Source organism: Amphiura filiformis, chromosome 6 (genome assembly GCF_039555335.1).
Source record: "Amphiura filiformis chromosome 6, Afil_fr2py, whole genome shotgun sequence".
Taxonomy (NCBI): Eukaryota; Metazoa; Echinodermata; class Ophiuroidea; order Amphilepidida; family Amphiuridae; genus Amphiura; species Amphiura filiformis.
Window position 1 is genome coordinate 75,460,596 of NC_092633.1, and position 51,259 is coordinate 75,511,854.

The 51,259-nt window shown below is 36.2% G+C and overlaps 3 protein-coding genes and 1 long non-coding RNA gene across 4 annotated transcripts; 2 read left to right on the forward strand and 2 right to left on the reverse strand.

The window, feature by feature from the left end:
• Positions 1–11,420: 11,420 nt before the first annotated feature.
• Positions 11,421–16,421, forward strand: LOC140154114 (uncharacterized). The gene is made up of 4 exons (XM_072176722.1): positions 11,421–11,549; positions 12,842–13,270; positions 13,693–14,080; positions 15,982–16,421. Exons 1-4 carry the CDS (start codon positions 11,421–11,423, stop codon positions 16,419–16,421), a joined length of 1,386 nt encoding a protein of 461 aa, XP_072032823.1.
• A 215-nt stretch (positions 16,422–16,636) lies between these two features.
• On the forward strand, positions 16,637–20,746 carry LOC140154338 (uncharacterized). The gene is made up of 3 exons (XM_072176908.1): positions 16,637–16,725; positions 19,036–19,227; positions 20,015–20,746. The coding sequence occupies exons 1-3, from the start codon at positions 16,644–16,646 to the stop codon at positions 20,383–20,385; spliced, it is 645 nt and encodes a 214-aa protein (XP_072033009.1). The 5' UTR covers positions 16,637–16,643; the 3' UTR covers positions 20,386–20,746.
• A 3,581-nt stretch (positions 20,747–24,327) lies between these two features.
• LOC140156041 (uncharacterized) lies at positions 24,328–26,016 on the reverse strand. Its single transcript, XM_072179149.1, has one exon. The coding sequence runs from the start codon at positions 25,867–25,869 to the stop codon at positions 25,036–25,038; it is 834 nt and encodes a 277-aa protein (XP_072035250.1). The 5' UTR covers positions 25,870–26,016; the 3' UTR covers positions 24,328–25,035.
• An 18,229-nt stretch (positions 26,017–44,245) lies between these two features.
• Positions 44,246–46,854, reverse strand: LOC140154339 (uncharacterized). Its single transcript, XR_011859307.1, has 2 exons — positions 46,759–46,854; positions 44,246–45,455 (listed from the first exon to the last, which is right to left on the reverse strand). It is a non-coding gene; the product is annotated as an uncharacterized lncRNA (long non-coding RNA).
• Positions 46,855–51,259: the final 4,405 nt, after the last annotated feature.

The following is a 51,259-nucleotide window of genomic DNA, read 5'->3' on the forward strand; positions in this document are numbered from 1 at the left end:
GGCGCAACACTTTCAGTCGAGGAAAAATCCGCATGTGAAGCGGTTTCCGGCAAAAGTCTATCACGCCAATAGTCCTAACTTTGCATTTGACATTGTGCAAAATCGGTGCAATATTAACAATTTTAGTGTTGAGAATCATGTTTTACTAGAACTTGTGAATGTGATCTACAATTTGTGAAAAGAAAACGCGAACATTTGAGTGATGTTTACGATTATGTGCACAAGAACACAAAAACGCGGTTAGCAGTCGGATATAAACCTGGGAAATTCTTAAACACTAGTTGAGAACGTTCCTGCAATCTTATTGGTTCTTATACCCGTGTGATATTTATATAATATTGGATGGCATTGAGGGTTGTATGAGAATATACTGCACGCGCCATGAATGATATTCAACGAGCCGGTACGGCGAGTTGAATATCATTCATGGCAAGTGCAGTATATTCTCATACAACCCGAAATAAAGCCATCCAATAATATTATTATTATTATATAATATGAAGCTGACTGAAACTCATAAATGAAAACATTCATGCATCAGAAACACAAGGCTGTTTATAGACACAGGCCTAGGCATACACATAGGCTAGGCCTAGTCAAGGCTAGGATGGCCTTGTTATTGTGTTGATTGAATGCACACGCACGCACCACGCAGACAATTGAGTAAGCTTACCGTGAAAATGTTGTAGGCCTAACTATAATACTGCAATACCGCCACGGCGCGCCGTGAAACGAGTAACCATGTTCTCTGTGCACCGTCAATATTAAGATACTGACCTGATTAACTCAGATTATACCCGATGAAATCGCCGTATTTTAGCTGCAGTTTTGTGCTGCTTACGTGCTTCGCAGGACAACATGACTTGCTGCACATCAGAGGGACCGGGAGTCGTGCAGTAGACTAATTCCAATCAGCCGTCTACACTTCGCATGTACTGTGTATGCTTCGTAGTGACGACTGATTATCTTACAGCCAATATCATGACGGACTTCTGAAAACTATTCAATGCGACTTCAGTTGTGCGCCGTAGCGCGATTGACTAGCGGCGCCCGCGTACCGCGTCGCTGTACCGCGCCGCTGTGACAAGATCGCGCTCTGAACTTCTAAAACAACAAATTCGGTCAAAAGGTCAATTTGGACACAACTGCGCATGCTCTATGCCACAGGAATCCTGTTGCAAAATCCGTCACTTTTTTTCCACGTAGTTTTCTCAGTCGTCAATCCAGACGGTTGACGACTGAGGGCAGCAGTCTAGTCGTGCAGTACCAAAAATAGTCTCAATCACTGTTTGTGAACGCTCTACGTGAATACTGCGTTTATGTGATGCGTGCATTCTGGGTATTGTGATGAGCGTGCGGGTATCAAGATATATTGAACAGTTTTGTAAAAATACTGAACAGTTTGATTTAAACGTCATTCAGTACTAAAAATGAGTGGTATAGATGGAAGCTTCATATTATATAATAAGACACGATATCACACGGGTCAGCGCGTGTGCATCAACTCGATACTCGTAGGCCTACTCGCTATTTGAACCAACAACGGGACTGGTCGATTTTAAGCCAGGCTAGGTAGTTCTTTGTAAAATGTAGGATTTAACAGTTCAGTGAGTTAGCAACCTGGACAACCGATTCTTTTGTTATGCAAGGCTCACTCAGTCATTTAATGAGGCAATACAAACGATCGAATTTAGTGTTGAAATGAGCTTAATTTTGAGTTACACCTTTTCAATGTAAAATTAATTTTCTCGGCCAAATGAAAAGCAATCATTTTCATTTTTTCAGTAAATGTCAGGAAAAATTGTAGTGCTTGATACTGTATTTTTTTTTCAAATTCTAGTGTTAAACTTAGGCGTGAAATTTAGTCATTTAGTGTAAGATGTTCGATTTTGATAGGCTTAAACTCTGCCAGCGAGCCTTTTTTTGGATGCGTGCATTCTGGGTATTGTGATGAGCGTGCGGGTATCAAGATATATTGAACAGTTTTGTAAAAATACTGAACAGTTTGATTTAAACGTCATTCAGTACTAAAAATGAGTGGTATAGATGGAAGCTTCATATTATATAATAAGACACGATATCACACGGGTCAGCGCGTGTGCATCAACTCGATACTCGTAGGCCTACTCGCTATTTGAACCAACAACGGGACTGGTCGATTTTAAGCCAGGCTAGGTAGTTCTTTGTAAAATGTAGGATTTAACAGTTCAGTGAGTTAGCAACCTGGACAACCGATTCTTTTGTTATGCAAGGCTCACTCAGTCATTTAATGAGGCAATACAAACGATCGAATTTAGTGTTGAAATGAGCTTAATTTTGAGTTACACCTTTTCAATGTAAAATTAATTTTCTCGGCCAAATGAAAAGCAATCATTTTCATTTTTTCAGTAAATGTCAGGAAAAATTGTAGTGCTTGATACTGTATTTTTTTTCAAATTCTAGTGTTAAACTTAGGCGTGAAATTTAGTCATTTAGTGTAAGATTTTCGATTTTGATAGGCTTAAACTCTGCCAGCGAGCCTTTTTTTGGATCAACCTTTTAGCTTTTCAAAGTAAGATAGTTCGCTAGCGCTAATGAAGGATTTTTCCCAACTTTCTAACGCACATCACCGTGAGCGATATATCATAGTTTTGTCAGAATTTCCGTTTTCATTTCACAATTTTTACTGCCGGCTGACAATTTTTCAAAATCAACGCGTGAAATCTAAGGCTAATAGGCCTACTAGCATTGTGGATCGATATCCCTGGGTTTAATAGGAATACCGGCATGGCTATAGTGTTGCCAGAACTTCAATATAGCAAAGAAATTCCCAGGCCTATAATAGCGCTCCTACTGATGAGTGATTAATTATTTGATTTCATCATCACCGTGATTTTGCTTCTCCTCAAAACAACTTTGCCCACAATCTTACATGCAATCGGGCAATATTTTAAGCAAAACTTTCATTTACAAAACATAAATATATATACACTGTATGTTTTATGATCAAGCAAACTGTTTGGAACACACTTCCATATAACCTTGGTAACGCCCCCAGACTTTCGTTATTTAAACGCCAGCTTAAAACCAATCTCTGTAAATTGATCGTTTTTACGTTTGTTTGTAAATTTCGTGCTTTACGCGCTTTGAGTTCCTCATCAGAAGAGCTTGTGCCTTATAAGAACCATTCATTATCATTGTTAACTTAAACAGGTTTTTGTTTTTAAACAAAAACCTGTTCTAGCAATTATTTAAAATTGCTTGCCTAAAAACAGAATAACTTGGATGTTAATACTTGACGTAGTGTTTCAATTGGCATGAAGGTGACTGGGTATGATGCCTTTTGTTTGTGTTTGTTTGAAACTGCTTTTGGAAACCCACCGAAAGTCATAGGCCCTAATGAAGCAGCCAAAACACGGGCCAAAACAATACCAGGTTAAACATGGAAGATTATAAAACCTATTAAATAACCTAAAGGGAAAAAAATTGTGGCAACAATGAGCCTTGCATTGAAAGTCATGGTTAAAGTGTGTTGAGTATACCACCCCATACACCCCCAATACCCACCTCACACACCTCTGTACCCACCCCACCTCATAGGCCTACATGTACATGATATTACATACTGGTACATAATAATATTTATATAGCACGACTATAGCTATACATATATATAGGTATAGCGCTAAATTATGACAAATAATGGTTATAGGCCTACATGTCAAATTAAAAACAAACCCGAACACAAGTCTGAAGGGTGTAATGAAAATGCCAACCCGCGATGGGGGGGGGGGCAGTGGGGTCATACAAAATTCACCAGGAGGGACAGAAGATTAAAATGCCCTATAATAACACGCTAATTTTTCTAGGTTTGGACCGTGGATTTTCCCATGGACCTCAAGCGTGCGTCTCTTAATACGGACTAACCGAGGTAAACAAACAAACAGACAGACAAAATGGTTTTTATAATCATGGAATCCATATAAATTGAAATTCAGGCTATCACGGGAGCAAATTTTTAAAATTCACCTCATTTACCAGAACAGCCAATTGGGGATTTGGGCTACCAAATCGCTGGTCGGCAATCTTGGCTTTCAATGGAAAATTGACCTGGATAACAACAAAGGAAATATCGACTATTTCTGCTGGTTGCTCTCGAGATAAAACTACTGAGTTTGAAATTTTCGGAGCATGAAAAAAAAAGGGTAAAATAAAAACGGAAATTCTGACAAAACTATAATATATAGATCCACACGATGTGCCTTACAGAGGTGGGAAATATCTTTCTTTAGCAAACTATATTAGTTTGAGACGCTAAAAAATGAATTCCGTAAAAAGCTCGCGGGCGAACTCAAGGCCTATAAAAATCAAAAATATCACACTAAAAGACACAATTTGATGCTTAATTTTAACACCAGGATTTAAAAAAAAACGTATCTCCAAGCACCAAGTTTTTAACTGACATTACTGAAGAAAAAAAAAATATTGCTTTATATTTGACCGAGAAAATTAATTTCATAGCAAAAGGTGTATCTCTGAATTGTGCTGATTTTAACATGTATCGATCGACTTTTAGCGCGACTAAGCATTTCTAAAGAATCGGTTGTCCATGTAGCTGACTGTTAATTTGATTAAAATGTGTAATATTTATGATATTTTTACAAGTTGAATTGAGGTGTTTAAGGGATCTGGAATGAGCGTTTTGAGCGTTTCGACAGTATTTTTTATGGGATATGAGAGCACCTCAAACGTATCGAATTCCATTCTGAATACGAAGCATGTCTTTCTGATATCAAATAATTTTTTGAAAATCACAATATAATACAAATTTTATGACACATTATAAAAATTTGATATTTTCAAATTTTTGATATATAACAGTCCTCGAAGTAAATTTATTTTATAAATCTAATGATGTATTCTTAAAGTGTAGGCTATATGTAGCTGGGAGGAAAAGCCGACGATCAATTGAAAATTTTGACCTTTCATATTGAAGATATGGATTTTTTCCCAAAAAGACCTAATTTTTTTTGGTGTTTTGGGAAAAATCCATATCTTCAATACGAAAGGTCAAAATTTTCAATTGTTCGTCGGCTTTTCATCCCACTTACATACACGTTAAGTATAAATCATCAGATTTATAAAGTTTACTTCAAGTACTGTTAAATATCAAAAATATCAATTTTTAATCATTTGCCCTAAAATGTGTATTACATTGCGAATTTCAAAAAATCTAAATTATTTGATATCAGAAGGACATTCTTCGTATTCAGAATGCAATTCGATATGTCTGATGTGCGCTAATGTCCCACAATAAATACTCTCCAAACGTTCATACCCCTTCCCTTAAGAATGAGAATAAATGTATTGTTTTTAGCCGCTGTCGTGAATCTATCGTCTCATATAACACGGTCGACATCATTATTTTTGGCGTAAAACAATACATTTATTCTCTAAATCTTGCATTTTTCATATCTAGGCCTAGCCCTAATTTTCCCAAAAAGCAGACGGAAAATGTAGGTAGCACTACCGGAGACCAAACAATTACACCATCAATTTAATCTAAGCTATGTTTCTTAGATAGTAAAAACACGAATATGCCATGTATCATAGGCCTACCATAAGAAAATGTCGCAAGACATGCCGTAATTTGCTCGATTTTGGTACCCGTTGTCTATTAAGCTCCTGCATTGATTTACATGGTGAATATTAAAATTGAAATATGTTAAGAACGGAATACTATATGATGAACAAATTTTGAAATGAAGCCATTACATTTCCCTATTATATATCGGTTTTAATTTATTTGGTGTATGTTGAACTCGTGTGTTTTTGCTATCAACTGCAGATAGCTCAAATTTAAATGCGTGTTGGTTGTCGTTTTTGTCTGCTGAAAGAGATGAATCGATTTTTTATAGAATCGTATTACTGGTGCTATCTTCTGACGATCACTCGTGTTGCGACATTTTGTTATGGTTTGATTTTAAATTCACGTGATTTTGTTATTCTTGTTTTCTATCTACTGAAGATAGCTTCAATGAAATGTATGTTGTTATGGAAAACAATGATAACATGCATTTAGTAATCTTCAGGAGGTAGGAAAAACACATGGATTCAACATAAACATAGGCCTACCACACGGAAATGTGGCAACACTCAGAAATTTTAGTTTGATTTTTTAGCAGAAAGTACCATACTCGCCATTCTAAAAACATCAGTCTATTTCGTTCAAGAAATATTACATAAAAATGCATTAAACTTAAGCTATCTTCGGTATATAGCAAATGCGCATGAAATCATTAAAATAGGAAAAATAAACTCGCTGCAAAACGTTTGATGAGCAGAAATAAACAAAATACCGTCTTACACAACTGTTAATGAATACTGCGCTGACTGGGAAATAGTCGGTTTGTGAGCGAAACTTTTTTCAGTAGGCCTATTATAAAGAGGACAACATGCATTAATATATGAGTAATCGTCAGTAGATAAGAAAAACACACGGATTCAACATAAACATATAGGCCTACCACAAGAAAATGTCGCAACGTGTCTAAAGTACAGGTTTAGGTCAGAAACTTGACCAAAATTTTAAATTGATCATTAGCAGATAGCACCATAATCACAATTCTAAAAACATCAATCTGTTTCGTTCAAGAGGTAAAAATAACAAAATGCAATAAACTTGAGCTATCTTCGGTAGATAGCAAATGCGCATGAAATCAAAAAAAGAAGAAAATGTTGTAGCATTTAGAAATAATAGGCCCTAACCTCATCGATGGCTTATTATTATATCTCAGATTTGGTTAGAAATGGCCTAAAGCATAAGAAGCTTAGATTTACTGTATATTAGTTCATCAAAGTACATTACAATCATTTTATTCAATATACATTTCTGGAGTAAATGAGGGCGGTTCGTGAGTAAAAGGCGAAGCAGCATTACAAGTTTTGTTTGTTCTGAATCCCGTTCTGAATCTTATCTAAACGCTAACCTATATATTCAAAGTCTAAAGTACACGTTTAGGTCAGAATTATAATGACCGTTTGCGCCACAATTATAGAAGCGAAACGTTCCCACTGAGTCATTTTAGCAGGACCACTCAACTGTATTACTGACGCCGCAGATCTACAGCCAACTTAGCCAACTGATGAAGTATTGTGCGTTTCTACTCCCGGGTTTCTACTTTAAATACAAGTAAGTTATCACTTTCTTTCACGTGCATGCTTGTGGGGAATGTTGGTAGTGTATTCGGGCGAAAAACACATTTTTTTCGGAAAAATTTACTGGGGTATACATACTACTATTGTGCTGAAATATAAGTAATGCGTCCCATACACAATCAAAATATTGATCAATATTGGGGGCCCTAGATGCAGGAGTGGATACAAAATCTACCATTGTGCGTGTTCAATGGTAGATTTTGTAACCATTCTTGTATCTAGGGGAACAACCCAAAAGTTCGATGAAGCCCTATAAACGAAAGTCCTTTCGTTAGGGAGGGAGGGGGTCAAAGAGTCCGATTACGTTTGTAAAAAAGTAGTTAAAACATCGGTCAAAGTTGATCTTTTTTTAGGATTTTTAAAATTTTACAATTAAAATGTATATTAAAATATATAATTGTACAATTTTAGTATTTTCTGAAGTACGATATTGACATTTTACAGTGGTTGCTGTAAATAAAATAGAATTATTGTTTCTTAAACGTGATTAATATCCAAGACGCTATGACACCCCGATTAGTAATTTTCCTACCGGGGTGACTCTCTTCGTTAGACCTGGGTCAATATTCATATTGTGGGTCCTTTTTATATCTTGAAATTCCAAGAAGTGGGGTCAAATGAAAAAGATAAAAAAAGTACAGAATATAATAAAAAAATAATTTCCCCACCGTGGGTGCTACTCCTCATAAGACTCTGGTAAATATTCCTATTTTGGATCTCTATCTCGAAATGCCAAGAAGGTGTGACCCCGGGTGACAGTGGTATACCACAGTGAGGTATCCGTGTTCTATAAGCTGCATATCCTATCAACGACTGCTATACCTTGTTTAGGACTTTCAAAAGAAGTACCTGCATGTGCAATCATGACTGTTTCAAACTAACCCACTTAGGGTCAAAGGTCATTAAGGGGGCAAAATCTTACAATTGCCTTATCTCGACATCTGTAAGGGGTGTGGGGCTCAAACTCAGTGACAACATATCTCATGACCAGGGGAACATTTCACAGGGGTCAGGTCAAAGGTCATGCATAGGTCAAATTTTAGAAATGCATTTTCTGAATGTCTGAAGGGGTACAGGGCTCAAACTCTGTGACAATAAACTTACTGACCAGGGAACCAGGGAAACATTTTTGAACGCTATTCAGGGGTCAGGTCAAAGGTTATCTGGGTCAAATCATAGAATTTAATTTTCTGGGCATCTATAAGGAGTATGGTACTCAAACTCGGTGTGGTGACAACAAACTTCATGACCAGGGGAACATTTTTGGAACATTTTGCAGGGGTCAGATACCTCCAAAACACCAACATGCCCCAGCTAGGTTTGCCACTAGTGAAAATGTGATCGAAAAAGCATAAAAACCTGTGTTTTTATCCGTAACACGCACAAAGTGGATTTTTTTTAGCCTTTGGCGAGTTTTTTTTTTAATGGAGGGCCTGGATGCGCGACCATGTGTACGATCATGGAAATAGAATCTGTTATTTCCAAGGTACGATATGCCTTAATAAATAATCGGCGAAATTATATTAGTTTGAAAGCGAAAATATTTCACTAATAGACACAATTCTAATTTGTTTAAGGGCTGGGGTATGAACGTTTGGACAGTATTTATTTTGGGATATTAGAGCACATCAGACATATCGAATTGCATTCTGAATACGAAGAAAGTCATTCTGATATCAAATAATTTAGATTTTTTGAAATTCGCAATTTAATACACATTTTATGGCAAATCATTAACAATTGATATTTTTGATATTTAACAGTACTTGAAGTAAACTATAAATCTGATGATTTATACTTAATGTGTATGTAGGTGGGATGAAAAGCCGACGATCAATTGAAAATTTTGACCTTTCGTATTGAAGATATGGATTTTTTTCCTAAAACACCAAAAAAAATTAGGTCTTTTTGGGGAAAAAATCCATATCTTCAATATGAAAGGTCAAAATTTTCAATTGACCGTCGGCATTTCCTCCCTGCTACATACACTTTAAGAATATATCATTAGATTTATATAATTTACTTCGAGGACTGTTATATATCAAAATATCATTTTTTATAATTTGTCATAAAATTTGTATTATATCGTGATTTTCAAAAAATGAACATTATTTGATATCAGAAAGACATGCTTCGTATTCAGAATGCAATTCGATAGGTCTGAGGTGCTCTCATGTCCCACAAAAAATACTGTCGAAACACAATAAACCCCGGGCAATAAACGCTCATTTTAGATCCCTTAAAAGATGTGGTTTTATCTGACATTAGGCCTACTGAAAAATGGAGTATCGAACGACTGCTATGCTTCATGCTTCCACAATCCACCACGACTATGCATAACAATAAAAAGTGCAGCTGCAGGTCAGTAGCGTTTTGAGTGAGTCCATGGTAATGCAAACTGGCCTTCAGATATTCTTTATTACCAACTTCTATTATTATGCGGCATTAAATGTCGGCTCAGCGATAACAAAATTATAATGACAATTGTCAGAACATAGGTATTGGAGGAAATTGAAAGACGACGTTTTAACCGTAATAATTAAAGGAGTATTTCGTGATCCTAGCATCCTCTATTTATGTCATTTTTCATTAGATATCCACGACAAAAACCTATTCCCAAAATTTCAGTTGATTCCGATTTTGCGTTCGCGAGTTATGCATGATTATGTGTATTACACTGCTCCATAGACAATGCGTTGTAATTTCGTTCTGGTGCACCAGAACGAAATTCAAATTTCACGATATCTTTGCTAAACGAATTAATCTGCAAGAAATATTTTGTACATAAACATTATGTAGCCAGAGGTTTCCAGTGATATAAAAATCTCAACTTTTTTGAGAAAAGTGGGGGATGAGGCTGTGGATCACGAAATGCCCCTTTAAGAAAGCGATCAGATTGATGATTTTATATCTGTCATAATTGTTAGGTGAGATAATCCCACAGATTCAAGCAATTCCTACATTCAATCAGAGAAGATGAAAAGAGAGGAGATTTAGATTAAGCTGGTTATCCCAATTATTGACATAAACCTTCATGGCTGAAAAGTTTTATCCTTAAGGGAACAACCCAAAAGTTCGATGAAGCCCTTGAATAAACGCCTTTCGTTAGGGAGGCATATGAGGGAAGGGGTTAAAAAGTCCGATTACGTTTGTAAAAAAGTAGTTAAAACATCGGTCAAAGTTGATCGTTTTTAAGGATTTAATATATAAATTTTAGTATTTTGTGAAGTACGATATTGACATTTTACAGTGGTTGCTTCGGAATAATTTCAAATCAATATAGAGTGCAGTACTCACAACCTGCAATTTGTAAGTTCATTTTTAATCAGTTGTACCGCACCTTGATTCTTTTTTATTTGAAAATCCAGCAAGTCATAATTTTTTTCGTGCCCAAAAAGTATGAAGAAAAATATTTTAAAATGAAATAGAATATTGGTTTCTTCCATAAACGTGATCAATATCATTGCATTGTTGCACTCCTCTACATCCCCATCCACCATAGCGACGGTCCTGTATCATATGAATCCGGGTTGGAATGTTCGATATTTGAAAACTTACGTTAGAAGGGAGGGGGAGGGGGTTAGCCTTCTAACGAAAGGACTTTCGTTTATAGGGCTTCATCGAACTTTTGGGTTGTTCCCTAACGTTGTCACTACACGAATACACGTTCACAGATTTATGTGTTTACAACGTAAATGACAACCTAATTCCAACGTCAGCGAACGTCGTGAAAACGTAGTGTGTTAGCTGGGAAATTAAAAAAGTTGATCAAAGGCCTATTCTGTGTATAAAATTGAATAAAATGTTTCAATGTGAAGGATATGTCATTTTTTGGTAAAAAAAATAGGAAAACAGCAGTATTGGAAAAGTTGAAAATCCATTCAAATAGATGCAGTTAATTTCTCTACATATTCATGTAAAATGTCTGTGGATGGTTGGCCTGATAGCTTAGCGATTAGCGATTGAGGATCCCACATTCATGATTGAGTGGGACAGCAAAGAGTGGAGTACAGATTTTCAACACAAATCATTGTTGAATCATTATTTTCAACGGACCAAATTTTACATGTCATATGGTTCCACTTCAAAGTAGAAGAAATCGTGAAAATAATATTCATATTTTCTACGACATTTGTTCAGACCACTTTGGGTGATACTCAGCGTTGTCATGGTAACGTCACTAACAAAATGAAGTATCATTTCTAAATCACCCAACAGATACAATGGCGAGCCGCTTATTTCAGCAGAAAGTCTTGAAAGCAGACGACTTGAAGCCAAAGTTGAGCAAGGCGGTGAATAATTTAAGATCATCAAGGTCTTACATGACAGCTGCAACCGTCGAGGCTTTGAAGGTATGTATGTGAAAACTCTCCATCATAACAAACACCAAAATAAAACATCGTCATGTTCGTCGGGTTCATCACATAGTGACGTATCGTAACGATAACTGGAAAGTGCATTTCGGAGAAAACGAGTTTGAAAAATGCCGATTTGTAATAAGGTTGTGCGTTGTTGTTGTCTTTTGCACTTATTTCTATTTACTGTATGAAAACTGTTCCTAAGTGTTCAAAGCACCTTCTTGTACTATTTTTACTTCACATTTTAGTTTTTAAGGGACTACACCCCTGTGGTAAATTTGTGATATTTTTTGTATTTTTCTCAAAAAGTAAAAACACACTGGTAACAAAAGTTATGTATATTGTTGGGGCAAGGAATCCAATTACTACACTGAAATTTCAGTGACTCAAGACAAGCGGTTCAGTATATATGATAGGAAATGAGGTACATCCTAGCGGTACCTCATTTCTTATCATAAATAACGAACCGCTTGTCTCGGGTCACTGAAATTCCAGTGTAGTAATTGGATTCCTTGCCCCTATAATATACATAACTTTTGTTACCAGTGTGTTCCAATTCCAATGTTATACGTCAGTGTGTGAAACGGAAGAATACTGTAAATATAGGATAAAGTGTATCACACAGTGGCGTATCGTACGATACGACACTATTTTTGTACATCCACTGGCTTTCGACGTCTGATGCACACTTTCATCCTATAGCATAGCTGAGATCAGCCCTTAAGGATTATTCCACGATACGCCACTATGTGTAACACTTATACGAAGAAAGTTTGGCCTATTTTGATGCACTACGTAGGTAATGAAACATCCTGGATTGTGCAATCCTATCCTTATTTGAACTGCTTTATAAAAACGAACATTTTGAACCTCTTTGGTCAAAATCGGAGCACTTTGATTGTTTTGACCCCAATAGAGCCAAAAACGTGACCTTTGACCTTTCGGTTATAACTCAAGAACGGTACGTCCTAGATTTGTTAAACTATACACTTTTGGAATCCTTATGACTAGAGAAATACATTAGAACATTGGTTTTAACACAATTTGAGCAAGTTTAAAATTGGACCCTGTGTAAAGTTCGATGACTTTTCCCCGCCGAAATCTACTCCGGTTCAATTGCTATCAGCATTAGGCATTTGTGTGTATCCCATGATGTCAACTGCCTATGGTAGCAGTGCAACATAGCGCCCCTCCCTCAAACTGGTACCAAAGTTGAGGAGGTCAGGCTCATATTACTATTATAGATATTGCAGCTGTATATAATATAATATATTTCCTGTTTTCAGACAATACGAGAAGCAAGTAACCATCAACATTTACAACTGGCTCTTGGAGACCACCTCACAGAGTCCGGGTATGCTTCGTTACTAGTTAACATATACAAATCTTTGAAGGAAATCGGCAAAACCGACACCAAAGCCGCTGAACAAGCCGCATCTAGCATTATTACCATTTTGACATCACTCTCTCAGTTCACCGCTGAATCCGTCCAGCTCTGCACCGCGTTACAGAATGAAGGCACGTTGTCATTCTTTATTGACCAACTGCACATAATATCTCTGCCATTTGACGAGTTAGATCAAAATAGTAAATGTGAGGTTCCATTGATATTAGAGATCTTGTATCATTGCATTCGACATTGTGGTGAACTTCGCACCTTATACAGGAAACACGATGTCGTGCCTTTGCTATCAAAATTCCTGAACACGGAGGAGGTTAGTATTTTGGTACTTGTGTACTTTAAATTTAAAGTGATTGATTTGTATAGTATCATTGTCGAAGAAGCTTTTTGATTAAAAACGTGAAATGGCGAACAAAATAGGCGTATGTTTGAATTCCTACACACTTAGACAAAAAAAAGTTCCAGAAGGGTTTTTCATTTGTCCTGCATAAAATTTGAAAGATTAAGAACCGCAAACACAAGTTGGCTCAAAGAATTGTTCTTCTTTCTATGAAGCATCTGTCTAATTTCAAGAAACATGTTCAAAAATATATCAATGAAAGAGCAAGGAACTCTTTTTAAAACTATATAATTCTATAAAGTGGAAGATTTTACCAACCCGGTCATCAAAAACCTTCCCTTGATCTCAGTTTAATCCTGTGTGTTGGGCAAATTCCTTTTTCCTTCCCTCACAAGGTCATGGTTAAAACTACCAGTCTCGTCACCCTTGCCTATACTGTCGATGAGACAGAAAGTGATAAACTGGCAACCACAGGAACAGATGGATGCGTCAACTTCCTCATCTTTCGCCTCAAAGCAGCCCTGCATAGCCGGATACACAGGGCAGGTGGTTTCACTGCAGCAGGTTTACTGGAAGGCTTGATCCATCTGATGGCTAGTGATGCCAACAAGGTCAAAGTGCTGGAGCAAGGAGCTCTTCCACTTATCTTAAGGATGCTCAAAAGGGCAGATAAGAAGCCTTTCTCGGAAGAGGAACAGGTGTTGGCGGCGACAGCGATATGGAAATTCGCCTTCATTGATAGTAACAGAAAAGCCTTGAAAGCAGATCCAAATGTTTTGGACGGTAAGCAGAAATAGTATATGATAATTGATATGTTAAGGTTAATAAATCCCATGTTCTTCGAGGTAATACATGCATACGTCTTGCACAGGGTACAAATAATTGGCCATCCTAACCCGGGATCTTTTAAGATCAGCATAAAGTATTTAAAAATACTTTATGCTGCTTGCATCCAACATTGACGAAGAGGTAGCTGCAGAGTGTTATGTGGTGGGCATTTGCTCAAGCATCCACTTCCCTCAGAGCATATTGCTGGTATTGTAGCTCCATCTGTCTGAATGCATAGCCAGATGGTATTTGTTGACGGATGTGTTGCAAAAGCTCCTCCTTCTTACATCCAGTCATTGACCGTCTTCAGGATGTTGGTTGGCTCTGTCTTGGCAGACCGGATTTCGGTAGGTCGTCCAATCAGCTGTAAAAAAGGCTATTGTAGCGATGAAGTCCAGAGTCTGGGGTGTACTGAATTTCTTTTGGTTTGTCTTTACGATGTATGGTGCCAGACCTGATGCAATGGCTTTCAGTGTTTGGCATTGGTGCCTGTTATTATACCTTCCGCTTAATAACGGTTGTTTGATGTGATTATTTATTAATGTTTCTAACAAAACATTGCATAATTCTCAATTCTAGAGCTTTGCAATAGCAACAGCTATCATACTAATATACACATATATTTTTTTAGATAGTTTTAACTTAGATTTTATTTTCTTTATCAAATGTTACATCTTTTTCTGTCTTGTTTTGGTATTGGTTTCTACAAACTGAAAATTGAGTGCGCTATTTACATATACCGGTATTTTAAGTTATTTTAAATTGAATACGGTCCTTTAATATGAGTTATTTCTTTCATTTCATGATAAAAAGTAATTTCCTTTTATATATGTTACTCATTTTTATATCTTAATGCCATTATACACGTATCTACACTTTGTAAAGATGCAAACAAGATTTAAGATAAATAGCACCATCAGTGTTCAACTTAACTTAAAAATGAATACAGTTCTACATGCCATCAAACAACCGTAGCGTAATGAGTAGCTGGAACCAATGAGGATGTGGAACAGCGTGCAATGACGATAAATGATGACATAGTTGGCAGAGTCATAGATTGGTCTTGCCCCGCACCTTCAAGTGGGCAGGAGAGGGCAGTTAATCATAAATTGCGTTGATGTAGATGGATAGCAACTCTGGTGTCCAGACATAGGAGGTGTCGACCTGCATGACAGACTCCCAATTCATCCAATGTCCTTGTTTTGCACATCCGTAAAAGGTTGACCAACATGTCCTCCTTGTCTTCGTCTCTTCACTAGCCCGGTGTGGCACTTCCTGGTTTATTTTGTAACCGAGACCAGCTCTGTCGGTCTGGCCCTTGGGCATCTCGTCCAGGATTAGGTGGCGTTTTTCTGCAATAGTTCATTCACACCATTCCGCTTTGCCTTTCTTACTTTCCACGAATTTCCTGTAGAGTGTCTGGGTACTTCCGGCTCCCATGTCTCTAGAGTACTTGTTTATATACCACTTGGTTATAAGTATATATTTGACTGAAGGTATTTGGTGCAGATAGCTTCTAGACTTTCGATGTAATTTGAACAGTTGAAGTTACAGATAATCGGGATGTTCAGCTGCGCTCTATATACAATGACATCCACGCATCAGTCCGCATCCGCCTCTTAAAGGCACCTAAACCTGGTTGAAGGGTTGTTCAGGAAGGATCCAAGATTGATGAAAAAGGGCATTATTCAATAAAGGAAACACAGCTGAAATACATGGTATGTTTTCAGACATCTTCTGCTAATGTAAGTACTTTTGTCTTATATTCGCAAGTAAGTGCACTTTCAAAGAGGCTAAATAATCTGAAACGATTTAATCATGTCAATAAAGCATATTGATGTATCTTGTGTCTTCAGCTTTGAACGACTTTAAGACCTCCAAAAATGCCAAACTTCGTGATGCCTGTTGTGGTGCATTGTGGGAAATCTACGAAGGTGAAATGAAAATCGAAGACAAAGATCAGAAGCACCTAGCCACCAACGAGATACCAACTGGATCACCTTCAGGTGCTAGCAGAAATAGAGCCATACTCAAAGATGACGAAGATCGAGAATGGGGGGACAAATCAAAAGGCAAGAACAAGAAGAGAGCTTTCTTGGGGCAACGTGAAGAACAAAGTGGCAATATCGCAACGTTGTCTCATCCAGAGGAGCCACAGTCTCACATTATGATTAGCTATCAATGGGACTCACAGAAGTTGATGATTCGGGTTAAAGATGCGCTTCAAAAAGAAGGCTATAATGTCTGGATGGACGTAGAAAAAATGGGTAGGTACTCTGAAATCTTTAAGCAATAACATCAAACCTTTTGGACTGAAATCATATCCTTTGGGATTTATTTTACATCTTTCGAATTAAGAGTGTAACCACTACACCACGCAGTCACGTCCCAGCTTTGACATGTGTAAATTTAAATAATATTTTTCATCTATGAAAGCTTCGTCAGTGTAACTATATCAGCATTTTACCCCTTCTTTTTTCATGTTTTTTGAATTACAGAAGGCAATATTTTGGCAGCTATGGCGAATGCGGTTGAGAAAGCTGATGTTGTGTTAGTTGCAATGTCGCATAAATACAAGGAAAGCAATAACTGCCGAACAGGTAATGTAAATCTGTACCAATATCATTAGTATCCATCACTCTTAATGATTTTTATAACGGTGTTACCGTGCTAGATTTTTTCCATATTTCATTAAGCATGTTAACGCGGCTGTGTACTCTAGCCATTGTTTCTTTCTCAAAATTGAGTTTTTATGATATGTTTGTACCTTGTTATGTTTTTTATAAATACAAGGAATGAAAATCCAGATTTGTAAACTCCAACTGCAATATTTTAAGGATTTTATTTCACTATTCCACTCGTGTTTGAAATTGAAAAGGAAAGAAAATCTTTGTTGTACCAGCAAGGTACACGCGCGCAACAACTCATCGCGTTGCGTATCGCGCAATTTGTTAACGCACAAATACGCGACGCATACGCGACGCTTATCTACATGCGCGGCGCATCTGATGGAAACACCACGGAAGCACTGATTTCACAAAAACCTAGTGGTCAAATGGCTCCGTTTTAGCTGATAAAATGTGGGTTTTTCAAGTTCTTTCCCCGATTTAAATATCAAGTTATGAATGGATTTCGCTCAAACTTCTCAAGGGGCTGTGGATTTACCCGATGTTTACGTAATATAAGTTTCAAAAACGAAAACTGTCGCATTCTCCTGTGAGATTCGATGAAAGTGCAAAATGTGACCACTTTAAACTTCAACGGCCATTATTTCAATGTTCATTTTCTCGGTAAAATGACGATTTAGGTACACGATAACTCAATAAATACAGCATCTATAGGTAAGCAAATATGATCATCGTAAAAAGCATGATCGACTCAAGAAACGGTTTTCTCATTTTTTATATTTTGGTCTATTTCCGATTTTGGGCATCATTTTGTGCAAATAGGCGTTTTTGAATTTTAAAAAGTTCATTTTGATGCCTTATATGGTCAATATCTTAAAAAATAAGGCCAATATCAAAAAAATAAAAAAAACCGTTTTTGGAATGGAGCCTCAAGATTGAGCTAAAACTAAATAAAATATTTTGGAAAGAGTGTTTTTTGTTATGATGTACCTAACAAATATTGCCAAAAACTCACTTTTTGTGATTTTCTTCAAAATTGTTGTTTTTACCCCAAATCTGTATTTGTATTAAGATTTATTGATGTCTTGCCTTCATAAAAATGTATACTTTTATATGTTTTGCGCGAATAATTACAAAGTTATTGCACTTTTACTACATGCATGTCTGAGAGTACACAGCCACCTTAAGGGATCTAAAATGAGCGTTTATTGCGTTTCGACAGTATTTTTTGTGGGACATGAGAGCACCTCGGACCTATCGAATTGCATTCTGAATACGAAGCATGTCTTTCTGATATCAAATAATTTTCATTTTTGAAAATCACAATATAATACAAATTTTATGACAAATTATAAAAATTTGATATTTTTCAAATTTTGATATATAACAGTCCTCGAAGTAAATTATATAAATCTAATGATATATTCTTAAAGTGTATGTAGCAGGGAGGAAAAGCCGACGGTCAATTGAAAATTTTGACCTTTCATATTGAAGATATGGATTTTTTCCCAAAAGACCTAATTTTTGTTTGGTGTTTTGGGAAAAAAATCCATATCTTCTACGAAAGGTCAAAATTTTCAATTGATCGTCGGCTTTTCATCCCACCTACATACACTTTAAGTATAAATCATCAGATTTATAAAGTTTACTTCAAGTACTGTTAAATATCAAAAATATCAATTTTAATGATTTGCCATAAAATGTGTATTAAATTGCGAATTTCAAAAATCAAAATTATTTGATATCAGAATGACATTCTTCGTATTCAGAATGCAATTCGATATGTCTGATGTGCTCTAATGTCCCAAAATAAATACTGTCCAAACGTTCATACCCCAGCCCTTAAGAAGAAGGGGCTATCACTCATTTTTGATGCTGTCAGTGTAAATAGCGTATAGTTGAATGTAATTATTACATTTAGACTACATGCATAAGAGGTAGCGTATTGAGAACGCGACATGTTTGTCTTACATCCAATTTTCGTTATGTAAAAATTGTTTGAAGAATGTAGCCATTGTGAAGTTGTAAAACTCAATGTAGACGTAAGTTCTCAGCGACCAACTAAATTATCGAAATCGATCAACAGGATCCTCATTTGCGCAAATCTAAGTTGTTTAGCGAAATTTGCGTAGAGAGAGAGAGAGAGCTCCCATCAGTTAATATAAATGTCTTCTTTCGTAGCAAATATAGCGTGTCGATACTCTGTATGAACAATAACAACAATTTCAAAAAACATGATATGAATTTTTTTTTTAAATAACGTTTTTTGCTTTACCGTTTTAGAGGCGAGTTACGCGTATAAGATGAAGAAACCAATCATTCCATTGCTGGTAGAAGATGGCTATGATCCTGATGGTTGGTTGGGCGCATTGGTGGGAATGCTTCTCTACTATAAAGTTATCAGTAAAGACACTCTGTCAAAACAACTACCACTCATAATTAAAGAACTTGGAAATAGTGCACGAATTGGTGCAGGTAAGGGTAAAAGTTGGCTATCAATTTTATTTTTAGTGCCAAGAACGAACTCTTTCTTGCCTGTGTGGTCGAATGGAAGATATCTCGTTTAGCATGTTTAGTGATAAAATAATGAAATCAGTGCGATTTGATATATGCTACGGAATGCAGTTGGCTAACGTTTCCCAATGCTTTTATTTTGAAGCGAATTCCAAACTCGAGTTCCATAATTATTAAGTGATAGAAGCACTGTTACTAGTTTGTTTCTGGTCGATTTAGAAGATTTACAAATTCACGAGGCGCTAGTGACCAGTTTCCTGTCATCCGAATAACTTTAATTCATACAATGAAAAAACAAAAAAATTTTAAAACCAAGTGTGTGTAATGATCCCCGATGACGGCTGAAAGTCTCAGGAAACGACGAATCCTAAATAGCCAATTTCATGAAGCAGATTACGACTTAAACTGCATAGAGACTCATCCGCTTTGGAGACGTTGAAACTAAAACGTTTGGGAGTCGTTCAAACTTGCGGTTAAAAGTCTCAGGTGCAAGTTTCAACGTCTCCCAAACGATTTAGTTTCAACGTCTCGAAAAATGGATGGGAGTTTATAAAATCGTAACCTTCTTCGTAAAATTTGCTCTTTGGGATTTGTCGTTTACAACTAAGGACGGATTTTCCCCCTTTGTTACGTGTCGTAACGTGAATACTGACTTCCGGATTTAAATATGTGGCGCTTTTAATATGACTTTAATGTTAAAAAAATCTGAAAGACCCAATTAATCAACATTCTTTTGCTTACACATCAGCTGTGAAACATGCTTTTCAATCTGTCACTACGAAAACATCAGCATCGACTCAAGCTGCCACTACATCAGCCGATGGTGCAACACATACAACAAAGGTACAACTGACCGACGACGACGACGATGGTGCCAATCTTCCTCCTTGTCCAGAATGGACAACAGAACAAGTCCAACAGTGGCTCTGCGACAATAACCTGAACCAATTGAAGACTGCAATGAAGGACTACGATGGTAAATGTTTAGTACATATGGGGATGTTGGCTCAACGGTGTCCAGAGTACTTTTATAATACGTTAAGGACAGAGTTTAAATTGGATTTGTTGTCTGTCATTAGATTGTCATGTGCACTCGAAAAAGTTTCTCAGGAGTTGTAAGGAAAATGTTAAACTCCATTCACATTTCTATTGACTCTCACATTGACATAAGGCACAACATCTTTTTTGGTTCTATAGCGTTATCGAAGAGGTACCGATGACACTTCTTATCGTACCCTGGACATTTGTACAGTGCATTTGGTTTTTATTTAAATGAAAAACAATAACACTATGCAAGTGTTAATTATTATGCTTATTACATCTCCAAGGAGTGATGTTAAGAGTTATCGGTACTTAACCGGGCACCGATAGTTCATAGGACCAAATTGGACGTGGTGCCTAAATCACATACATATTTTCCTAAGAAAAATTTGTAATGGCTTGGTTGATTCAAAGCGTTTCGTATTGCATAATAAATGTTGTTGTAACTGATTTGTAATTCCTATTCGCCATAGAAGTAGTGATGTAACAGGATTAATCACCAGATTGATAAGTCTACACTATTTTTTTTAAATGTATTGCCTTGTACTCAATTGCGATTCTATGTATCATTAATGCTGATCACACGCACCTGTAAGATCAGTATCTTTGAAAAGACCATTATCGTATTCAATCTATATAACTTGCACACATGCACAGGCGATGGCGAGAAGTTCAGCCTGCTTATAGTACAGAGCAATACATTAAAAAATGTAAACCCATCGCTGTGGTAATTAATTCTGTTACATCATTACTTCTACGGCAAATTGTTGGGTGGACCCATTGAAATACTTGGGAAAATGGATTACTTTACACTTAATATATTTTGTATTGTAACATATTTTACCAAATTAACAAAGTCTTGAACCGAGCCTATGTCACTAAAGATGTTACAATACAAAAAATATATATATATTATTATTAAGCGTAATGTAATCCATTTTCCCAAGTACTTCAATGGGTCCACCCAACAATTTGCCTTAGAAGTAATGATGTAACAGAATTAATTACCATGGCGATGGGTCTGAACTATTTTTGAATGTTACTGCAATCGTTAAGTTTTATTCATAGATTATGACGATTAATATACAGTAAAGCGTAGCCTATTCTGCTCATGTTCAGAGCCACCAAAAATAACATTTTGTTATGTAACATATGTCAGCATTTAAATGTCATCAGTGTTTGTAACTTTTACATAAAGATAGTTTATCATAATTATTCGATTTCATTTATATAAAAATAAGCACTTGTACAATTTCAATATCTACCTCTGTACATTCAGCAATTATATTGTTAGACTGATATAATAATTAAAAACAGGGAAAATATGACACAACATCCAATGGGGGAATAACACAAAATATATAAACAATGTTAAATATTTTGTGCTACTCCCCCATTGGATGTTGTGTCAAATTTTCCCTGTTTTAAATTTTATCCATTGCTAGTGTGACACTGTTGTATCCTTTTGGATCCATCCTTTGGTTCCCTGCTGGTCAGTTGGAACAGATTTTCCTTGTTTTTATATATGATATAATAATGTCGTAATATTTTCGTTGCATTTCTATGTTGTTGTAAGCATCATCAGTGTTTGTTTTTCTACTTTTTTCTTTCTTTATATTCAAGTGTATACAGGCTGAGTCAAAAAGAAGTAGACTCATATTTGAGGGGCTGTAACTCAAGATCTGTAAGAAATCTGCTAAAAATGAAAATCTCACTGGAAAGAGCAAATTCTACACGTCTAAATAAAAACAAGGATTGTTGCAATTGCTTACAGCAAACTCAAGTTATACTCATTCGAATACAACCACCCATTTTTGTAGCTGCACACGGTTTCACTTGCCAAGTAGGGGCTTACCTATTATATTGATTGGTAAGGCGCGATATTCAAATGCATATAAAGTTCTGTGGCAGGTGTAGTTTCGATCAATAATTCCTACATGTTAAAGGGCGCTTTTCAATATGAATTTTACCTCATTGCACTACATTATAACAAAACGGACCAAATGAAAACATGGCACCACAATTTACCGCACGGGAGCGCACGTTTCTGTCGACGAAGTATCATGAAACAAAAAAAAAAGTTCAGCGTTGTTTTCGTCTCCAATTTCCTGCAGCTAACCGGGTTTCATGTAAGGGAGCAGTATATAAGCATGTGAACACGCTCAATGTGCATATGACACTAAGGAACAAACAGCCGGAAGCTTCAGAAAGACCACGAACTGCTAGATCACAAGTGAACATTACTAGAGTTAGACATGCGTTACAGCAAGACCAAAGATCAGCTCAATCCTTTACCCAACATTCCCCAATCAAGCTTCTGCCGGATTGTTCGTAAAGACTTGAATTGGTATCCCTACAAACTATAGTACCGTCATGGACTTTGTTGAATATTAATTAAAGCAAAAGTTGTCTTTTCAACAATAAATCCTGTTAGCACTTTGCTGATTCGTCGAAATTGAAATGGATGAAAATCAATCAGCCGTGTGCAGCTACAAAAATGGGTGGTTGTATTCGAATGAGTATAACATTAGTTTGCTGTGAACAATTGCAACAATTCTTTTTTTGATTAGACGTGTAGAATTCGCTCTTTCCAGTGGTATTTTTATTTTTAGCAGATTCTTTGCAGATCTCGAGTTACAGCCCCTCAAACATGAGTTTACTTCTTTTTGACTCAGCCTGTATGTATGAAATAAGAGTTTGTACAATTTCAACGTTTAAGTATTGAGTTATATAATTGTAAAGAGTAGGTAAAATTTTACACAAGTTGTGTCAATTTTTAGATAATACTTAGTAGTTACTATGTTCAGAATATAGTAAAAGGAGCGGCATAGTAGGGTTTTTAAGAACCCTGTAACATTTGTGACCATTATGAATGTTTTGGTACATAGGTGGATTTTTGTGTGTGGTTTGTTTAGGATACAAATGTTTGAAACATTGTTCTAATCTTTATAAAAACTTATATGCCCAACATCTACATGTTATTAAAATGTGTTGACAAACATTTTACAATGTAATACTAATGCAAGATATTTTGTATTGCCAATGCATGTGCCCCCTAAAACGAATTGTATTTGAATAAATAATGGAATTGGAATTGATTAGCATGCGTTTTCGTTTCTATGGTTACAACACTCAGGAATGGTGTATACTAATTTCTCATTACTGTACTAGTATATACATTGTATTGTTAATTTGACCGTTTCCATAGCAATCAAGCTATCATAATATGTCGACTTTTTTCACTGTGAGTACATTGTTGCCGAGACGTAGACTTACACATTTAAATATGTTGATTTCAGATCATTAGATGACAGTTGGCACCACCAATCTGTCATTGTATAATAACGCCATTAGAATATTAAATGAAACATTAACATATATTTTAAAACCTATTACACAACTCTGAGAAGAGTAATGACTGTAATTCATTCTACTGAAAGCATCGAACATATTTGAAATTTACCATATTCTATGTGATAAAAATACATCTGCCTCAAAGGCTATGCAAAATTTAAAATGGGGTGGTTTTTTACCATCGTCTATTAATACTACAATGTCATTAGTAGCTTCCTTTTGTTCCATGAACTTGCACATAATTATTTCATCATTCACGGGTGGTTCAAGAAACTATTATCTGTGTAGTTGAGGACGGTAAACATCACATGTTAGCAAAGAAAAAAAACCCCAAATAACTCGCACAAGGTTACAATACATGTACTATCGTTGGACGAAAAAATACGTTGTATATTTCCATAAGAAGCAATCCTTGATGAATTTGATGAACATCGATTACGGTTGTTTGAATGCATGTAAAGTGCAGTCATTTTAAGAAAGGGTGAACACTGATGGCACTATTTATTTTAAATCTTGTTTTCATCTTTACTTAGACACTGGTAAAATGGTATTAAAAGTAAAGAGTAACGAATAACAAGAACATTTTCAAAAACCTTTTTATCATGAAATGTAAGGAATAACTTACATTATTTGGATAAATTAAATTCAAAATATATGTAAATAGCGCCCTCAATTTTCACACAAATGTACAGTTTATAGAATACAAATTACCACAAATTGCCTGGGTCAAGAATTGAACATTATGTTTTGTTAGAAAATTGAATAAATGATCACATCAAACAACCGTGCGATAATATCCAGAACTGCATTCCAATGAAACTGGCAATGACAACTCTCAATAAAACATATTAGATTACGCCAATCATAGGCTAGTTATAAATATGGATGCAGGAGTATTTCGCCAATATCAATAAAACTCAAACTGATTCGACTACGAACGTTGTGATTGTTTTTTTGTGCGGTCGTGACGGTTTCAAAAGTATATGATGTTTATTTGGAATTAGCCATATGCACAAACAAACACATTATCATTCTTATGACGTGGTCCTATTCTCTGCTCTATGTGCAAAATTGAGCTATAATTGAAGACCGAATTAAAAAGACTAGTTCGAGTATGACGTCCTGTCAACCAGACCATGTCGCACTGAGTAGGTAAGCAACCAATCACGCAGCGCCTTTGCCCTGACGTCAGACACAAGCTATAGTCTTTTTAATTCTGTCTTCAATTATCCGTCTTGGTGGTTTCGTAAAAGCATTCGTCAAATCAAAGATCAAAGCTGCATTATAAAGATTCTCTAAATATGGCATTCCTTTACTAGTACCATCTGCCACTAGTTTGAATATGGCTTTCTTGACTACTGGCACCATCTGTTGCTAGTCTAAATATGTCATTCCCCCAACAGCCCCATCTGGAAATACAGGTGAGGAAACTCTTCTGGCAGATACTGACATGGCTGATCCAGGTCGACTTTGATATGCTGGTGGGGCAATTGTTGATATTGCTACTGTCATATCCCCTGCATACGTACGGCTCGTTTCATTTCCTTTAACTGCTCCAGAGTTCTGTTGCGTATTATATGTCGGTAACATGACGATATCTGCGAAAGGTATCTCCTGAAGTTGATGATGAATAGTTGAATGGTGGGACAGAGGGGGCAATGCGTTACCGCGTCTCATTGGTATGGACATCCGTTGAATCGCTGCTGTCTGCTGATACACGTATTGGAATGCAGTTGATAAAGTGTGCGCAAGACGAATAGCGTCTCTTGCGCTGTAACAGAGGATTCCGTGACACTCCAAACCATTATTTACGCTACCATCCGATCTTTCGCAAACCCACACAAAAATTCGAGGACATGCCTGATGATTAGATGTACAACGAGCAATACGACCAGTAGAAAAAGTTTTCGATATTCGTTGCAGAGGCCCAGGATTGTGTACCTCGTGTGAGTTATTTGCGGGTCCCACTGACACCTGAAGACCTGTTGGTACAACGCAAACGTAAGCCTCTTGCGCTACGTACGTAGGTTGCTCCGTGCGACGATGTAACGTTGCAACCGCTCGGTCAAGTCGCTCTTCGATCGACGGCCGTTGCTGTTGTGTACTTCCATTAAATTCAGAACAATGTCCAAGGTATGCTTCGCATGTCAGCCATTGATGAAAAGATAATGACCATTGTTCATGTTGTTGTATTTCACTATGATTCATTCTTCTGCGATGATATTATTTAATATCTCAAGTTGGAATTTACAAATGTATATTTGAAACAAACGTCTTCAATTCATAAAAATATGAAACAATGACCAATTGATTTGTGTAGATCTATAGACACAATAATTGCTGGTACAAGTACAGTTACATTTACAGTACATCTTACAGTAGAGCTACATAACAAGCGCAGCGAATTATAGAGTTGCGTTGTCATGGCAACGAGGCGTGATGGAATTAGATATTCCAAGGCTAAAGCAAATAAATTGTCTGCTTGTCCGCCGCAGAACCTCTCCACTCTAGGAGGTATGTACGGCCTCCTGGAGAGGTTTTGTGGATAAGTATTACTATTATTATTATTATTAGAGGGATCAGAGCCAAAAAGTAAAAAAAAAAGTACAAAAACGACATGTATAGTGATCTAGGCGTTTATGTAGTTAGGTCCTTTCTGGCTCTCACACATTTCATGTATAGTGTAACACTTAGGGCTTTACATTTTCGCTGATAACAGTTCAGTTCTGTGGCTATAACTTGTTTATGGTATACAAGCATAAGGTGCCCAGTGTTGTAAGGATTATCTGGTACCAGACATCCCTATGCACAAAAAATGCCTTTGTGAAATACAGCTATTTTTGTACTTAGGACCTTCTGGGTCTAACATATTTCATGCATAGTGTTGACTTGGAGCTTTACATTTTGTTTGATAATTTTTTTGCTATCTACTGAAGATAGCAATTATGGCATGTTTATATAATAATACAAAAGCTAAGTCATACATTTAGCATTTTGATCGGATAATTATTATAGCCCCAAAGTGTAGGAATCATAACCTCCTTTTAATACATCAGTCACGTTGTGCATTTGTGTTTCTTTATTTTTTTCATCACGTTCCTGATTATTTCTGTTATATAAGCCAAGTTTTATTTAGTTTCGTCCTTTTAGCATTTCTTTATAACATTGCATTCGGACAATGGGCAATTTTTTGTTCTGTTCGTGTTAGGCAATGTTTTTAAGAATATTTATATGTTTCATGTGTTTTGCTTTTCTATCTTCTGAAGATAGTAGCTAGGGCCAACGAAGAAAATATTAATATCTTCAGAAGATAGAAAAGCGCAACACATGTACAATATAAATATTCATAAAAAATATTGCCTAGCACGCGTTCTACAGTCCACCTTCCTCGAGTCGGTAATTTAGATATTGTTTTTTATTGTATCTCTAAACGTAATATTGATAAGTACATAAAAGTATATGACACTGCATTATTATTGAATCAACTTGATTCATGACAGGGGATTCAAATATCTAATTCTGATTTAACATGTAAACAAACATTTAATGATCAGATTTAATTACTCAGGGTACATCACAGCATCCACGCATCCCTACTGGTAAATACCTCCAAACGAGGACCGGCATTCTGCATATGATTTATTACTATCTAACCGAGGACTCACACATCCGTTCTTAATCGACGCACCGTGGACCTCGCCCCCACACACACCCCGATACATGTGGGGATACCTGAATACGGGGTACTGTGTGTTAGTGCATGTACCATGCAGATACTCTTGTGGAAACCTCCTTGTGGGGTCCTGAAACTTCCTTGTGGGGTCCTAATATATATACTTACCATATTCTTGTGGGTACATATATACCCCTAGGGGTATCTCTAAAATGCCATTTTTGAGGCTTTCATGCCATGTGTGGTCACTGTATGGTGAGATTTAGTAAAAGTTCCCCACAAGGGGCATGTGGTACGTACACAATACCCAACCGTGGTCTGTCCTGAACCCCCTATAGGTGGACCCGTTTTAAATGCATTTTTACGTTATTTGCGATGTCCTGGTTATATCCAGTAGATCGAGGACGTCTACAGTCGGAGGTGTGTCCTCATTTGTCATGTGTGTATCCATATGTAGGTCCTCTTTTGGAGGTATCTACAAACGCACCCCTGCAACCCCATATCGCACATACCCATTCCAATCCATCTAATTAAATCGCAACAATTGATAAGGAATAAGTAGGGGTGTTTTATTATTATTATTATTATTATTATCTTCTGACAGCACTGGTGTATGTGTGTACTTTTGCGACGAATTTGTGTATGTGTCCCTTTTAAGTTGACAATTGTAGCGCGGAGTTCCACATACGGGTAAATCGACATTAGTGTCGTGCATTTGATTTCTAAGTTAATCGTTTCAATTTCTGTGAGAGTCACGGCATCGAAATCTTAACAGTACCCGGGAGGGGGCACTTCGCCATCGCTGATTTAAGTGTTTCTGTTTGCGTTTTTTAACTGTCCGAACGCATTAATGAAGTTGCGTAAAGATTTTCAATTTCTGCTTGTGATTGGGCGAAGAGTAAAACTATTTGAGTGTTTTTAATAGGTTAATGCAGGGTTGAAGTGGGATAAACGACCTCTTTTAGGCGGTAGCATAAGCCTGCAGATATACGCCTGTCATATTTGCTTACAATTACGTCTGCTATAGATGGGTCCAACTCGGGAGACAAATCCGGGATATCAAAGTGATTGTCTTCATGTATCACATCAATCGACATATAATGCGGGTTATTGCGTCTGTATTGCCAGGTTTTTTATTTGCCACATCCAAATAAAAACCTTAGAAAATGCCACTTCTCATAGTATACTCCGGTTTTATACCATTTATATGGTGATCATGTATCATATTTACGTTTTAATATATGTATATTTAACACCAATTATTGTCTTTGAGGACGTTCATGGAATTCAAGCCACCTGCAACCCATTTAAATACATTAATGTGGTTTAAGGTGAAAACTGACATAATAAACGGCTTCTGAGAGAGTGGATTTTATTTCTTGCATGTCTTGTGTTCAGATATTTATTGAAGAATATTGAAGGGAACTTAACACTATATAATATGAGTTCCAAGCAGACAGAATAATACATGTAAAAAAATTGAAATCATTAAAATATGAACGAGCAATTAGCGTATTTTTGTTAATGCAACATACTTTCGCTCTTGTAAAACAGGATATATAAGGTGGCGTAATACAAAAGACACTACTCTTATTCGATGCTGGAATATTCAATGCCGATATAAAATTATTGCATACAAGATACCTAAGAATTACTCAAGTGTAAGCTCATACGAGACGATGTAAATCAATCACCAATTAACATTAAGTTACTGAAGTGCACATTGCAGGAGACAGACAAGGTTTATTGTGTCTGATCATTGTCCTCTTCTTTTGTCGAAACTGATACTCTGATCCAAAGTTTGATGCGTGCATGACTATGCCATTGCCATTTTTTTGGTCATCTCATTCTTCATGTTTGTGTAGTTTGTTAATCGGTTTTCAGCACAGTAATTGCTTAATTATAGAAGACATCCCTAATACAATGGGCCTTTTCAAGTTCTCAGTTTTGGGTTCTCTATTGTTCAGAAACCAAAAGCAAGCAAAATATTTTGAATAGAGCTAGACCATCCATTACATTATTGATGGATGTCAAATTTTAACCCGTTTGATCATCTAAGCTCCATCCAAAGTTCTGTTACACTCAATGTTCCGGATGATTCTCTGTTCAACTTGACAGACTTTAGAAGCTTATTGAATCACTTGTAAGCATGACGACGAAGATCAAAATAAATCCCTCTCTTCGGCATACATTTTGTAGGCTAATGTTCCTTAATGTTATTAAAATATAAATAACAGTGGACATGGACGTGAAGCTATGTTATTACTGCAAACAGCAATAATACAACGTATTTATACATTTCACTCTCCTTTCTCTCCAGACTCTCTCTCTTCTCTCTATCACATGACCAAAATTGTTGCGTGTTTGATTTGATTTGATTTTATTCGGTATCTCCTTATTGCACATACAATGATACAACAATACAAGGTAAATAGATATAAAAATGCATTAAGATAAATAACATATAATACACATAAAAACAATGCAAGGAGATATCACAGGATAGCCCTTTAACCCCAAAGGCTTATTTTCGAAGGGCAAAAAGGCATAAATAAAAACAAAAACATATAAATATATATATATATACAAGTGAATATTAAAAATAAAAGAGTATTAAAACATGATTCAAATCATTAGAAACTAAATTTGGTTAAAAAGATGAGTTTTTACAGACTTTTTGAAACTTGGTTTATCAGAAATTGATTTGATTGCATTTGGTAAGTTGGCCCAATCCTGAATGGCATTATAATAAAAAGAGCCAGAAGTGATGGTAGTAGATTTTGGAACACGAACATTTTGAGCACTGTTTCTAGTACTGTATTGGTGCACGTTTGAAACTCTGGTAAAATTTGAACTAAAATTGTCTGGGCCAACTTCATTAAAAATATCAAAAACATGGTTCAACCCGAGTTGTTTTGCCCTATTTTGTATGTTAAGGAAATTAAGATCTTTAAAATCATCTTCTGTAATATGATACATGCAATTCTCATTTAAAATGAATCTGATAACTTTGTTTTGAGCAATTTGTAGGCTTACTCATCTGCTTATGTGTGTCAGCATGCCAAGAAGAAATAGAGTAATCAAATAAGCAAAGTACAAGAGCAGAGTATAAAATTTTCTTGATATTTTGATCAAGAAACTTTGCCTGTCTGTAAAGAAATTTGAGTATCGAATTTACTTTTTTTATGACACCAAGACCCATTCCGTCACCATTCAAGCACTGGTCAATAGTAAGACTGAATTGTTTTCCCTTCACACTCAATGGTATAATTTTGCCAACTCTTCAATTTACGTTTTGTTCCAAAAAGAATGAGTTCTGTTTTAATGATTGTGGAGAGACAGTTTATTATCATTGATAGATGTGAAAAATACATCTTCACGATTTTGCTGACGATTTCATGTCTTTCCCATTCCTCCTATAGCAATTGAGACATAACTGGATTTAATTTACATGCATTGAATCAACATACTTAACTTACTTGTCAATTTTATAAAAGTAAAATATATATACTTCGGCAGGTATCATATGTTTATTTGGTATTGAGATATCAGCAATTAATAATGCAATGTTTTGGTTATGTGATCTAAGGTTAGCCCGTCAGACGTCGCGTTATGCACTCCCAGACATCCATGTAGTAAAAAGAGACATAACTTCTTAATTATTAACACAACAGACATAAAAGTATATATTTTAAGGCAAGAAGTCAAAGGAGACGGATTGAGCATAAAAAACTGCCCTTTTCCCTTTATCTTGAGACTCTATTCCAGGGACCGTTTTTTATTTTTGAAAATATTGATCACATAAGGCAACAAAATGAGCTGGTTTAACATGCATAAATCGGAATTATACCCCCAAAAATATAAATAAAAAACTGTCCCTAACCCTCATAATCTTAAGATAAAAAAGGGTCTCATTGTTTTCCTCGAAGATGCTGAAACTGCTGGTAATTTAAATTTTGCAAAAACAAAACAAAACAAAACAAAAACACTTCCCCCAGCGCGCAGTGCAAAACAGTAATTAACCCCCATTTCATTCTTTAAAAGAAATAAAGCTAACCTGTATGCAGTTTCATTTAATATAAGATATAACCTATAAATGGGAGGTGTTGAGAAAGTGACACCGAAGGGAAATGACAATATTTTTGAAAAAAGTACAACCAGAAAACGAAAAACCTACACTAAAGCAGCAAAATTGTGTACCATTGAATGTTGCAAACATTACGTCATCACTAAGAAGCAAACAAACCATTAAGCATCAAAAATGGTCATGAGATTGTTTCTAGAAATAAGTAAGACGTTTTGGACATTTTCTTCTTAAGAATCGTCTAATTGTTCTGCGCATGCTTTTACCAACTTCTCATAGGCGCACAATCATATATCTCTTGTATTTTGTACTTGTACTCTTTGACGGCTTAGTGTGCGTTGATAGTATTATACTGAGCAGTGAGCAATACTCTCATTGCACATACTTGACTTTCAAGTTTACAATGATGAGTAGTCACTTTGTACCAGGTTTTAAGATTTAACCAACTTTAAGCACAAGCAACTATGGCGAATTGTGTGAGCAATATAACGGATGACAAACTGGTGACATACGAATATACTCTTTCATCGAAAGCTTTTGTGACGATATTTGTACCATTAGTTGCTGCAGTTGGTATCATCAGCAATGGAGCATTCATCTTCGTTGTTTATCGTGTGAAATTTATGCGTAACATAACTAACATTTATTTGGTGAATTTAGCTATTGCAGATTGTTCTCTTCTTGTTGCAGCATTTACGCAATATATTGGAGATTACATCATATCACCGAGTTATGATTTACACTTCTCCTTCTACTCATCCTTTGGTTGTTCCATGCCAAATTTTCTCATATACTTATGTTACTACGCTTCACTTTGGACAGTAACACTTGTTGGTATTGAGCGTTACCTTGCAATATGCCACACATTTTGGCATCGAATCATTAGCAACAAAGGCAGGGCAATACGAATGGTAGTTTCAGTCTGGTTCGTGTCTCTTTTCTTTGCTAGTTTGGCTGCTCCGTACACATCGATAATAATTTGTGCTGTTTCGGCAAATAACACGAACTTGATCACCGCTGAGTTTTTCTATTGTGAGTTTTCCAGCGGTTGGTGCGCAAGAGCGTTGTATCTCATGGACCTGATACAGTTTCTTGTGGCTATGCTTCTTAATTTTATCCTGTACACTTTGATTATCGTTCATTTGAGTAATTCGAGCATCAATTCATCTGTGGAGGACAGTTTACAGACCCAGAGATCGACACAAACTCGCAATGCTGTCGCCAAAATGCTCATTATAAGTGGTGTGCTTTTCTTCGTTTGCTTATTTCCATTTTCACTTTTGAATATCCAAAACATCGCTGAGCAATTCCGATTTTCTATGTTCAGCAAGACCTTTGTGGACTATTCTAACTGGATCGGCAGAGTTCTCTTCCTGCTGAATTCGGCAAGTAACCCATTCGTATATAACGCAAGCCACCCACGATATAGACTGGCGTTTAAGCAGACATTTGTTTGCAGGAAGCCCGACGACAATATACATGTAGATGTTAAAAATAACAAAGACGTTGCCAGAGTGACAGCATCACAAGCTTCGCGAATGACAAAAATGTGAACTATAAATGGAGATTCAAATACCTTTGAAATCTATTGGCCCGGTGGCCCCAAACATACCAAAAGGAAACAAATCGCTGATGTGATGTTCCCTGAGTAATTTAATTGGATGATTTATCTTTGTTTACAATAAGAATCTATTTGATGAGACATTTTAGGGATTCCCCTTTCTTGCATCAACTTGATCAAAAACAAATTGAATGGATAGCTGGAAATTCCCCTTTTCAGTGTGTTGCACAATTGGAAAGTCCCCTGAGATTGTAAAGTGAAAATGATGTCATGGAATTCCCCTAAGGAAGTGATGTAATGAGAAAGGTTAATGTTATAATTAAGGCTTGGGAATTCAAAAGATCACATTTGGCTATTAATACTTGGGATTTCCCAGTGCTCGATATATAAGAAAATGTAAACACAATTATTCACAGTTTATAGTGTTGATCTGGGCTAGCTAGCTAATACGCGTACAGTCCAATTCCTTCAAAGAAAGGAAATTGAAAACCAGAAGTGTAATTTGTAGTTAATGTACTACTGCCTGCCAGTGTTGTCGGAGATCTAGAATACGTCAAAGAACGTACTTCTTCCAAGACAGGAATATATATTCTTTTGTCGACTTGCTGAAGTCTGGTTCATGCATAGATTATCTAAATATGATGATCTATGGTTTTTGATTCAACGCAACTGTCAAAATATATGGGGACAACTTCATCGCAGTCCTGCTTCCAGGAGATATTGTGTGAAAGGTGGAAATAGTACCAGTTTGGGAGAAAGCAGCGCAAGGAGTTAAGTTTGGAGAAAGCAGCGCAAGGAGTTAAGTTTGGAGAACGCAGCGCAAGGAGATTTGGTTGAGGATTTTACACGCAAGGATATTTATCAGTGCAAGAGTACAAAGGACTTCGCTGATTTTCGTAGGGCAATAGAATAAGAATATACATCAGCCGTCCAGAACATTGCAAGAACTCTTTATGACCACCAAGAAGAAGAATGCTGGCTAAGTACTAAATAGTTAAAGAGTGATTATATTTGATTATTGTGTATGAGCATTTGTTGTCATATATTGTACCAATCATAACTTGCTTTCAATTAAAGACTTAGATTTTGTTAGCTTAATCAAACAGTGTATTTGTGTTGTGCATTCGTGTGAGTTCGGGTAAAAGGTGATTTTGGCCTTAAGTCAAGTACGACTCGTAACAAAATTGGGGGCTCGTCCGGGAAAGAAGTGACAGTGGCATTCCAAAACCTGTGTGTACAGTAAAACATGCTGATAATGTAGACAAACATGCCGATGTAGACAAAATCGCCAATGTAGACAAGAGTACAGATGACAATTCTGATATCACATTTGACCAGGATAAAGAGCTGGAACACAAAGAGTATAATGTAAAATGGAACAATTCTGATGTGCTCACTAATTTGGACTCAAAGTTAGGTCATCTTTCTCAAGATCAACAAAGTCAAATTGAATACCTGAGTGGAAGAAGGGCCCAACTCCATCAAAACTGTTTTTGAGATATTAAGAAAAAACTTAATATTTTGAAAAGTTTTATAGACAGAATGTTTTCATCTTCAGGGACCTTCAATACATGAACATACAATATTACATACATTGGAAATTATAGATGATGTTTCCATGGCAACGGTACAGGTCTTAATACGAGCTGGAGTTGGGCCCTTCTTCCACTAATATACTGCAAGTACCAGTTCCGTAAGCAGATGTGTTATAAATAGCTACAGAAATCCATTAATTGCACAAGTAGAAGCATGTAATATGTTAGCAAGAAAGTTTATTGTAGTGAAAAGCAGATTTCATGGATGAACAAAATTCCTCTTTAACCCAATATTTGTGGAAGAAGGGCCCAAATCCATGGAGTTGGGCCTTTCTTCCATGAAAACCATGATTAAGTGTACATGGAAGACCATTTAGATCGTGGATTTTGGCTCATCTTTCACACACAAGGAAGAACAGTCTGCTGGCAATAAAATGATGGGTATAACTCATTTTTGTAAAAAATTGGAGTTGGGCCCTTCTTCCACTCAGGTATTCAATTGCAAATTTGATTCAAAAATTTGACAATATATTTCTTGATACGCCAAGCAGAACAAATGCTGCATTCCATGATGTAGATGTTGGTGATACAAACCCAATCAAGCAGCATCCTTACAGAGTCAATCCATTGAAAATGGAACATCTCAAAAATTAGATTAATTATATGCTAGACAATGATATCATAGAACCAAGTAGTAGTGAATGGAGTTCACCCTGTATTCTTGTTCCCAAGCCTGATGGTTCATACCGATTGGTCGCAGACATGAGAGCTGCAAATGTTCATTCAAAGACAGACTCGTATCCTATTCCAAGAATTGATGATTGCATAGACAAAATTGGGAATGCAAAATTTGTTAGCAAATTTGATCTTTTGAAAGGGTACTGGCAGGTTCCACTCACAGACCGTGCCAAAGAGATTTCTGCTTTTTGTACACCATTTGGTCTTTACCAATACAAAGTTATGCCATTCGGTTTGAAAAACGCGCCAGCAACATTTCAGAGAATGGTGAACCAAATTGTGGCAGACATAGAGGGATGTAAAGCGTATGTAGATGATTTGATTGTTTACAGTCAAACTTGGGAACAACACATGGAACAACTCCATCAATTGTTTAAGAAGCTGTCTGAAGTACAATTGACACAGTCACATACTTATGGGATATGTTGTAGGTCAATGTCAGGTGAAACCTATCAAAGCCAAAGTTGAAGCAATTGAGCAATACCCCACACCTGTAAACAAGAAGGCACTCATGAGCTTTCTAGGAATGGTTGGCTATTATAGAAAGTTCTGTCCAAACTTTTCAGAGATAGCAAGTCCTATGACTGATTTGTTGAAGAAAGATGCAAAATTCATTTGGTCAGAACAGTGTGAAAATGCTTTTCACAAAGTCAAATCAATACTCATGAGTTCACCAGTACTTACTGCACCTGATTTTCAGAAGCAGTTCAAGTTAACTGTTGATGCCAGTGACATAAGCTGTGGAGGTATTGTGATGCAAGAGGGTGAAGATCAAATTGACCACCCTATATGTTACTTTTCAAGGCAATTCAACAAGCACCAGAGAAATTACTCCACAATTGAGAAGGAGTGTCTAGCATTGCTATTAGCATTGCTACATTTTGATGTGTATTTGGGTACCACAGTATACCCTGTGCTTGTTTTCACTGATCACAATTCCCTCACCTTCATCAACAGGATGAAGAACAAAAACCAAAGACTGGTGAGGTGGAGTTTGACCTTGCAAGAGTACAATCTGGACATCAAACATATTAAGGGAAAAGACAATGTAATGGCTGATGCCTTGTCCAGAATTGCATAAAACTGACAAACAAATTCCTTTAAAAGGAACTTGTGTGACAAGTAGTCACTGTGTATGTTGAGTTAAGCACTCAAAGTTAATATTATGTTGAAGTTGATGTAAAAGAAGAAAACATTCATTACATTCAAACTTTCTTCTTTTAAGAGGAGGGTGTGATGTGCCCTGAGTAATTTAATTGGATGATTTATCTTTGTTTAAAAAACTTGATCAAAAACAAATTGAATGGATAGCTGGAAATTCCCCTTTTCAGTGTGTTGCACAATTGGAAAGTCCCTGAGATTGTAAAGTGAAAATGATGTCATGGAATTCCCCATGTAATGAGAAAGGTTAATGTTATAATTAAGGCTTGGGAATTCCCAAGATCACATTTGTCTATTAATACTTGGGATTTCCCAGTGCTCGATATATAAGAAAATGTAAACACAATTATTCACAGTTTATAGTGTTGATCTGGGCTAGCTATAGCTAATAGTAAATACGCTTACAGTACGTCCAATTCCTTCAAAGAAAGGAAATTGCAAACCAGAAGTATATTTTGTAGTTAATGTACTACTGCCTGCCAGTGTTGTCGGAGAAGATCTAGAATACTTTTTATTTATTTATTACACTTTACACAATACGTCAAAGAACGTACTTCTTCCAAGACAGGAATATATATTCTTCTGTCGACTTGCTGAAGTCTGGTTTATGCATAGATTATCTAAATGTGATGATCTATGGTTTTTGATTCAACGCAACTGTCAAAATAAGTGGAACAACTGCATCGCAGTCCTGCTTCCTGGAGATATTGTGTGAAAGGTGGAAATAGCACCAGTTTTGGAGAAAGCAGCGCAAGGAGTCAAAAAGTTTGGAGAAACCAGCACAAGGAGATTTGTGTGAGGATTTTACACGCAAGGATGTTTATCAGTGCAAGAGTACAAAGGACTTCGCTGATTTTCGTAGGGCAAGAGAACAAGTATATACATCAGCCGTCCAGAACATTGCAAGAACTCTTTATGATCACCAAGAAGAAGAATGCTGGCTAAGTACTAAATAGTTAAAGATTGATTATATTTGATTATTGTGTATGTGCATTTGTTGTCATATATTGTACCAATCATAACTTGCTTTCAATAAAAGACTTAGATTTTGTTAGTTTAATCAAACAGTGTATTTGTGTTGTGCATTCGTGTGAGTTCGGGTAAAAGGTGATTTTGGCCTTGAATCAAAGTACGACTCGTAACACTGCTTGGTATGGATTGGAATTATTGAAAGTGTGTTAACATGCAAAACAGATTTTAAAAGCTTTTACATTATGTACAAAAATATGATAAACATGGTTAAATACGATTGCTTTATTTTGTTATTTTGGAGCACTAAGACAGAGTTGCTGCAGAGTATGCAGAGAAGAAGTAGTTCAGTGAATGGTTTTGTCACATCAGATTAAATATCCTGTAACGTCAAAATGAACAATATATTTTTATTTTACTGACGTTCATTTCCTTCTGGTATTGTCTTTATTACAGATGTCATATGATATGCGTACGCCATTACATGATTATATTTCTTTCTCTATGTAATTAAAAAGACATATATTACGTTTAATATTTCTACATCTGTCGATACCTTTAAAAGGCCGTCTTTACAAATTACAAGCGTATAACCTTATTCTGTCAGCGTTTCACTTAACTTTAGGTATTGTGTGTACACTAATGGTATGTCACAAACTGCTTTTTTGTAAAATTAATACTGATTGATTGCGAATAGATAATAATTTGTATCGACAACGGATGGTTTATTTTAGAATTGTGATTTATTAAACATTCATATCAAAATATGATTGACAGTGCATGACATGACGCGAGGAGCAACATGTTATACTGCAAACAGTAATAATATAATGGTTTATATCCCATTCTTTTCACCCTCTCTCCTCTCCTCTCTCTTCCTTTCTCTCTCTCCCTTTGTTTGTCTTGGAACTTTCTGGTAGCTCTGGTGGCATTTAAATTCACGAATAGTTTATACCAATTAGTGGGTTTTAGCGGGTTCGCCGTCGGACAAGTTTAGAACTGTCGGACAACTCAGTTCTAAACTTGTCCGACGGCGAACCCGCTAAAAACCCACTTGTTAAGAATTCCCGTCGTAAAAGCCTATCCCACAAATAGTTAATACATTATAATAAAAAAAGATAGTCGCCGTATGTTTAGAATTACTCAGCAACATGTTTTCAAAACATAATGTCATTAATGTGATTATAAAATGTTATTCAGTTTTAAGTTACATGCAACGTTTATGACCCCTTTAGTATAGTTCCTGAAGAGTAGGCCTATATCGTTTTCCTTGGGATACTATTTATTGCAATTACACGGTACAAGACGCATGTGTCTAGACTAGCTGTGTGACAGGACGGATAAGTCTTTAATGCTGCCTTATTTCTTTCAAAACAACAAATTAAATGAAGATAACTTTGAAAAAAGGTGGCTGCAGAGAAATTATGGATAATGTCCTCGTTTAACACCATTATCAAACGCACCCTTCTCCCCTCCCACCATACCCAGGCAATATAATAAGACATGGCAACAGTAGGCCTAAGATACTGTTGGTCGAAGCAACCAAAAAAATATCATTATCTAAATCAATACTTGAAGTTTGAAGTTTTGCAAAAAGTTAATTTTACAAATAATGTACTTTGAAAAGTTGCTTGATTTATTGTTGTTAATGAGTTATGTACGTTTTACAAAAGTGTTGTTGTTTCAGCCCTCTTTACAACATAACCCAAGAACCATAGGACCTACAAAAGAATATCTGTGATGTATGAATTCTTCTACGCCTGCTATGAAATGATCAATGCAATTTTTGCCAAAGCTCATTACCATTCGCAAGATGCTGTGAACTACCAAATCGTAACAGTTTGAAATAGTACACGATCAGATGAATGGTATACAATGTCATAACTAGTGTAGACTTTCCGTTTTCTGGGTGTCATTGCAAGGTTACGTTAGAGGGATAGTATAGGATACAGGACCCTGTTTTTCAAGGTGGTGTTTTCATGTTGTTTAGGTAGTGAGTGATCAAATATGGCAGAGTTTGCCAGATTTAAAATAGGAGTGCAGACGCAACATAACATGACATACTCTGATCTGATTCTTGATTTCTTGCCCTTTTACGATAATTTCCTTAATATATCTATTTCAATTTTATTTAATAACTTGCATGTCGGTATCAATTTGAAAACGTTCTTAGATTAAATGGAAAATATAGTTTCATATATTTTGTTTCATTTCCCTCGTAAATACGGTATGTAAAGTTGATTTATATTCCATGTAGTCGCGAGCAATGAGCGATCTGGCGATTGGGCAATCCTAATTGAAATCCTTACCAGTTACACCCTTATGAAAGACATGACATTAACCTCCAGTTCCACATAGGGAGTATGAATTTCAATTGGGGTGACCTGAATGGGTGACTCTTATTTGAAATTTATAACCCTATATATGAGAGATGAAGATTGCGGCTTCCATTGGGGGTGTATGGATTTCATCTGGAATAGCCCGTTTAAATTTAACCCAAAATTTGCACAAGGAAGCGACTTTAATATCTCATTATCTGAATCGCTCAAAGCGACTAGAAAGTAGTTTGAGCTCCACGCTCCGTTACAGTAACGTAACCATGGGCTCCGTGTAATTGATAACCGAATTAGAAACATATTGCAACGGGCTATATGTAAATTTAGATTTATCTTGACGATATTGAACTTGAAAGTTGAGGAAAAAATTAAATAATTTGTAGACTGACACCGTAGGGAATCCTACAAACATTTCAATGCTCTAAAAGATAAGCAACCTTTGTAATACATATTGCAGTGTTTTGAGATTAAATGCAACTATTTTGATAAGAAAACAGAGCCTTGTTTATACAAATGTATAATTGATTTATTAAAAATATACCGTATTTGATTAGAGAAAACAATGACACAAGTAGTAGTAGTAGTAGTAGTAGTAGTAGTAGTAGTAAATCTTTATTTATTCAGGGTTACTCAGTTCAGTAATGCAATTCTGGTCTCCCATGAGACCCTGATTAATTAAAATTACACATTTGAACAATAATTAAATATAAACATTTCACATATTAGATAAAATTCAACATAGCAATAGCAACATGTAAAAATCAAACAATTTAAATATAATTACTTGATTACAGTTGATTTAAAAGTATTGACGCTCATATTTGACAGGTTGCATCTAACATCAGTTGGAAGTTTATTCCAAAAGGTACTACCTCTATAAAGAAAAGTACGTTTCCCTTGTATGATTTGCCAGGCAGGAATTACAAGTGAATGGCTCGAACCACACACATTCGCAGACAGTTTACACCCCGTCAGTCCACCGTCAGTCCGAACCACCGAATTTATTCCTAACCCTAACGCTAAACCTATAAATCTAACCTAAAAAATTCGGACTGGTGGGGAGACCCCGGTTAAAGGGTTGCAACAACATTTCAGTGTATTTTTCCATTGATTCATGCAATCTCAGATCGGTTTCGTAATTGTAGGAATTATGCCAGAACAATACATTACATGTAGCTACAAAAATTAGATTAACTTTGTTGTTATATAGGCCCCTAGGCATAGGACAAATGGGTCTTTTTGGCGAGAACTTTTGAAAACGGAGGGGGGGGGGGGTCATTACCAATAGACGAACAGCCCCTTATAAAATGTTGCTATTCAATGAAACTCGATAGTTTGGGGTCATAAGGGACCGTTCAATATATACGACAGAGCATGAACGCACGGGGTGCGGTTCCTCTCCCTGTCTAAACAAAAAGGGGGAAGAGAGAGATGTAATTGCTTTTACATAGAATGACTTTTCAGATACGATGAAAATTTACCCCCTTATTTGCAGCGTTTTCCGACATATATAGGAGTAATCCCTTCAGCCCACAAGATTGGCCACCATAAAAATAATATGAGTCTACCAAGATGGGCGAGTGGAGCAAGCCGATTTATACAAAATAATAACGGTCACCCGCTCTTGTACATGACAATGGAAATCTCCAGGTTTAACTGAATGTATACGAAGGATCCAATATTGGAAAGTTGGAGAGTTTACTATTATATTATAGCTGAATTACAACAACAATTCTGGGCAGACTTATACTGTGAAAGAAAAGTATTTGGCACCAGAGGTTTGAGGTGTGGTCATGTCAAAGTGCTACAGATTCTGCATTACGCCAAAGTGCACATTTGTCCCCCAAAAGGAATATATTGGTCTACTATCAAGCTGAGCTGGTTTATGCAGTTCTGTCGTAATGTTAGTGGAACAGATTGGATACAGTAATGTCCCTGAAGAAAGGAGTGACTGGTGAAAGTAACACTGTTTTGGAAATTTCAATCTGTGCAAGGATTCTGTACGTAAAAGGGTAAAAGGGTGCGCCAGTTGTCCTCCAGTTTACAGTGGACTTCGCTAGACAAGTTTGATATAAAATTGGATGGATTGAGCATGATACACAAAGATATTGGTCAAGCTGTGAGTTTTAAAAGATATCGTGCGAGGCACGATATCTTTTAAACTCATAGCGAGACCAATATCTTGTGTATCGTGCGAAAGATCCACTCGATTTTATCATTATTTAATGCTTTGAGAATCTGATTTTTGGTAAAAAATGTGATTTTTGTTAAAAAATGTGGTCAAAAATTTAATTTTTGGTCAAAAACTTTTCTCGATTCATTTTGTAACCGTTTTTTAAGTGGGGTCGCGGTGTCACGATACGAGTATCTACACGCTATATGTACGGTGATCGTGAACTGTAAGCTGATGCAGAGACCTCCGATATCGGGGATTTGGTCGCCAATTTCAGTTTCAGCCAGATATCCAGAATAAATGGTTTTTTAAATAATAATAATAATAATAATAATATTTATTTCTTATATAGCGCAATTACATCAAAAGAACTCAAGGCGCTTTACAAAACATGACATTAAAAGCACATACATTTGTAAAATATGAGAACAATATTTGAATTTACAATTTTAAAACATACAAATAGTTTGAGGAAACCAAAATATTAAAAACCAGTTTGAAAAAGACAAGCAAGATATTGCACAGCATGAGCCTAAAAAGGCAAGATCGAACAAAATGCAATTGACTGTGAAATATACATTATAAAACGACAAATAGCAAACAATGCACACAATACATATTGCACAACATAAATGCAACAGCAATTTCGAGATCAAGAAATGCAAGAAGCCATGCAACATGCATTATGCCAAAATTAAATATGAGAAATGTTACCGCAATACGCATTCACAAGTAAACACAGCGCACAGAAACAAAAAACCCTTGGAATGCGATTGCAATTACATTTCACAAAAATCATACAACAAGATATATGAACAATATTTAAATTTGCAATCTTAAAACATACAAAACAATATATTAAAACAACTTTAAAAAGACAAGCAATATATATATTGCACAGTGTAAGCCTAAAAAGGCACGATTGATCAATCTGCAATTAACCTACATTATAAAACACGCAAAATAGCAAACAATGCACACAATACATATTGCACAACATAAATGCAACAGTAATATCGAGAACAAAAGCAAGAAGCCATGCAATATGCATTATGCAAAAAATAAATAAGAGAAATGTTACCGCAATACGCATTCACAAGTGAAAAGGCTACGGCGCAAGGAAACAATAAATGCCTTGGAATGCGATTGCAATTACATTTCACAAATCATACAATAAGATATATGAACAATATTTGAATTTACAATCTTAAAACATACAAAACCAATATATTAAAACCAGTTTAAAAAGACCAGCAATATATATATATTGCACAGCGTAAGCCTAAAAAGGCGAGAATGATCAAAATGCAATTAACTGTGAAATATATATTATAAAACCACTAAAATAGCGAACAATGCACACAATACATATTGCACAACATAAAAGCAACAATAAAAATCGAGATCAGAAAAGCAAGAAGCCCTGCAAAATGCATTATGCGAAAATTAACATAAAATATACATAATACATTACACATGCAAAAACAAATATGACTCAAGATAACAGCAAACATCAAAATGACATAAAAATTGTTTAACAATTGAATACATGAATACAAAAGCCACCTAAGTCCATGCGAAGTTATTTTGAGAGAAAAACCCGCGTGTATAAAGTATAGGATAGAAGCATAGGCGTAGATCCCGGGGGGATGGGGGGATTTATCCCCCCCCCCCCCATATTTTGCCAGGGTGGATGGTCCATACAATCATCCCCCAATGTTGACGCCTGTATGTAGGTTTCTGACCAAATTAACTCCTCATATTTGGCCAGTTTAGCCCCAAATTGCAATTTTTCCTCGCTTCGCGCGAATTTATTCCACTTTTGCACCACATTTCATCAAATTAGCTTCAATATGGCAAAATTTTGAGCGCGCTTTGCGCGCATTTTAACCATTAACTTATTCTGTTGCCAAAAGCTGCTTGATTCGCTATACATCAAGAAATTTTTCCAACCCCATCCCCCCCAATGTCAAAAAGAAAATATCTACGCCACTGGATAGAAGATTCTCAAAGCATAATAATGTTTGAAACTGGATATACTTCCGAGTCGTCTGGGACTTGATGAGCGAAAATGATGAGCAAAGGGAACGAGACTGAGTGCCTGAAGTACATAGTCAACATAATTTATAGTACATCAAATATCATTGATAATAAATAAATAATTTAATCGTGTAAAAAAAGGAATTTTAAAAATTCAGTGAGGGCGTCTTCCTCAGCAAATGTTATAATATGGCTTTAAATAATGACCATTATTCAAAAACGGGCAATTGTATTACAAATCTATAAAATGCACTGGAAGCAGAATTTATTTCTGCATCTTTGATCCCGAACTATTCATTTCGATGAGATTGTTCATTGTGTCCCCTACACTTTGAAAAGGGAAGGGGGCGTGTCCCCCTCTCCCCACCCGATTTACACCCTTTAGTTGGGAACTTTGATCATGATCTGCTTTCATGGCCTCTGATACTGTCTTACACGAAATACAAATCGTTGATCTGCAAAAATATACCAATTTTGTCGTGGTAACTGATATTATAATTATGTCAAACTATTTTGCTTTTGTTGTCTTAACCAGATTCTGTTAAAAGGCTCTTTCATTTCGACCCTTAAAGTACAGTAATCCGTAGCATTGGGTAATACAGTGTACTTGGTTCGATGCCCCGCAGTTATTTCATTTTCCACGCATAGGTTATAGAGTCTAGTTTGTTTCTCTTTAAAATATTGTAAATCCTGACGAAAACTTGGTCCATAGGCAGCGATTTTCTTCCAAAATGTTTGGTTGAAATATTTATAAAGACTTGAATCTGCTACATTCCATTTTCGTATCCTGTCTTTCAGTGGATCTGTTAGGGGCAGTGAGCGTTTTTCATCAGGTCTAGCGTTTTGTTTTATGTATACGATATCATCAAAACTCCAACACATAAGTTTACGGAGCAACAGCAAAGATTCGTCGAAATATTCCGTGATAAGCATTAAGTCAAGTTCACGAGAAAGCTTCTTAATATGTGACGCTACTCTTGCTTCATTCCTAAAATATTTTGCTGGTAATCCCAAATCAAGTATCTGATTATTATTGAGGAATTTAACCTCAGGTTTCGGTCTGTTGAGCCACTTGTTTATCTTCGTCTCCGTAGATCCATCGCCTTTAGCGAATCCAAAAAACACAAACGCGGATTCAAACTGTTTCACTGGATCTCGCAATATAGAAATATACTTAGTGCCGTTTTTCATCACAGTTTGCAAAAAAGTACGATCATACTTAATATGTACTGCAGACATGTCAAACTGGTTTACGTATTCATTGTACGCACCCATCGACACATTCAATGGAGGAAGGAGTGTAGTTAAATCTACTTTGATGTATCTTATGTGCCCTTGTCTTGGATCTTTGGCGTTAAACAAGAAGGAACAATTATGATAGTATCCGTAAATTTCCACTATGATCATCAATGTAGTACTCCCTGTTTTGTGTGTTTTATGAAGACTAATTGATCATGTGGTTTGCATTGGTCTCCTCGGTCTTCATAAATAGGCAATGATGAAATCAACAGCGACTCTTGGTTTCTGAAACAATAAATATATTATGTAGATTGACAGCAGGATCTTTGGATTAACATAAGTGTAATTGAATACCCGAGTGGAAGAAGGCCCAAGTCCACCATTTTACACAAATGAATTGGACCCGCATTTTAGTGCCAGCAGACTGTTCTCTCTTGTGTTATGTGTGAAAGAAGGACCCAAAATCCAAAATCGTATTCCAAGTACATATAAATCATGAAAGAAAGGCCCGACGCAATGGAGTTTTTGCGTAAAGCAATAATGTGCAGGGCATTTATGTACACCAGTGGCCATTACAATAATGCAAAAGTAGAAATTCGAAAAAAAATGAGGGCGTTGCTGTGGAGCAAATCACACATTATGGCTTTAATACCTCAAAAACAGTTTTGATGGAGTTGGACCCTTCTTCCTCTATATAGGTACTTTGTATTCAATTGATTTATGATGACTTAGTGCGTGTGTATCATTAAATCAGTGACATATAAACTGTATAGACTATGCATATCGCTATTCCTCTTACGTCTTGACGTATAAACAGTGTGTATATCGGTATATCGCTGTTCGTTTTACGTCTTCACGGTTTCCCGGGGGGGCACTTCAATACGAAATGGATATAGGTGTAGGGCTGGCACTTCCGCACTAAGGGGCATTCGGTGAGAGCAAAATGTAAAAAATATGGGGTCATTGGGTGATTTTTGGCATTCGGTGAGAGCAAAATGTAAAAAATATGGGGTCATTGGGTGAGAACATGACCTTTTCTTAAATGGAATTGGGTGAGAGCCGAAACAGCGCCACAGAAACCTCGAAAATCGAATTTTTAGTTCTAAATGGCTTCAAATTTCATTGTTTTTTCAAAATAAGTAACAAAATCAGTGATAAATGAAAATTGCTGTTCAAATTGAACATGTAAGGGTCTTTGGGTGACAGATCAAATGGAAAATAAGGGGTCTTCGGGTGACAGTGCATGTGTTCGTAAAAAATATGTGGTCTTTGGGTGACAGCGATGCTGAAAAAGGGGGTATTAACAGCCCTACATACGCGTCACCTCCAAAGTTGGAGTGCCCCCGGCACGGTTTGTTCGTCCCAGCTGCGTGAAGCCCCTTCAATATTCATGATAATAATACGATCGGTCGGATCGGCGAGCTATAATACGCATTTTAGGCGCTGGAATGAAATAGCAATTTTACCTCATTTGTTTGGCTCGACATTAATAGAGGACATTATATGATCAGTGAAAACTAACATTTAATTAGGAATCTATTGCTTATGCAAATCACACATTTTAAATTAACAATTTTTGCAAACTCACGTTTTTGTCACATTGTCCTTGATAAAAACCAATTGATCATTCGGCTCGCCTTGATCTCGTACGTGGTGCTGATAGATCAGGTTTGTGGAATCTGGGTGTGGTCTCAATTTTTACCATTAAAAAGTAAATTTCTCGCAGTTAGTAATGACAAATAATGCAAATTATTTTGTATTTTAAGGTGCTTAAAACATTTATATCTGGCAAATTACAAGACATCAGCACTATATTATTATTAGGGGGGATACCGGATAAGTCATGAAATCATAAATGATAAATGAGTTCGTGTCATGCAGTTTCTGCTGCAAACACAAAACGCTTTTGGCATTATTCGCAAAAAGGAAAAGGAAAAAGGTTGCAGGTAAACGTATAAATATGTCGGGTTAAATAAATGCGATATATAAATATATGAAACATTTTCATAACATTCAAAAACATTTTTTGAAAACGTACTGCAAAATTTTCTAATATAGTGCCACAAAATATTTTTTCAAAAAATATTTTACAATAACATTTTGACAACATTTTAAAATATCATGACCTTTATATAACCCGACATTTTATGTTTTAAAACGTTTACCACAAAAATGACCCGTTTAAAACGTTTTAAAACGTTTTGTGCTTGTTGGGGAGCTATTTACATGCACCATCTGTGTAAAGTCAGGTAATGTTGTAGAGCATTGAAACTGCATGGACAAAACTCACAAACCCATCTCCTTGCATTAAAACTACATGGACGTAACAGTATTCTTACCCTCGTTTCAAGTTTTCTGTTTCGGGAGCTCTATTGTTCAGAAATGAAAACGCAAGGGATTAAGTAGGATGGTGTGTAAGTTGACTTCATTGTTACGTTTGGGGCATCATGCTTCTCATTTGAAGAGGTAATAATAGGTGCTGCCAATCACACTTATGTCTGTCAATAAAGGTTGGATAAGTCAATTATATGCAACACTGGCGTCTCAAGTGGGCAATCTTACTCACTCTTACTTTAAAAAAAAAAAAGGACCCCTGCCTCTTCTCCTCTCGCTTTCTTCTCTTTCTAGTCTGTCTGTCTCTAAACTCTCACCTGTGCCATCTTTTGAATTATGTGGATATCTGAATTATATTGGATGTTGTATTTCCTTTACCCTTCTCCCCCTCTCACTGTTTTAGCAGTAGGCCTATGATCAACGTGGAAAAATCAAAATAAACGGAATAAACTCCTCCCTGCTCTGCTCGCCTCCTCTCTTCTCTCGATCTCCTCTCCTCTCCTCTCCCTCTCCTCTCCTCTCCTCTCCTCTCCTCCCGTCCACCAGATCATCTCCTCGTCTAGCATCCCCACTCTCTCATATAATATACATTTAAAATAGATTTTGAGTCTGGCAATTTTGCCTGAAGCAATTATCAGATTACCAATTCCAATGAAAGAAATCCTATTAGTTTCACTTCAACGCACTTCTCTGGTGTTGCATATTACCAAGTTTTAAGGTGTATTTGGGACGAAAACAATTTCACGTTTAATCGCTACATAATCATAATAACCGATTTTTGCGCGATTGCACGGCCCAGTACGTAATTCTTGGCAACACTGATTACTCGTGTTAATGTATATATTTCTACGTTGGGCAATTTTCACAATCTACTCCCGCTTACATGGCTTAGGCTGGAGTACCTATACACCCAACGCAAGTCAATTGAAGCCGTACAATTTATCGCGAATTTACGACCGTAAAATTTAGACACTTCTTTTGTCTAGATTAGCATCAACCCTCTCATCTCACTTTTTTCATGCCAGAAATTAACATAACTCCCGAAACCGAAACAGAAGTTATCTTCGTTCAACTTTTCTGTAGTCAACAAAAGACTAGAATAAAAGGATTGTTCACACGTACCATGCTAACACTTCAAAATAACAATGAGATCCGAAACCGAAACCGGAAACCGAAACAGAAAAGATGAAAGGACCCTTAGCCATTTATCTCGAAATACACTCTCAATGTGACTTAGCCCACTTTTATACAAAGTTCTGATGTCTTCAATTATTGTAACTCCATAATTAGGCCTATATAGACAAGTTTAGAAATGACCATAAAAAATTCTTGTTTAAAGGAATATTATAACCAGTGCCGTACTATTGACTTTCGTATTCGGCGAGGAGGACGATTTCGACCTGGTTTGTTTACAAACAGAGAGGTAGACAAAAGACCGTTCCGCTTGTCCAAACACTCAAGTGTCAGAAGGATGGTCCACAATAGCGTGATTCACGTAACATGAATAGGGATTAAAAAGCTGTCACGTACAACCATGTGCTTCTATTGTCCAATTTGCCATCAAGATTTCATATGGAAACAGTTCAGACCCAGAACAGGATCATGTCAGAAATTAATATTTTGTTCTGGGTCTGATTATTTGGACTATATTATAACATTTCCATAAGAAACTGATTTTTCCCACAATATTTGTGTATTAACATTCCTGCACCTCGTTGACTTGGGGTTGATTTGAAGTGACCGCCAATTATGACCGTTTTATTACCAATGTAAAATAAAAGACATACAATTATGTATAGCACTGAGATATTAGGTACCCTTTTGCTGAAGGAGCAAATTTCAACAAACCATAACTAGACTCCGCTTCTGGATATCGTTTTGATTCAAATGATATTGATATAGGCCTATCATTTTAAACACGAAATAAAACAAAATTGACTGGGCCGATTTTACGACCGTTTCGTGGTGAACGGTCACATAATGTTATCGAATCGAACTATAGTTTTACAAAAGTGATTCCAATAAATAATTAACTGATATCATGGATAGGACGAACTCAATATTCTATTCTTGATAGATCTGGTCCATGGAGGCCAAATGCAGCAAATTTGTAACGGACAATAAAATACATAAGAAAATGGCGAACCATGTGTGCTAGACCTTTTGTATTTTAGTTGGATAATGTTACTTACATTTGCATCAATGTGACGGATTCATTCAGTGTAGTAAATAGTGCGAATATTGCCATAATTATGACAGATCCGATTATAAATGCCGCTTGCTGAAAATAAGATGAAATAAATCAGAAATTAAGGTAAAATTCATGATGATGATGATGATATTATCATCAACGTTGTCGATCGTCATAATCATCATTTACAAAAACTTACATCTTGTAGGTGGTTTTTGTAAATGATTGGTTGTTATAGCCCATATAAAATCTCCCTACCTGTTCAGGTAGCAGAGTTAATAAAATCTTGTATTATAATCATCATTATCATCTGATCATCATCATCATCATCATCATCATCTGATCATCATCATCATCATCTGATCATCATCATCAACAACAACAACAACAACAACAACAACAACAACAACAACAACAACAACAACAACAACAACAACAACAACAACAACAACAACATCTTCGTCATCATCACATTGCATATATTATATATATTAGACTTTATTTCAACACGGAAAGCCCAATTCAACCAAAGTTGTTCTTCCTTGGGGCCGTGCATAAACAAACATACATGTACAAAATAACAAACAATTACAAAAGCTTATTATCTAGGCTTAAACATATTACAATCACAAAATTATTAATTGTCAAAAGCCATTATGATACTCTTATGGTTACTTACCATGCTTACAGGCATGTCATTATGGTTTTTTTTAGATTATTTTTAAAAGTATATAATGTTTGAGAATTTTGGATATTATTTTCTAGTTCATTCCATCTTACAGCACCTCTATAAGACAGACTGCGCTTTTTGTACTCTGTTCTTGGCAGGGGTATAGTTACATTACTTTGGCTTTGACGGAAATTATAACTGTTGCCCCATAATAAGGGGCACACTTGAAAAAATCAACATGACACATAGGCCTACCTTGTTCATGATTGTTTCTTTAACATCTCCTGGTGATCTATTCTTGTGTTTACTGCTTTTATCAAATGATGCAAATTTTCATCTCGGAGTCCTTTCTAATTTGCTTCTAAACATAACTTATTCATCACATCAGTTTTCTGTTTTCGTGACTGTTATTGCCCTATAAATAGGCCTACCCACATTCACCTTGTTCACTGTGCCTGTCTCTAACCAACCGCTTAATGTTTGAGTTCGTCGATAAATTGATGCACATTTTTATATCCACTGCACCGCAAATCGATCAATCGTTTTTATTCCTCATGATCATTATGGAGTATATAGTAGCGGTGCTTACACTAGAATCTTTATCAATGGGGGACTGGGGAGGGAATTAGTGGATTTCAGGGAAGTGGCAGGGTCCAAAATTTGCACTGACAATCAAGTATCATGCATGAGGCGGATTTAAAGAGACGGGCACTGTGTCACCAAAGTAGCCAGCCCCCCAAAGTATCTATGAACACTCCTTAATAATAAAAATTAACTGTATGCTAAAAAATTACGGTAAAATCGGGTAAATATTGAATGTTTTATAAATCTAAATTAAAATCAACCTACTAAACTGTAACATAAGGCCAAGTAACAAAAATAACATGTATATCG

Bases quoted from the DNA above. Each gene is read 5' to 3' on its own strand.
- LOC140154338 (XM_072176908.1), top strand. From the start codon at position 16,644: ATGGCGAATGCGGTTGAGAAAGCTGATGTTGTGTTAGTTGCAATGTCG. The intron at 16,726-19,035 runs GTAATGTAAATC...TTACCGTTTTAG, and splicing joins AAGCAATAACTGCCGAACAG to AGGCGAGTTACGCGTATAAG. The intron at 19,228-20,014 runs GTAAGGGTAAAA...CTTACACATCAG, and splicing joins TAGTGCACGAATTGGTGCAG to CTGTGAAACATGCTTTTCAA.
- LOC140156041 (XM_072179149.1), bottom strand. From the start codon at position 25,869: ATGAATCATAGTGAAATACAACAACATGAACAATGGTCATTATCTTTT.
- LOC140154114 (XM_072176722.1), top strand. From the start codon at position 11,421: ATGGCGAGCCGCTTATTTCAGCAGAAAGTCTTGAAAGCAGACGACTTG. The intron at 11,550-12,841 runs GTATGTATGTGA...TCCTGTTTTCAG, and splicing joins CAACCGTCGAGGCTTTGAAG to ACAATACGAGAAGCAAGTAA. The intron at 14,081-15,981 runs GTAAGCAGAAAT...TTGTGTCTTCAG, and splicing joins AGATCCAAATGTTTTGGACG to CTTTGAACGACTTTAAGACC.